The following is a 71,102-nucleotide window of genomic DNA, read 5'->3' as shown; positions in this document are numbered from 1 at the left end:
TCACGGATACTTTATTTATAGCGCTCAATTATATATGATTTTTAACTCAAATAATTGGTGGTATATTAATGTATATACTTTATATATGATTCTAGAGCTAATATTAATGTATGTGCTATTAAATAATTATTTTCATCTTATTATCAGGTATCAAGCATATAAACTATGAGTATAGGAAATGAGAGTCTAGCTTAAGTCTTAGTATAAGGTGAAGTCATGTTAGAATTATCGTTTGGAAAAAAATCTTTCTTTGGATGAAGTTCTTTATGTTCCTAATGTTAAAAAACTTACTTTATACATTTTTTATTGGATCAAAATGGTTTTACTCTTGTTCTAGGGTCTAATAAAATAATTATTAGTATATTTAGATCTTATATTGGAAAAGTTATTTATTGAATGATCTTTATAACTTAAGAATAATATATTGGAAAAAGTTTTTCTCATCTTCATATGTTACAAATGTTGAATGTTGTGATTTATGGCATGATAGGGTTGGTCATGTTAACTTTAACACTATTAAAACAATGATGCATTTAAATTTATTTTCTAAGTCACATATAGTTAAAATCTATTGAGAGATATTCTTTTGTATAATTGTGACGGTTGTCAATAAGGCCAACTATCCCTTTGTATTTATACATTTAGGATTGTATACAATACGAAGGTGGAATTTACTACACATGATAACTATTTCTATATAAGGTATTTATATATATAGGTCTCTTTCCTTAATTGTATGGTATTATATATCAAGGAACACCTCCTTATTCACTATGTTTTAGTGATTTAGCGGAAAGAAAAAAACAGTACTTTAATGGATAATCCAATGTTGATTAGTTTTGGTTTGTCTAATAATAATTTATGGGGTGAAGATTTGTATTTTATTTGTCATTTTCTTAATAGAATTCCACATAAAAATTTAGATAGAATATCATATGAATTTTGAAATAATAAAAAATATTCTTTAAAATATTTCAAAGTATGAGAGTGTCTAGCGAAGATAAATATTCCAATTACTAAGAAAAAAAATAGATCATGAAACTATAAATTATGCATTTGTTAGATATTCTTTTAATAGTACTACTTATGGATTTTTATTTTTTAATTCTGAAATTTTTGAAATTACAAATAATATAATTATTGAGTCGTGTAATTTTCTTTGAAAATATTTTTCTAATAAAAAATAGGTTGTTTAAGCCTATTAATGAAAGTTTTTCTTCTAAAGTAGGAAATTACAAAAAGTAAAATAAATAAAAGAGCAAAATAATTTGGTGCTAATTTTTATATTTTCTTTATTTGGAAATGAACCTAAAACATATATTGAAGCCCCAGTATCTAGTGAAACTCCTTTTTAGAATTAAGCGATCAAAGATTTATTTTCTAACAAGACTCGCTTTTTATTGATTTGCCACACAATAGGCTGTAAATGGTTTTTAGAGATAGATTGAGTGCTGATAGATCTATGCTCTTGTCATTTCCCAACTGTTTGATTTCCAGGCAGAGAAGTCTTCTACCCTTTCCCTCTCTTCTTTCTTGCTGTAGTCAGCTTTGTGCTCCGCCTGAAAGAAGACATTTTTTAAGTTAAATACTTCCATTGACAAAGTGAGAAATGAAGGCAGCTGATGTGGTTATGATATGGCAGTTGCCTTTCCTCAAACGTGAAGGCAATGCATATAAAGGTTAAACTCAAAAGTGTCTCTTGGTGGGTCTTTAATAGCAAGACTTCACAGTCAAAGAAATACATTATCCACTCACGAACACCTCAGCATTCACGAGTAGAGGTAGGTAAGAAGAATGGAGAAAAAAAATCCATTGCCGATAAGAACAAGCTAGAGAGGAGTCTTATTCCATTTGATCAATTCACTTTTCCTTTGCTGGTTTTTTAGGGTTTTTCTTATCCTTGCAAGTCATCAACTTCCACGATCAAAGAAAAAGTGGCAGCCCATCTTGGTCGTCTGATGTTACAATTGACATGCTATCCAACAGCTTTTAAGACTGTAATGACCAACTTACAATTTGGTTGATCCAAGACAAATGACATGTCTTTTTAGTTATAATGAAATAGAGAGGGATGGCATCAGAAAGCTATCATTCCAGCTCAAAAAGCTTTATTGGCATACCCACACACAGTCAGCATATTGAAGGAAAGAAGCCATATGGTGCTTGTCGGGATTTGTGACTAAGAAATGTCCCAACTAATCAGGAGAATTTTCTTTATTTCCTTCGTCCCACTTGAAAAAGATGAAAGATTTTCCAAATATTTCAAAGGAATATATTCTGTGGAAGCAAAGTAAGCAAAACAGGAAGAGACCTTTCACCTCCCTGAAACCAGTTTATTCATGAATTTAATTAACATGTTCTGTGAATAGTTCTGTCATTTTTAATGATACTGTAACAGAATGATCCCATTCCCAGTTTATTGTAGAAGAAAACGCCTTGATCCATGATCAGCTAGCATATTTGAAAAATGGATTTCAGGAAATTTAAAATTTGACAGTCAAAAATATATTGTTATAGTTGCTCAATAGAAAATCAAAATTAGGACCCCACGATATCTTTTCTTAAAGCAATCGAACATGCCATCATTTCTCCATCTTCCCTTAATATATATATATATATATATATATATATATATATATATATATATATATATATATGATCCCATTTGTATGCCATAGTCCTTGTCGATCATGAGCCATAGGTGAGTCATGCAACCAAAAAGTTAAAAGGTTCACCAACTATTGACACCTCTTTATATACACTTGCGGAATGCTAGATTTGATCAATCTAAGCATCCTCTACATATCTCACAGCAAAATACACTAGTCTGCAGAAGTTTGCTGCTGCACCGAAAAGACAGTTCGAGTCATTAAGTCCAGAAGTTATCAAACCTTCCCTGCGCATAAATTATGAAGACTTCACAGAAACAAGTTATTGGAATTCCAATCAGAACAGCATCATATGCAGTTGAGAAGATGCCGAGACTGTTACTTGAAAATGCTGAGCAGCGCTATATTCCAAGTCCTGCAAATAAAGCTCTCGCATGCAAGCAAAGTATATCATTCTTTTCCTCCTTTCCTCTCTTTCTCAACCATAAATGACATAAGGTTGTTTCACTAACCAGCTAATCTAATTTGCAGATAAAATAGATTCGATGCTTAAAAGGATGAACAAGCTAGGGAAAAAAGCTGACAAATTTGCTCATGGAATCCGAGAGCATAGTAAGTTATTCAAATTTTGATTTGTGATTAAGAAACATCAAATTTCTTCTCAATCAACGCTGGAAGGATGCTAAATTCATCTCAATTTTTGTAACTGCAGTGAGGCTGGGGACCAAGATCACTGAAACTCTTGTAGGGAAGCTGAGCTTGGGGGCTAGGATCCTTCAAGTAGGAGGGGTGAAGAAAGTTTTTAGGCAGTTATTTAGTGTTAGTGAAGGAGAAAGATTGTTGAGAGTTTGTCAATGTTATTTGTCAACCACAGCTAGTCCTATTGCAGGCCTCCTCTTTATCTCTACTGAAAAGCTTGCCTTCTGCAGTGAGAGATCAATTAAGTTGTCTTCTCCAGAAGGAAAATTGGTCAGAATTCATTATAAGGTACAAACAAAATAACATGACGTCTCTCTCCCCTTCCCCTCCCTCTCTGGCATCTCTGATCTCTAAATAATATCAATTTATGCAGGTAGTTGTCCCATTAAGAAAGATAAAGACAGCCAACCAGAGTGAGAATGCGAAGAAGCCATCAGAGAAGTACATAGAAATAGTTACTGTAGATGATTTTGATTTCTGGTTTATGGGTTTCTTCAGCTACCAGAAAGCTTTCAAGTCTCTTCAGCAGGCAATAACGCAAACTAAGACGAATACAAGTCATTCAGCTCCTCATTTGTAATCAAAATATAGGTTTTTCTTTGCACTTTCAGAAGTGGCAGCCATGATGGAAGGAATCTCTCAGCTAATAACTGGTATATTGTTCTCCCTCTTAGAGCAAGAGCTTGTTGATTGAAACATCAAAGGTGAAAATCAAGGCTGTAATGGTGTTTTGATTGATTAGGCTTTTAAATTCGTTGACAAAAAAAATGGCCTAACTGCTGAGGCCAACTACCCATACAAGGGAACGGATAGCACTTGCCACGCCATCATGGAAGCTAGCCATGCAGCAAAGATAACCCGGTTTGAAGATGTGACTGCAAACGGTGAAGCTGCATTGTGAAGGCTTTTGCTAAACAACAAGTTTCCGTTTCCATTCATGCTGGGGGATTTTGAGTGCCAATTCTACTTAAGTGGCATCTTTACTGAGAACGTGGCACTCAACTTGACCATGGTGTTACAGTCGTTGGTCATGGAGTTAGCGAGCGAATAAGGTATTTGTTGCTGATGAACTCGTGGGGTGTAAAATAGGCGGATAGGGATACATCCGAATGCAGTGTGATGTATCTGCCAGGGAAGGACTTCGTGGCATGGCCATACAAGCCTCTTACCCTACTTCCTGAAGTTTCCATATCTCAAAACATGCCATCACCTGCTGTTGGTTATTTCTATCACCTATCAAACGTGTATGCTTGTTTTCCACATTTTCTTCTTTTTTTGCACAATATCCCAGGAAGAACTCATAATAGCATCTCAAACGAGTCTGTAATTCTGTAAATGGTGTCTATTTATGTTATAATATAACTTTCTCGTATTGTTCCAGAAACTTGCATAAGCTTATCCTAGCTTCTATCAAGGGATCACCATTATACTATGATGCAATGTCGCTCTAGACTCGAGAGATTTGTATATAATCAGAATCTTAGGAGAGAGATCACATTTTCTTTTGATCCGAATAATAAATGTTGCCAATATTACCTCCATACAATGTAATGCAAGATTTAGGAAGGTCAAGATTCAAGCTGAAGTAGAGTATTAAAAAGACTGCAGCTTTCAATGAACTGTATACTACTTTGAAAGCACAGTATGTTCCAGGAATTCCTAAGGACCGGTACTCGAAGCTGAAGATGGTGATATTAAAGCAGTTGAAGCAGCTATGTTTATTGTTGCAGTTGCAGAAGCAGAACTTTTAGACTTTTAGTTTGTGGCATGAAAATTATACTTCAGCTTACGAAACGAAAGCAAAGAAAGTTCCTGACTGGGAGATATCATTAATTTCATAATTTATGAGCTAGAAAGCAGAAGGAGTAAAAGATGCAGCTACAAGGATTCCTAAATTTTTCAAACTGGGTATTTTTTATTTTATTTTATTTTAATTGCCGAAGAAACACTAATCTGGTTTAACCAAAGATACATTCCCCACTTCCCCACTTCGATTTCATACTTATACGAACTCAAATTTATATACCAATTTATTCTTTAAATAACTCAATTAAAGTTTAACACAACACTAATTAATAACAAAATTAACTTCATAATATAATTTGATTGTCTTGATACAAAAGTTAATATAAACCTCTATTATAAAGCATTAACTAGACATAACAGAATAATGTTAATTAAAACAAAAAATAACATATTAACAAGCTATAAACCTCGGGGAAAAACGAGAGGATAATTTCAACAACTCAATAAGTAGATAACATTCAATATACATATATGAGGTAATACAACAATGAGGAATATATATACAAATATGGCTTTGGGTTCTTATAGAAAAGTTTCTCAAATAGACCCATAACAAGAATATCATAAGATAAAGCTCGTCAAAAAATCAAAATGCAATGAGTATGAGGCTCCGTATTATGGGATGATTAGTCCACGTAGATTGGTGACTCTCCCGACCAATTAGGGTTTCAAATACGATGTCCATAAAAACTAACACTACCCTATTATCATAGGTATTCTGACTAGAATACCATAGGTTCATATCCTAATCAAACAGACAGATTCATATCTCAATAACTCATGACATCAATAAATGAAGAGCTATCTTCTTCAATAAATGAAGAGCTATAACCATCTAGGTGGTGGCCTAGTGGTAAGAGCTTGGGACTAAGGGGTTTGCTCCCTCTTAGGTCTCAGGTTCAAACCCTATGGCTGCTCATATGATGGCCACTGGAGGCTTACATGGTCGTTAACTTCAGGGCCCGTGGGATTAGTCGAGGTGCGCGCAAGCTGGCCCGGACACCCACGATAATCAAAAAAAAAAAAAAAAAAAAAAAAAAAAATAAATGAAGAGCTATCAATTGAAATGTACATAATAGTTCATATCAAATATTTAGTTTCAATAAGTGACCATGTTTAATCATAAATAAGAAATAAATAACAATATAAGAATTACTAAGAATCACAATCAATTCCATATTATAATAATTCAAGTATTTATATTAATCCTCTAGCATATGAAAAATTATCCATTCACCTTACTCAAAAGTGAAAGATCTCGAAAGCATATGTTCAAAGGAATCCTACTAATGTCTTGCGTGTAAAATATCAGGATTATTTCAATACAAAAGATGACATATTCAAAAACGACTCGAAAAGAATGTATAATCTATTTAATATATTTAACTTAAGGTCTAATCCATAACCCTATACATTTAGAAGAAAAAAAACGTAATTGTAAATTGGAATTAGTCTACCCTATTGATCCCAAACATAACCTAAATTGATTCAGCCTAAAAGAATTATCTAACCTCACTGTCAGGTCAACCGATCTATTGGTTCAACCCAACCAATCAACCAAAATCATCCAGGACAAACTAGTCTACCAAAATACAACACACCAACTGGTCTACAGGTTCTATCCAACCGGTGGACCAAAATCAGATAAACCAAATGGTAGACCGATTCATTGGGATTCTAGATACCCGATCACCATCCTCTAAATGACAGATCTCCAAATCAACCCATAATCTTACACTACCAGAAATTTGCTTAACATTAACGGAATTACCGATAGAATAATTTTGTCGGTAACTTGCGGTGATATTATCAATGGACACTATTTCATTCGTAATTCAGTTGTACCGACAGAATACTGTGCTTGGTATATACCGATGGAATTACAGATGGACTATTCAGAATTTAAAAAAAAACTTGGAACTTTTTGCGGGCGATTTTACCGACAGAATCATTGAGGGATTCAAACCCGAATCTCCATACAATGACATGACCAATTCTCCATCAGAATTGCCGATGGAATCACCAACAGAAATAGTCCATCGGTGATTCCATCTACAAAAGTGAATATATCACCACTTAGCTGACTTTCTCCTTCCCTATTTCTCCTTCTTCTTCCCCATCCCAACTCTCCCCTTCCAAACTACAAACAACCACCTCCCCTAAAAAAAAAATCCCCCTCTTCTCAATACAAGGCATATTTCTTTAAGTTTTATGGTCACAGCATCCGTGTTCTGATTTATTATGGATTTTATCATTTTTTGTAAGTAAATCTATTTTTTAAAATTTTAACATTTAAATATTAATTTTAAATGTCAATTTTATTGTTTTTTTTAGTATATGTATTTTGTTAGTGTATGTAAATGTTTATTGTTATTTCTCAAACAAACTTGTAGTATGAATGTATAATTGTGTACTTGTTATGGTTTATTTTAGATTTTGTAAAATTGTGTTTGTTTATAAATTGTTAAAACTTTGTTGAATTACTGAATTACATGTGTTGTGGTGAAATAATTAATAGCTTATTTAACGGATCCGTTTTAATTTTTATCAATGTTATTGCGGAGTTATAATTTCTGTAAATTTATATGTATAAATTTATATGGACATTGATAATGATAATGAATATTTATGAGAAGTTGTAATTAGCTTGTTGGATAATCTCGAGGTAAACCAATATTTTTACAAATTTATTTACCTAACATAGTTAATTAATACATGTTGTCATCATAATTTTATAAAGGTTCGATATAAGTCATGGATGATCGTTCATGGATGTATCAAGATTCACCCTAAGGATTGCGGATGATGGATTATTATATGTAATGGAGTTCAGGGTTTTATTAATTTCGCAATATCTATTCCCAAAAATTTTACTGGAGGCAGTATTAGGTGTCCATGCAGAAAGTGTCAAAATAAAAAGTATTTGCATCCAGATGATGTAATGATGCATCTTCTACACAAAGGGTTTATGGAGAATTACATATGTTGGTATGCACACATAGAATTATTTGTTCGTAATAGGGGTATGGTAGAAAGAGTGGTTGGGTCAACTTCTAGTGCTAGCAACGTGTATGGAGCTACAAATGACAATAGTAATCCTTACATAAATACAGTTATAGATGCAATGAGAATGAATTAAGGTAATGTCAGTCAATGTTCAATCGTAAAAGAAGAACCTAATGCAGATGCAGCTAGGTTTTTTGATCTGTTGAAAGATTCTAATAAGATTATGGGATGATTGCACAAATCATAGTAAATTATCAGTCGTAACACAGGTATTCACCATCAAGTCAAATCACGGGTTGAGTGAGACCAGTTATGACAAAATTATCGAATGGTCGTAACACAGTTGCTCCTTCGATTGACTTGGAAGAAAATTCAAATTTTCATGTTTTCAATTATAGTCTTGTTGATGTTGAACACGGAGGAGTCGAATGTTGTTTTGAGCTCTAGCGGACAAGCAAATATTTTGAAACGATAAAAATCGATTGTACGGGCTCTTCAATACTACAGCTGAGAACTTGCAGGCGGCCTGTAATGTCTCAACCATTGGGAGCTCCCAATCAGTATCGAGTAATCTATCAAAGGAGTTCGTGGCCTTGCAGCAACACACGGCTCATCTCACTGAAAAATACAAGCAAATTATTGGCGAATTATGAACAAAACACGGCTCACATGGCTCATCTCACTGAGAAATACGAGCAACTCTCAGCGAATTATGAACAACTTCGTTAAATGATCATGAACATGACATCACAGAGTGTTGATACATATGTGGTTCCTTTTTGGCCGTATGGTCTCGGGAACAACTAGCCTCCTCCTCCTCCTCCAGCTTCGTCATTGTGCTAATTTAATTTTTTTTTGGAAACACATTCAATTTGTAATGAATATTATTTAACTTTATTTTTTATTTTTGATGTTTAATAAAATTTTATTTGCATAATTGGTGTTTTTTACTATTAATTTATATTATTTATTCTAAATAATTTAAAAAAAATTTAAAAATCCTCACTAATGGTTTTACAGACGGATATAGTTTGTCGGCATTTTATAGAGAGTTAAAAAATATTTACTGGAAATGCCACAATCACCGACGTCTTCACAGACATATGGAGTCCATCGGTATATTTTTGAGAGCTGAAAAATATTTATTGGAATGCCACTATCACCGACGGAATAAATCTGTCGGTATATTTCCAGCGGGATTTTTTTTTGTGCCATTTTCCGTCTTCAAAACCATCGGCAATATATATTTTTTACCGATAGAGTTAGTAATAAAATATGGGATTACCGACGAAAGGCATGTCAACAAACGCTTTCCGTCGGTGATTTAGTCGGTAAAAAATTACCGATGGAATCTGAATCTCACACCTACGGATTCAGTCCGTCAGTAACACTGTGAAATCTTGTAGTGTTAAAAACTCATAATAAATTAAAAAACTTATATCAAATAACCTAGAACACTTCAACCCATCATATCATAATCAATTAATTCATCATGCACATTCAATTCTTCAATTAATCCCTAATAATACAAATTTAAACCCTAAACCTTAACAAAACCAAAAATGAAGGCTAAAACCCATAATTACACTCATTAAAGCATAAATCTTATCTTAAACACATAATCTCTACAGTCCTCTTCTTCTTCTTCTCACTGCCGGCTCTCTCTCTCTCTCTCTCTCTCTCTCTCTCTAATCAGATTTTTTTTTCTTTTTTTTTAACCTCCTATTTATACTTATCTAGCTTTTTTTCAATTAACTAAATACCCTTCATCCATATACACCTAATTCAAAGCCTCCGAAGGACATTGTTGCCTTTTCTTATTTATTCTTTCTCTTTAATTTTCAAAACATCCCAGTTTGCTTGGAACTCAAAGGTGAAGCATGCTCATAAACAGTTTTCTTTAAATTTTGGACAAAATTGTAAGACAACTTCATGTTCTGAAAAAGCCAGTCTCAACTTTAGCTTCTACCTTGCTAGTGTCATGCTCAAGAATCTAGCCACATATCTTAAAGATACAGCCCCCGTTGATCTATCGAAGTAAAAAACCACCTTTCAAGAAGGCAATGCATGGTAGCAACAGATTGATCTTGCCATAATAATCTTGCACGGAATAGTAATGTAATTTCACATTTTCCCATTAAGGTTTCTCTTATTCAATAATTTTGCCAATTGCAGAATTTTTCCTCTCTCAAACTCTTTTTCCTTTCTGCATCAACAAGTAAATTAGTTTGCAAATCGAACTTAACCTGATCATTGACTATGCGGACTCTGTAGATTTTGTTCCTCGTTCAAAAAACACACGTTGGCTTCTTGAATCTAAACTCAAGCACCCATCAAAATCCATGTCCTAAGACAGACCAGCACGTTTACTAATAATGAGAGAGAGACTACCATTTTCTTGGTTTTTTATCCGATGCAGTAACTTAAAGTTAGGCCGACTCTTGTTACAATCTAAAAGGTTATTTAGGCTCCGTTTGTTTACGCGGCTGCGGCTGCGGCTACGGCTGCGGCTGTGTTTTAATTAAAATGCAGTTGGCGGTCATTTAGTTAAAGAAAAGAAGAGGATACTGTTCACTGAATCCCACCTCTTTTATGCATTGAAAACATAGTAATTAAAAAACAAGAATTCATTGCTTTTTTTTACTATTCACGTTAATTGCAGTGTTCAATGAACAGTGCAATAAACATGAATTGTGCATAGTGATGCACTGTTCATGTCAACAGTGCAATTCTCTTGCACTGTTCACTTGCACTACATGAGGTTTTTTTTTTTAGTGTTCTAATTTTTTAATATTTAAAAAAATAGTTTAGAGTGAATTTTATACATGATAATATTTTATCTAATTTTATTACATGCTAAAAAAATTATAGAAACTGTAATTTTTGTCGGATATATTTCATACGTAATGAAATTGTAGATGGTTTCATAGAATAATAAAAAATATTTTATATAAAGCATGTTTTATTCCATGATGTAATTGCAATAGTTAAATCCACAATATTTAAATTTAAAATCATCAATATTAATATATATATATATATATATATATATATATTAATTATTTTATAACCTCAATTTTAAAAGTATTTTTAACCAAACACACTAAATTATTTTTTTTCAACCTCAATTTCAACCATAGTTTTAACCAAACACCCATTTTTTCAAATTAACCTCAATTAAAAATATTTTTTATAAAACAATTTTTTTCAAACCACAACCACAACAGCTACCGCAATATCAAACAGATGCTTAACGTATGCAAATTATTCACTTTGTGAATCTAACGGCACGGCAAGAGTATTTCTGTCTGCTTCTAAAATTATAGGGCATCTGATGCAATAAGATGGGACTAAAATCATTGCACGGAAACCATTTATTAGCTTACTAAATACAATACTCATCAGCCATTAGAAAATATACTCATGAAGGGAAAGTTTGAACTGTCTGAATTCATGCTGGCTAAAAAACACAACACTATGTCAATTACATTAGTTAATCATAGGGGTCAAAATTAGAACACTTTGAAGGGCACGCATAGTTGGAAGGCCTGTCTTGTGGAGCATACGAATTGACAGGAGCAGAGTCCCTATAAAAACCTCAAAGGGTGCGTGACGATAGTATGCCTACCAGCTTACTCATTGCTTCCCTAATATACCAGCTACTAATACCAAAGGCTGCCATGAGATTCACTAAACAATTCCAATTTGTTTGTTTGGCCTTGCTCTTCATTTTGGGAGCTTGGCCTTCTAAGTCCACAGCTCGAACCCTCCTGGATGCACCCATGTATGAGAGGCATGAGCAATGGATGACTCAGTATGGGCGTGTATACAAGGATGACAGCGAGAGGGCGACCCGTTACAGCATATTCAAGGAAAATGTTGCACGCATAGATGCTTTTAACACTCAAACCGGCAAATCTTACAAACTTGGTGTCAATCAATTTGCAGATCTTACAAATGAAGAGTTCAAAGCTTCACGCAATAGGTTCAAGGGCCATATGTGCTCTCCACAAGCAGGTCCTTTCAGATATGAAAACGTTTCTGCAGTGCCTTCTACCATGGACTGGAGAAAGGAAGGAGCTGTAGCCCCTGTCAAGGACCAAGGACAGTGTGGTAAGTGCCTATCCCTGTGTTTATGCGAATGAGATCTTACAGAGGGATACTTTTCTAACCTTTGTTTTGTTTGTGCTGTATCAAAACGTAGGTTGTTGTTGGGCATTTTCGGCAGTGGCGGCCATGGAAGGAATCAATAAGCTTACAACTGGTAAATTGATCTCCCTTTCAGAGCAAGAGGTTGTTGATTGTGACACTAAGGGTGAGGATCAAGGCTGCAACGGTGGTTTGATGGATGATGCCTTCAAATTCATTGAACAAAACAAGGGTCTAACAACTGAAGCTAACTACCCATACAAGGGAACAGATGGCACTTGCAACACTAACAAGGCAGCCATCCACGCAGCAAAGATCACCGGGTTTGAGGATGTGCCAGCAAACAGTGAAGCTGCACTGATGAAGGCTGTTGCCAAGCAACCAGTTTCTGTTGCTATTGACGCTGGTGGATATGATTTCCAATTCTACTCGAGTGGCATCTTTACAGGAAGTTGCGACACTCAACTAGACCATGGTGTCACTGCTGTTGGATATGGAGTCAGCGATGGATCAAAGTATTGGCTAGTGAAGAACTCATGGGGTGCACAATGGGGGGAAGAGGGATACATACGAATGCAGAAAGATATACCTGCGAAGGAAGGACTATGTGGCATAGCTATGCAAGCCTCTTACCCCACTGCCTGATCAGATGTTCCAATATCTAAACACGTGTCATCTACTGCTGTTGATGACTATTTCTACCATGAATTATAACGTGTATGATTGCTCTCTGTAATTTCTCCTTTGTCTTATTTCATATCTCAGAAAGAACTCGTAGAAGCCTCCGATGCTAATAACGAGTCTGTATATGCTATTATTACTGTGTAACATATAAATGAAAACTATCTGATTTTATGTCTTTGCATAATTTCTTCAAGGGAACCATCCTTTACATTCTCTACCTTTTTCACTATGTTCTACAAACTTGCACTTCCATAAATAACAAACAAATAATTGAAAATCCTAAACCATACAGACAAACAAAGACTTGCATTGATATACACCTAAGCAAGCATAATGAAATTCTTAAATTTTGTACATAATTTGCCAGAATGAAATGAAGATGGACTACCTACCAAAACAGCATGTAGAAGACAATTTGATCTCTGTAAAAGTTGTAGCTTAGTGGTGTACTATAACAAGATGTTGAATTGTCGCTTGTAACCAATTCTATATTGTAAGAAAAGAGATCACAGAAAATGTGAAAAGTAAAGGAGCAAACACTTCCATTCAGACCAAAACCAGAAAGCAAACTTGTATTTAGTATTGAATATCCTTTTCTAACAGTTCGTATAACTTCGATTGTATGTAAAGAACAAGTACAAATGAAAAAATGAAAGTAACTATTTTCCGGCTGTATTTGACATCTATTGAATAAAAATGAATTAATTCTATGAGCTGTATAATGTGATTCTTGGAGAAAAATAAGCTGGGCTAAAATAATTGCCTCCATGGTTTCGGTTAAGAATGCTTGCAATGAGCAAGCACATAGTCATCTAAAAACTGGCTGAGCTGAGTAGTATACAGTTTTGGATCATTTCTGAAATGATCAACATGAGGTGTGAACACAAAGTTGCAGGCCCTAACCTCATGCCCAGCTCGTCGCTGCTTCTCTATAAATGATTCCACAGACCCTGCAGGAATGACTCTATCTGCAGAGCTATATATATACAACTGTGGACAGCTTGGTTGTCCTGATGATAATAAGCTTAGCACATCCGAGAGCCTCCTGCAATGTAATAATGAAAAGTTATATAAGCTTCCAGTCATGGAGAATCTATCAATGGTAATAATGATAAGAATTACATTATTAAGCATTTATCAACGTATGGTTTCAGATGTTTCTTTTTTTGGCAAGAGGGTATAACCTGTTCACCATAGGAATGTTCAAAATCACATCAAAGAACATCTCCAGAACAGCTAATAAAGCTGATTCAGCTATGGCAGGCTTGGGTTCCATGATTGTTTTGCTGCCAACTAATACCTCCATATCTGACTCTTTTGAGCTTGCATGCACTTTCGTAGCAACACTATGCTTTTTCAGAAAAGCTGCAGAGAAACCTGATGCCCAAACCTAAACAAAGGGGAAAAAAACCATATGGACTCAGACCCGGAAGACTAAAGAAGGAGAAAGAGAGTATCCCAAATAACGATTTAAACTGAACATGAATAACATTTTCATCATATATTTGAATTTTGATCACCAATAACATGGTCACATGAAGGAAAGCACAGACCCTGCAGATAATATATAATCAGCCAAATGATAGTTCAATAACTATACAAAAAGGCTACTGATAAATTAGTCTGCAAATCAAAACACCATCTCCTACCCACAAAGCAAAGATGGAGGTGGTACAGAGTGTGTGATTATCGGTAGCATGGCTGTAAAGTGTAAAATGACAGTTAATTCATGAACTTAATGAGTAAAAAGAAACGATTCAAGGTTTTCAAAGGTTTGCCAGCTACAACAACCATAATCACAGCCAACAGTTTCATTAAGCACAGCTAAACATGCTTGAAATAATACAAGACATGCAGAGGATAAAAATAAGAATTCCATCCCCTTCCTGATATCAATAATATGTTCTTGTTACTGTCAAAAACAACAAAGGCAACTGCAAGCAGCATTTACCTGAGGGTCAGGGGCAGCGACAGGGGCAGAATCCACGATGCAGCCCCTGATCCTTCCCATTAAAGAAAGATCCTGCTTCTGAAACTTCTCAAGTATAGCTCCATAACTGCAAAAAAGTGCATCACACCAAGCATGTCAAGCCAAATGGTTTCACAAGGAACAAAGAAAACAAAATGGTTAGTGCAGAAGCCTGAGAGAGAGAGCTTTACGTTAACCATCCAGTATTGCTGAAAGTGTGGAAAACTAAGTTCTTTCCATCCTCTTCCAACCAATCAGCCAGGTGGGTCGCAAGCAAGTCAATGTCCTGTTCTGTTTTCCCACCAACTTCGTAACTAAGAATCTCGGCCAGTGGAAAAGTAAAAGTAATGACATGGAATCCCCTCGAAGTATACCACTCAGCATATTTATTTAGATGTTTCTGCTTTGATCCTAACCACCCTAGCAAAACTACCACTGTCCTAGACTTTTCTGATGAACAATCAGATGATCCAGAAACATCAATAGTACTCGGCTCGGGCAAATGCCATCTATATAATATATCAGGAGAGGATGGAGGAATAGTGGTGGTTTTAAATGCACTTGATTTTGGCCCTTTGGCCAACTCCGCAGATCGATACAAATTAACAAGAAAAGGAGAGGAAGCAACAGACGAGCCTAAAGTATTGGGAACAAAATTTTGGCTCACATCCAGAACTGGGAAGCTAACATTAGGAACAGGCACCCGATTCGTAGTTACGAATGACAAATTTGCAAGCTTAGAAACTGAAATGTGAGAAACCCAAGAAAATTTTGAATCCTGAACTGAATTAGACAATAAAGAACTTGACTGTTCGGAGGTAGAATAAGTATCAGATGATCTAAAAGATTGGAGTTCATCGGAAAATTCAACAGAAACAGAAGCTAAAGCTGCCACAGCTGCTGCGATCACTGGTCTTTGAATGATTCCTGACAAGGAGCCCATACTGAATACACAAGAAGAAAATCTCTCGTAAACAAACAATCCTATATCACAACGATCTAAACAAAACAAGGCCAGGAATTCAGTCAAGGAACTGAATTTCAATTTTGGTCACAACCCAGATAACCAAACATAGAATGTTAAACAATCAATCACCTGCACAATACTTAGAACAATTCAATGAAAACCAAAACCAACAATACCAAACACAGATATAAATATCCACATTCAAATTCACGAGAAAAACATGGAAGCAGACAAAGATGGAATATTCTATGTTGTTGTTTACCTTATTCTTTGTAAATGGTCTTTGAATTTTGTTCTCGGGCTGTCAAAAATTGTTCTCTTTTGACAGCCCAATAGATCAAACGTTAGACACCAGCCAAGAAGCTTCCTTTACCAATACAAAACGCGTTCCTGCTAGCACAAAATAGACAATTTCAACATGTTAATTATTACCTTAAACCAATTAGCAAAACACTAATAAGTGACAGCATGACCAGATGGGACTAAACTATGTTTCCAAATTTGGACAGACCAGTGAGAACATGCCACCAGGTACTGCATCGTGGATTTTTTGCAGGGATGGTGATTGATAGATAAGTAGTGATAGATTCCTTCCGGTGGTCTATGAGACCATGGATTTTAAAAAAAATTATAACAGTAAGTTAAAAAATTCAGTAAAATAATTATATTTGAAAAAATTTATTAAAAACCATTATTTTTAAATACAACAAGATAGTTATCATGTTTTAGAATAATAATATTTAAACTTGTAACTTTACTGTCATATCTGACACAACTGATTAGTCATTAATTTAATTGTATAAATCAATAGATTATTTCATATCCAAATATATTTTATGAGTGTCAGTGATGCAGTTAGGCTTGTGATAATGAATAATTTTTAACAATCAAATATAAATTTATCATAACTATATGAAAATCTATCCAAACATATTACATGAATATTTAACAAATGTATTTATGGATTAGGAAACATATTTAAATCCAAGAAAAGGTCTAATTGTGTCATACTAAAATTATAACTCAAAAATACTAAAATTATAACTCAAAAATATCATAATTTTTTATATAACTGTTGAATCGTTCTCAAATTTAAGTTTATGGAGGGCAGACGTTGTTTTAGTTATAATAATTTTACATATAATAACTATGAAATCACTACTTTAACCATCAAATTTTTAAATTTTAAAAATATCATCTTATAAGATTTTAACAATTTTATAATTTTTCTTATTATTTTTAATTAATAAACCGGTTTAACTAACTATTTTAAACCAGTTAATTGAATAGTCCTGAATGTAATTAATATCAAGATTTAGAACTACGAAATCCAGAAATATAATATTTTACCAAAAAAATTTGTTATTATGTTAATTCATTATTATTTTTTATTTTATATGTTAATTATTCAATTTGTGCACCAAAGTGAGAATGATTAAGGCATCATTTAAAATTACATTTCAAATGGTATTTTATTAAAATTTAAAAAAAAATTTAAAATTATTTTTTTAAAATTATTTTAATATACTAATATTAAAAATAATTTTAAAAAAATAAATAAATATATATTATTTTAACATAATTTCAAATATAAAACATTTTTAAAATTAACTGCTCATAAATTTGTAATATATATATATATATATATATATATATAAGAATCGGAGAAAGGGAGGGTGAGAGGTAATAAGGGTGATGCGTCTGGGTAGGATTGGAAAATGAATTAACTACCACCGGTGGATCTAAAAGGCGCTAAGGAAAAAAAAAAAAAAAAGGCGCTAAGGAACACGAGGATGCCATACAAAATGACAGGTCAAGACTCAGAAGACAAAGAGACCAGAACATGAAAACGACTCTTTTGCCCTTAATTAGCTTAATTGAAAGCAAGTCGACTCGGCCTGACTCGAATGAATAACTCAGAATTCTTGTTTAAAACGAACTCAGAATTCTTGTTTAAAACGAAACTTTCTTTCAATTAAAGAAAACAATAAAAACCCAATTGGAAATACAATAAATAAATAAATAAACTTTAGTTCTTTTGCTAAAAACAAAAGCTAATGCAGGGCCATTGAAAGTGATGATTAATTTTAAAAAAAAATACGAAAACAGATTGAAATGTGTAGTTTTCTTCGTTGGATTTGCTAAATTTTGCTCAAATTTTAATAAAGATCCAAACAGTCAAAAAAAAGAAAACCAATCAACACAAACAAGAAAAATAAAAGAAAGAAATAGTATAGAGAGAGAAAACTGACCTGAGAGAGGCAATCCGAACGGCAAATTTAGTTTGCTTCTTGTTTTATTTAAAAGGGAGAGAAGAGAGAAACGAGTGCCCTTCCGTGAGAGATTTCTTGTTTTTATTTTTCCGGAGGTTTTTGATTCATGGGGATGTTGGTGGCTTTGCTTTAAATATGTTTTTCTTGGATGCTTTGAGGTGGGTGGAGGCTTGTAAGATGGGAATGGTTTGTAGAATATCCAAATTGGATATTCCAACAAAAGATTCTGAATGGAAAGAAGAATTGGAATATGAAAGGAGGAGAGAAGGTTATTTTCTCTTTTGCCTTTTTATTAGTCTCTTGGAATCTTTTCCCTACTGTTGGAGGAGTCGGATGACAAGAAATTTTATTACTCTTCTACCTTATTTTAAAAAACAATTAATAAAAAAATTAAATTAATATTTTTTTATATTTTTATATTATTTTAATATATTAATATCAAAAATAATTTAAAAAAATATATAAAAATATTATTTTATTATATTTAAAAATAAATACTTTAAAATACAATATTTACTACATTCTCAATCACCTTTAAAATTGATATAAAATTTAAAATTTCAATGATTCCTTTCTGCATTTTAAAAAAAACACAAATATCTTAAAACATATTTGTTTTTATATTTTAAAAATTATTTTTTTTATTTTAAATTAATATTTTTTAATATTTTCATATCATTATATTATTATATACTGAGATTAAAAATAATTTTTTAAAAAATAAAATTATTTTAATATATTTTAAAATAAAAAATATTTAAAAAAACAATATCTCACTCAAAATCCTCTTAGCCATGTCCTGGAATCAGCAAATAGAATTCCAGTTTTTAGCTAAAGAATGGAATTAACATTATGTATGTATATGTAAATTATTAAGCAGACAAGTGAATGTGAACTAATGAATAGTTACAAAGGGCTCCAACTCGAATGGATGAAACTACTTCAATGAACAAAAACTAATGTGAGGACTGATATGCTTAATCTCTATCAGGTCTGGAATCACCAAATTCAATGCCCAAGAGATGCGGCTCTTGATCGGTCTCGAAATCAAAAGGATCTGCCTCGTCCGTTTCTAAATGGATATGCGTTGTATCCATGAATACTCTACATGTTACTGGATTCTTATTACCGAATAGGAGAGAACAGTTCTCGTAGAAACCATCCTTTGGGGGTAGATTCAATAGATAAGACTTTGGAGCTGAGACCCTCCATCCACTGCTAGTTTTAGCACGTTCTTCCTGGTCTTTCAACATCAATATGAGACGATGATGACGACCTAGAAGTTCTGACACATATTTCATATCCCCTACAGCTAAAGCTTGACGAACACGGGTAGATGAGACTTGTCCTCTATCTTTTAGATCATTTGAGTTCATGCTTCTGTAATCTTGATTGTTGTCCATCACAGAACTTATAATGTAAGCCCCCATACCATGCTCCTTGCACAGTCTCACCAGCTCGGAGGCATCACCAGCAGCTTTATATCCAAATCTGTAGTTTTCCCCTGACGTAGTCAGCCATTAAGATTTGAGACTTCAATTCCATAAAAATCAAATGCAGGAATTTACATCGGTGCCAGGAAAAAAGAGAAAGATGGGCAGCAAAGTGATTTTAGTTTACCTGCCACAACCCCAATTACTCCAAGCTCCTTAGATAACTTCTCAACAAATTGTCGTGGGGTGAGATGTCGAACGCATGAAAATTCAATTTGGACCTCTTCTGGGACCAGATTGCCACAGTATGGGGCCCAAGAAGAAAGAACTCTACTTCGGTCACATTTGGCAACTATGGGAGCCCTGTCCAGGAAAGTGAAAATTGTCACTTATATCAGAATAAACAATGTGTCTTCAACTGATCGAACACCATTGAAAATTTCTTCTGCAACAGAAGTGGTGAAGTTTATTCTCAAAAAGTTGAGACATCTGAGAAAGAAGAATTGTAATATGTATATAGTTGGCAGACTTGTAAAAATATGTCAATTTCACACGTAAGTAACTGATCTTCATTCTGCAAGAGAATAATTCTCTTGACCACAATAAGACAAGTCAATAACACCACTGCACAATGAGTTACCAACCATCATTTTTCATAAAAATCCTCCAGCTTATGCATGTTTCAGCAAAGTTTACCAATACTCTCCCCTTCACTAGTACATTGATTCCAAGCAACATGTGGCAAAAAATTCACCCCAGAACACCATGGTACATCATGTGCATATTGGACACTAATTCATAAACTATTTATGAGCTTCACTTTAGACTTAGTTTTAACTAAAACTTGCTTTGCTTCAAATTATCCTAGACTTCTTTAAAGATGGAGAAATTTAAGACACCAAGCATATCCTAACAAGATTAAAAAAGTACCGAGTATAGGAAGGAGACATGTTGTTGGCTCCCTAAGATTCATTCTACAGTACAAAGAAGACAGCCATGATGAAGATTGCAACCTTCAAACTGTCAAAGAACTGTAATGCTTTGGAAAAAGCAAATAGAATTCCTAGTAAAAAAGTAACCAACTTAATTCACAAGGCACAAAAATAAAGAGCAAGCATCTCAAACTCAACAGGTAGATGGATGCAAATTGAAAGGATTGGAAAAGTTTCCATATATACAAACACACAAGTAAATGTGCACTCAAACAAAAGAATAAACTGTTACCTAGGCTCCCAACCAAGTATTTCTGCCATTCCCACAAATGATAGAAGACTTGGGGCTCCAACCTTGGATGCTTGAATTGCAAGTTCTCGATGGCCAATGTGAAGGGCGTCAAACTTTCCTAGAGCTACTATTCCTCCTGCAAAAATCATGAAAAAGCAATCAATAATCAACAAGCACGTAAGGCAGTCTAAACATAAATTTTTAGATGTATTCAGCATCAAATCTAATAAAGGACAGGCAAAGAAACCTGCTACTGAGGCCAATCCTTCAGAGGGAAGCTCACAATCGTTATCTCGCTGGCTTTTGCACAAAGAAAAACTCATCAGCTAATTGAACAAAAATGAGATGTATTAGACACACATATTGAATGACAAACAAATATTAGTTCATCTGAATTTTTAACATTATAAAAAAAGTGTTGATATGTACATTACATCAATCAAACATCTGTTCCAATAAGAGAGTAAATAACTGAAGCCGATTAAATTAAGCGTTCCAGTCATAAGAATTCACAAGAATTTTGATCTTTTTCGTGTAATCTCTGAAATTTTCACCTAAACCAATCACTTAGCAAGTAATTAACCAGCAAACATTAAACTCTTAACAATCATAAGGATTGAAATTGCACGAATTGAATAATTAAGCTTCCGCTGAACTTTCATTCATGCATGATCCTAAAACACAAACAAAACCCATATAAACAAAAAGCACAAAACTTTACAGTATTTTCACTTTCTTTCCTAGAAACCAATGAGAACCCGGAAAATGAGAACTTTAAAGAACAGAATTACAAACCTTACACAATCAGAAAGAATGGGAGTTTCTCCTGAGGATGATTTTGATTGAAGACTTGATAAAGAAACAAACCCATGCTTACAATGATTATAATTATTATGCCTATAATTATCACCACCAAATATCGTTACAAAAGAGGGAGGTTTCAACATGAAAAGAGAGAAAGAAAGGTAGGAAATTTTGTGAATTTTTGTGTTGCAAAACCCTAACCCTAAATGGGTTTTCTGATTGTAGTGACAATTTGTCAAGTGCTGTGAAATACGAGAGCCACTACTAGCTAACATTATCAAGGTTTTAAGTGAAGAAAAGGAAATAACTTCGGCTTGGTGCTTTCTTTTTATCTTCTTAACAATACAAATTACAATATGATGAAGTGTGTTTGGTACTTCTTGAATAATACATGTATTTTAAAATGTTTTTTATTTAAAAATATATTCAAATAATATTTTTTTTTATTTTAAAAAATTATTTTTTATATTAATCCATCAAAATAATTTAAAAATATTAAAATAAAATTAAAATAAAAAATTTCAATTTTTAACAAAAATTCAATTCAACCTCAATGTCAAATTACCCTTAAAATAACTTGTTTTAAAGGTCACCAGCCCATGCTTCCCTTACCATAAGGTATTCTTGGATGTTTTTCTTTTTATTTTCTTCACTAAATTCTTCTGAGTAGGATGTCAGATGGCATCTACAGCTAGATTGTTGCAAAGTTTTTTGTTTTTTTAATTCTCTCGTAACCTCTACTTAAAACGTCAAATTAAATTTGTCATCTAATTTTGAAAAAATTACTCTAACCTCCTAAGCAGAAAAAAAAATTAACAGAATAATTTGAAAAAAATTATAATTGCCATTAAAATTGAATTAATAACTAAAAAAACTCTTATATATTATAATTTTTCCAATGAATTAAAAAAATAAAAAAACATTGTCATCACCGTGATCATTTTTTCCTTGTTGAAATTCAGTCATCCAAACCTAACAAATTACACCGAAAACTAAAAGGGTCTCGTGTTACATAATAGACACATTATGTTTTATGAACGAGAACACAATGAAATCACACAGTGTTCTCTCTCTTCTTCTTTTTTTAATTTGGTTATCAAAAAAACTTCCTTCAATTTCATCATTTAATGTTGTGTTGATTGGTATTTAGGGTTAATTATTTTTTTATTAACATTTTCTATTGTTGGGGCAAACTTGGAAAAAAAATATATATTAATATTGGGTTGGTGCTCGATTTCTCAAAAAAGAGCTCAATTTTGTTTTTATTTTAGGAGTTAAAAATGAGATGACCATAATGAAACAAAGAAATGATGGCATGCCTTTTAAAAAATAGGGTGTCAATTTCAGTCCTCTTTCTTTTTCTTTTTCTTTTTCTTTAGCCATTAATTAACTTACAAGTAGTTGCGGCCATAGATCGATAATCCGCTTCTGCGGATGAACGAGCTACTATAACTTGCTTCTTGCTTTTCCAGGACACCAAAGAGTTTCCAAGGAAGATATAATAATCAGTCACTGATCGATGTGTGATAGAGCAATGAGCCCAATTTGTGTCACAGTAACCAATTAAATGTAATTCACTTTAGGAAGTAAACATCAAACCTTGCCCAGGAGCTCCTTTGAGGTATCGAAGAAGCCGATACGCTGCGTCAAGATGATGTCGTTATGAATCTTGCATGAACTGACTCAATGTGTTGACAATATATGTTATTTATGGTCTTATGATGGTCAAATAGATCAATTTTCCAACTAAACGTCTATACCTCACAAGTTCGTGAAGTGAACTGTTACCTGCAAGTGTTGGTACCAAATCTGCCTCAATTGGAACCTTTGTGGGTTTAGCACCAAGTAGTCCAGTCTCCTCCAATATGTCTAGTGTATATTTTTATTGGCAAATTATGATTCCAACTTTTAAAAGTGTGACCTCGACTCTAAGAAAATACTTCAGAGGTCCAAGATCATTAATTTGAAATTGACTGCTAAAGAAAGCCTTTAGATTCTTAATTTCTACCTCATTATTATCTATAATCACCATGCCATCAACATATAACAATACTTATAAGTGAAGTGCCTTAGACTTGAGTGAACAAAGAGTAATCTGCCTTAGATTGGCAGAAACTAATGGTATGTATTGCTGAAGAGAACTCTCAAAATTAACTTTTGGACATCTATTTAAGACATATTAAGATTTATGGAGTCGACACACGATATTCTCCCCCTGTCGATGACAACCCAAGGGAGGCAACATATAAACTTCCTCTTGAAGTTTGCCATAAAGAAAAACATTTTGGACGTCCATTTGATGTAAGGGTCAATTGCGGATAGCAACCACAGTCAATAGGCAATGCATAGTAATGAGTTTAGCCACCAGTTTGAAGATCTCCTTGTAGTCGATACCTTCATGTTAGGGTGAAACCTTTGGTAATGATACATGTTTTGTAGCATTCAAGAATGCCATCAAATCTGTACTTAAGTTTGAAAACCCAGGTGTAGCCGATAAGTCATTATCTAGGCGAAAGAGGAACAAAACTCCAAGTTTTATTTTCTGCTAGGACCGTGATTTTGGCCTACATCGCGGCAATCTAGTATGAATTTTGATAGGCCTACTCATAGGTAGTAGGCTCCACAAAAAAAAAGATATGAGAAATAAAATGTTGATATCCAAAAGATAAGCATGAATAAAAAACATACTAATATAGTGGATGGCATGTGCTAAACATGGCCCGCGAGAGGGCCTTCATAGGCATGAGTAAGGTGGAGTGATAAGCCACATAATCTTTAAAGTGAGAAGGTGGTTTGGTGTAACGAGTAGAGTGGCGGAGTAGGGATTGATGAGAAATGGGTGGTGCAGATGGTTGAGGAATAGAGGTGTTAGAAATGACAGGTTTAGGCGGTGTGTTGGTGATGACAGGTGCGATGGCAAGGCTGGAGGTGTGTAAGGAAGGCTCGAAAATAGGAGAAATGGGGACCGTTATGTGTGGTGAATCAAGCACTGTTTGATGTGGACTAAGATTGGAGTTGATGTGGTCATGAAAGTTGGAGTCGCGTGTTGGATAAATAATATGCATGTCAGTTTGGTCTATAGTTGGTGAGGAAGTGTAAGGAAAGATATACTCATGAAAGATGACATCCCATAAGGTAAAACATTTATGTGTGACTAGATCATATACCTTACAACCTTTCTGGCCAAAAGGATAACCAAAGAAAACACAATGACGAGCATGAACATCAAACTTATTGTTGAGCATGAACATCATGTGTGAAGATTTATGAGAGAGCAAGGGTGTAGGTAGACGATTGATGAGATAACATGCAGTTTGGATACTTTCCCCTTAAAATTTTAAAGGTAAGTTAGCCTGAAACCTGAGAGCACAACCAATATTTAAAAGGTGCCTATGTTTACGTTCAACCACCCCATTTTGTTGTGGTGTGTAAGGACAAGAATGTAGGAAGGAGGTTCCATATTAGTCTAAGTAAGGACGCATGAAAAGAAATTCACTACCATTATCCGCACGAAGAGTTTTAATATCACATTGAAATTGTTTTTCGACCTAAGAGAAAAAGGATTTCAAAATTATTTGTGTGTCGGATTTGAAATTCATAAAATGCACCCAAGTAAAATGAGTGAAATCATCCATAATAGTAAGAAAATATTATGCCCCATAATGTATTTGGTTCATATGAGGTCCCCAAATATCACAATGGATTAAGTCAAATGGTGTGGAAATTTTAATTTCACTATGATGAAAAGGTAAACGAGTTTGTTTTGCTAAAGAGCAAATGTCACAAATGTGTTTAGAATCAAACATTATTTCAACATTATTCTTGGCTAATGAAAGTAAAAAATATAGATGATGGGTGCCTAAGGTGCCGATGTCATAAGCTAGTGGTATGATGGATGTGGTTGGTGAGGTGAGGGTTTTGTCTTAGTGTAAGATAGTAGAGCCCATCAAAATGCTTTCTTAGGCTAATCACCCTCCTTGTATCCATGAAAATCCGGATAAAATGTCAACATACAACGCAAAGCTCTTGTCAATTTACTAACATACAACAAATTAACACGAAACTTTGGTACATAAAAAACGTTATCAAGAGATAGATCATGTGACAATTTTATAGAGCTAATATTTTTTATTTCTATTTGCCCCCATTTGGTAAACCAACGGAGTTATACTAAGCATCAATGATATTGTGTGTTGGTGGTTAATGCGATATATGGTTAGTTGCTTTGCTTTCAATAATTCAATATAGAGTCAAGTGTGGATTTGTTTATGCTATATTGTATTTAGGCAAGAAGATACATATTGCATTTGTAAGCAGTTATATATTACCATTGCAGAGCATGACAATGATATGATTATACTTTTTGGTAGTGAACATAGAATAGTTAGAAGCATGAGGCTTGGTGGTTGTAGCAAAGTTGATAGCCTCAGCATTGTTGACTACCGATCTCTTATTCTTGGGCTTCATGTTCTTGCCATGTCATTTGTGTGCTTCTGGAAACCCAATAATGTAGTAGCAATGGTCCACTAAGTGTCCATCTCCATCGCAGTAGGTACATTTAAGTAATTTACATGAAGATATGTTGGAGGGTTGCTTGTTGAATGACAGCAGCATAGGGGTTTGCTGCACCTGTATTGTGTGAGAGTTTGTCCACATATATCAGTGACTAGCCACATCCATCTACCTTTTATGTTGGAGAATATGAACTCATTATGTATCAAGGAACAGACTCATCATCAGAATCAAGCTTCGTATAGTCGGGTATGAGTTGTTCAATCCCATCAAAAATTGCATAATTCTTTCCTTTTCTTCCTATTTAGCTAGTCCTCTCAAGCCTGCATAAGTGCAAGTAAGTGGGTTATGGAAAAATGCTAACTTGACCCATAGGGCTTTCATTTTGGTGTAATGGGAAGAAACGGAGAGCTACCTTTGATGAATTTCAATGATTTCTTATCAAATCTGGTAGATCTTTGAATCACTACTCTGTGAAAATATGTTCTTGATATCATTCCAAATTGTAGCAGCAAATTCAGTGTACATGATGTTGCTAGCAATGTTTAAGTGGAATGAGTTCACAATCCACAATGTTACCATATTGTTGCATCTTTTCCAAGCTGTATATTTTACGTCCAAGAGTGATGAAGTTGTAATGGTTCCATCAATGAACCCAATCTTGTTCTTTGCATCGAGACCCATGCACATGGCATAACTCCATTACCCATAATTGTTCCCATCAAGTGATTTAGAAGCTATGATAAGTCTAGTATGATCCGAGTGGTGTATGGCATATGGATATGAGAATTCCATGGAATTCTTATTTGGTTTCATGTTTTTGGTTGGTTCTATCATGGTGTTTGTGAGAGATTTGTGGTGGTTATGGGAGGACTACAATGGTTATGGTGGTGGAAGTGTGATAAAGTCACCAAGATCGGTTTTTTGATACCAACTTGAATTGAAAATTTGGATATTGTATTATATTGAATATTGGTACATAAATAAGAATTTATACAGAACCTATGTGCTATTCTAAGTAAACAAATTTTAAAAGAAAACTAATTACATTTACATCCCATAATCACTATATTCCAAGAGTTGGCAATTTTAGAAGCTATAATCACTCTTAATCAAATTGTGTAATTACTTTTCCTTTAACAGAAAACACTTTAGTAATTGAATCTCCTACCTGAGTTCCATATCACTTGAGCTTTATAGATTTCATCATAAGATTGGGTCTTATCTAGATCTACAAATGACAATGTTTATCTAAAAAGATGAACCAGTGATCGTTTTAGTCATCCTACTTCTTGATGGTTTCAGTTTTGATTTTGCTTTTATTTGTGTTTGATTTTTGTTAGTAGAGAGGTAAAGAAGAAAATTGAAATTTGTGAAAAGATAGATTGATTTGTTGTTTGGGTAATTGTGTGATATTATTTTAAAAAATATTTTGTGATTTTATTTGATTTTAAATTTTAGATTAATCAGGTATGTGAAATTATGGAGTAAAAGTGTTTATAATGCGAATATTGAAACGCTCAAAATAATTTTCTTTTTATTTTAATACCTTCAAGATTTTATATAAAATCTATGAAATGATATATTAATTTGTTGTTTAGGGTGATATTATATAACAGAGTATTTTTTTCATCCTTATTTGATATTAAATTTAAAGTTAACTAGATATGCAAGTTGTAATTTATGAAACAACACAAAGAAAGTATTATAGAGTACAAAGCTACTCTCTAGAATAATTTTATTTTCAATTTAATATCTTATAGCAATTTTATATATGAGTGGAGGAGAAGGGCAATTAGTAAAAATTAGATGCCTTGAATTAAAGAAGTAAGGTGTCGAATATCTACCTAGTACTCCGATTACGTGAGCTCCTTGTACGAAAGTTCTAGCTACAAATGCATCTTCTCATTAACGATAGGTATCCTTTCATTATACTAGCAAACTCATTCTATGAATTTATAACCATGCAAACAATATCATCCATATTCAACATTTTATAATTCCTTACACTCCAATTTCTAACTTTAACACAATCAATCAACTTGACATGTAATTTCTTTAACTTGTATGCTTAATTTAATTGAATCACATTCGTAATTACCATCATACATCAAACATTTAAGACAATGCCATTTTAATCAATTAACCATGGTTATCTTTTTAAATCTTTCTAAATTCCCTAAAATTTGACTAATTTTAGCTAAACTCATAATTTGTCATTTCTACCCCTAATTTATTACTTGAACATATTAATTATGGAAAAAAAATATAATACACAAACCATATCAACAATTGATTACCAAAATGGAAAAAAATCCCTAATTTTCATAAATGACCGAGCACTTATAAATCATGAAACCTATGTCCTTCTTCCGATTTTTGCTTCATTTCATCAATTTCCTTTATTGTTAACACAATTTAACCCTTATCTCTATCTTGTTAAATTCATATTTTCACATTAATGTCCTAAAGTTCATTTCTTATACTTTCCATAATGTAAACCTAACATGAAAATCACACATCATACTAAAAATCCCATTCAATCCCTATCCATACATAAATTATTGAAACAATACAATTTAACCAATTTATCAAGGTTATCTTTTTGATTTTCTTCCAAAATTCTTTAACTAACCATCTGACCACTTTTGCTGACACCCTTAAATTTGTCATACCTTTCTTACTTTTTTTTTTCAAGTGCATTTATTCAATATCCTATCTTACTGAAACACAACATACACAATCAAATCTTAACCATCATTTATACCTTTTAAACAACAAAAATCTTAACTTTCATACATGTCACTCATTTCTTCAACCACAATTCTATTGGCATTTAGGTAGTAGGAGTAATCATTTTCGATTCGGTTCAGTTTTCAACCACAATTTCATCCCACAATATTTAATTTTCATAAACATCAACAAACCCTAAGAATCTAAAAATTGGGGTTTTCTTTACCTTTTCAATAAAACTCAATTAAATGAAGTAAAATAATTTATTTTATCAACAATCAAACTCACTTAATAAGTTAGACAGCAAATTCTCTGACAAATCTACCTTTTCCTTCAAATCTCTAATAATAAAATTTTCATCTTAATTTATTATTTTTCAACTCGAGATTTCCCTATTTAACGCTATTTGTAATTTTAAGCTGGAAGTTTACACTTTTCATCAAAAGGAGCACATTTACATCAAATTTAGCTTTTTTTTATTAACAAAATTTGGGCAACTAACCTCTTTCTCTCTCCTCCATAATTTTTTAGTGACTCTCTCTCCTATCTCAAACTTAGGGAATAAGAGGTGAACTAAATGAAGTTTTGAACTAAAATGTAAAAATTGAAACTAAAAAGACCGGAAAGAAAATTTTTTGGCCAAATATTTTATAATGGCACCCCAAGAACATTGTTTGAAAAAAAAGCCTTTATTAACTAAATGAAGTTTTGAACTAAAATGTAAAAATTGAAACTAAAAAGACCAGAAAGAAAATTTTTTGGCCAAATATTTTATAATGGCACCCCAAGAACATTGTTTGAAAAAAAAGCCTTTATTTTTTCCTAACTCTCAATTTTGGTCCCTGTATTTTTATTTTTTCACAAGCAATAAAATTGTTTTTTGTTTTTGCAAAATCAAGAATCAACCCCATATTAAAAAAGTTTTTTGACACCACAATCAATTTTATATAAAGAGAATTGAAACAAATTATTAAATTAAAATCTCAGTTGATATAATATTAAAAGATAAAATTTAATAATAGAAAGCTCAATGACTAAAGTAAAAAAATATAAAGGACAAAAAAAAATAAAAAAATAAACATATTATTGAAATTCATAATATTACCTTTCACATTGAATAGTGCACAATATAAAAAAAATTAACCCATCTATTAGTTTTTTATTTTAATTTAATACGAGGATATTAAGTGAAGCATGAATGCCAAATAATTTATAAAATAATGTGTGATTGTAACAAATAAATTTTAATAACTTATAATTATTCAAATCTTTGAATATCTAAAATGTTTATAAGCTCCGTCCATAAGTTAATATTATATTGACAAAACCTACAAGTAATTAATTTTCTAATATATATTAAGATATAATTATTATAAATTGAAATAATAAAATGATTTTAAAAAAAAAAAATATCATTAAACTTGTTCTAGAGGATAATATAGTTTTTTGTTTACATGACTATTTATTATATTAATTTTCTAATATATATTAAGATACAATTATTATAAATTGAAATAATAAAATGATTTTTTTAAAAAAAATATCATTAAACTTGTTCTAGAGGATAATATAGTTTTTTGTTTACATGACTATTTATTATTTTCAAGTTAAACATATTAACTAGGTACTTTATTATTTTAAAATGTATTAAAATAATTAAATTATTTTTAAAAATAAAATCTTTTTAACAAGTATAAATTAATTTTTTTATTTTATCTTTTCAGGATAATTTTTTTTTTGTTATAATTACATTGAATAAGAAAATTGTTATGCCATTAGAATGACCCTTGAGCATAGTTTTAAGATCTGATTTGGTCAAAGGTCTGAGTTTCGGGTTTTAATCGGGTTATCGGATCGGTCAGGTCGGTTTTTTTAAAAACAAAACGACGTCGTTTTAATAAAAAAAAAATCAATAGGTTTGCAACTAGATCTTAACAGATCAACCGAGTCGTCTGATCAATCCACCGGGTCAATCAAGTTTTTTTTTCTTTTGTTGTTTTTTCAACCCGATCTGATTTCAAGTATAAATCAACCGGTTCCAGGTCAATCACAGAGCAGACCAGTTTCCAAAACTATGCTCGTTTAGGGAAGATGCGGCCGCCAAACGGTGGCTTCCAAGGAGGTGTTCGAATTGTCACTACGGTACCTCCATCCCTGGGCGAGCTGAGACCAATATTATCAAAGCTAGAGAATGATATGGACAAGGAGATATTTGGGTTGGTTTCCAAGAGATGGCTAAGGTTGCAGAGTACAGAAAGGAAGAAACTTGCTGCTAGAGCTGGACCTCACATGCTTCAAAAGATGGCTGCTAGGTTTTCTAGATTGATCGAATTGGACTTTGTCTCATTCTATTTCAAGGTCTTTTTAACCTGGTGTTACTGATTCTGATTGCTGTTATTGCTGGTTTTAGATGCTTAAAAGTCCTTAATTTGCAGCATTGTAAAGGTAAAAGCAATTTTTTTTGTTTTTTACAATTGGATATAAAAAGGGTTCGTTTATTTCGATGCCATGGAGTCGTGGAGAAACTATGGTGCTTTTGTGGGTTTTTATGTATGAAAATTTGGTTATGATGAAAAGAGGGTTTTGTGTTACTGAATTGAACTGCAGAACTGTGAGGGTAAAGTCAATTGTTTGGGTAATTTTTGAGATATAATTAGAGGGTTTAGGTGGTTATATATTATTATGTTTGATGGAAAATATCATATTGTGAGAAACTTTGAAGTTATTCTTTTGGTATATCTTTTAACATGGTGATCTGATTGAAAATTCTTTAGTTTGTTTGAAGATGCTTAATATGCACATTGCAATGATGATTTAGATTCCCATGATGGGTTTACTGCCCAAATTGTGAGATAAAGACTAAATTTTGCCAAATCTGGAGCACTGTTGACTTTGCCTTTTCTCTTGATAGCCTGCATTGTTTTGGCTTTCATGTAATGGGTGTAACAGTTAGAGATTCAATATGGAAAGCTGAAAAATCAGTTAATCTTATGTTTGCTGAGTTTTTGTAATGTTTTGTTTGTGAAATCTTGCAAGGCAGTGACTAGTACTGGGAATATAAAAGTTCCCATTTGGTGGCAGTCTCACTCATATGGTGTTATTCTGCCCTTTGCTGCATCTTCAGTATGCTGTAATACTAATTGCAGTGTTAAGCGTACCATTTAGCCTTGGATTATCTTTCCAATAAGTATCTCACAATAGCTTCTTTCTAGCCATGCATGCTCATTCTGCATACTGGCTAAGCTGTTTAATCATTGTGATACAGGTATTTCAGATAAGGGGATGATGTCAATTGGAGGTGGTCTTTCATCTCTGCAGTCCTTGAATGCATCTTATTGCAAAAAGCTAACAGACAAGGGATTGTCAGCTGTTGCTGAGGGCTGTCAAGATCTGCAAATAGTTATTGATCCTGCATCTTGATGGATGCAAATTTGTTACCGATAAAGTACTAAAAGCTCTTTCTAAGAACTGTCCAAATCTACAAGAGTTGGGCCTGCAAGGTTGCACCAGTGTGACTGACTGTGGACTTGCAGTTCTTGTGAGTGGATGTCGGTGGATCCACTTCTTAGATATCAATAAATGCAGTGATGTGGGGGACAGTGGGATTTCCAATGTTTCAGAGGCATGTTCATCTTCCCTGAAGACACTAAAGTTGTTGGATTGCTTTAGAGTTGGGGATTAGTCTATTTTATCTTTGGCCAAGTTTTGCAAAATCTGGAAACCTTTATCATTGGTGGTTGCCGAGACATCTCTGAAGAGTTTATAAATCCTTGGCCACTTTGGAAGCCGTTTGAAGAACTTGCAAATGGACTGGTGTTGAAATGTCTCGAACTCTTCATTAAGCTGTGTCCTTGCTGAGTGCAGAAACCTGGAGGCTCCTGATATTGGGTGCTGTGAGGAGGTTACAGATGCTGCCTTTCATGGGCTAGGGACTATGGGAACAAAAGTGAGGCTGAAGGTTTTGAAGATCAGTAACTGTCCAAAGATCATGGTGACTGGGATAGGCATGGTTTTGGATAAATGAAACTCTTCGGAATACCTTGATGTAAGGGCCTGTCCATACATTACCAAGTCAGGTTGTGATGAAGCTGGATTGCAGTTCCCTGATTGCTGTAAAGTGAATTACACAGGAAGTCTAAATGAGCCAGATGTTCTACTATGGGATCCTCGATTTCAACAGTTTGGAATTCTGTGGATATTCATTCCGCGATAACTCCTATATAATGAATGCTCTCCTACACAGTTTAGTTAGGATACAAGAATGAAGACCCTCATTAGATCTTCGCCAGAATGATTGTGTATATCATGCAGGCACACTGTTTCTTCTATTGTTAGTGTGTCCATATCCTCTTGTTTTCTCTTTCCCTTCTTCTGGCTGTTTAAGATGGCTGTTGTATGATGTTTCCTACTCTCCAGAATTATGGATTCTGATATGATTATAAGATTCTGTATTTGTCGATCCCACAATCCTCTCTATCCTGATGCTAAATATTGGAGATCTCTTTGCTTTTGAAATGACTGCAACTATGAAGTTCAGCGTGTGTTGTGTGGGAATTTCCACGGAATCTTTTTTCGTTTTTCATTTGTTTTTCCTTTGCTTTTAAGATGAACTGAACTGAAGGTTGAGGGTTTGGAAGTTTAAATAAGTTTGTCATGATATAAAACTCAAGCTTGGGTGGACTCGGTGGAAGTTACTGAATGTAGGACATGAATCAGTTGGTTTGTTTAGTTTAAATTAATAGTTGATAACAGTCATGGTCATACCTTAAATTATCTCTTGTGTTGGGAAAATCACATAATGTTTGTCAACAAAATGATTTTTGAGGCAATGCCGTGTATCATGGGCGTTGCCTAGCTGCTTAAGCAAGATCCAATCTGATTTATTTCCTGGAATGTCCGCTTCCACTTTCTTGGATCTTCTTTTAGTAGCTTCCGTAGTTTGCAGATTTATAGTGATTTGCAGCCATGATGGAATGTGTGGGTCCTAATGTTGGAGTTTGTAAGAGATTACAATGCCCGTAGTGTTTATGCCTGCCATGTGAAAAAAATTAAAAGATGTCATGGTCTACTCTTGATCGTGGAAACGACCATAAAAGAAATCGGAACCATTTTGTCCTTTGGCTCACGTGGTAGTACCAACTTAACCTCAAGATTAAGGGTTCATTCAGGACTACAGTGTACTCATCCTGCTTTTGCATGCCCCCGAAGGTGGGTTTAGGTGGTTAAGGTGCTCGTTCATCCTCGACGAGGTCTTGGGTTCGAGTCATTTTCACCGGCCTTTGATGAGGTGGTATATCTACGTCCCACAGCCTTGCTCGGGGAGGTACCCTTAGCTTCGGCCCGACATGGGTGCGGTGAGATCTCTCCAGATGTGTGTGGAGTTCTGTGCGCAATGTTCCCTGCCGGGTATAGGGTCAACCCATCTTCATACCCATTTTTATTACCACAAAAAAAAAAAAAAACCCTGCTTTTTCATTGCCTTGCATACTTTACCAGACAGGTACTTTGTGGATCTAGGACTAATTAATGGCTTGAGAAACCACTTCCAGCAAAGTTGCTTAATCCTGCTGGAATGTCATCTTAGGACTAGGAGGACTTGTCCAATGATCCACAGTTAAGGCCTAAGGGCATTATAGCCCTTCAAATATATTTCTTATGAAGTCAATAGCCATAAATATTGCAACTTGAGGATCCAATGGACCACTTAGTTAGGTCTTCGATGAGGTGACACACACACTCTTAACCAGTTCTTCTGAACTTGTCAAACAGCTTAGGAGTAGATGCAATCTTAACTCTTGCTCTGGTCCAAAACAGTTTTGTTTCCACATCAAGCTGCGTCACCTAAGTAACCCAGCTGCCAAAAGTTGTTACTGGAATTTAATTTCAACCTCAGATAACAGGATAAGTTCACTGAAGATGTCACTAAACTTGATTGTTTGGTAAAGGATCTTCCTTCCATGTAATGCTCTACCAGTGAATCCACCAAAAGGAAAAAAGAAGAAGCTTGCACCAGTCAAGTATCAACTGATGTACAGAGTTGCAGGGCTAAGCTGATGGTGCTTATTACACATCAGAGAGCATTAAGTGTGACTAATCACCATAATTGTGACTAATCACCATATGAGGACTAGCTTGGTAGACGTGTTGTCATTTGGCCAATGACCATGTGTAATGTTTAAAGCCCAGAAAGTTGAAAAATCAATAACCATTAATTCTCATATTTATAGGATCTTTCTAGCTACAGGTACTTTGATCAACTGATGATGTTGACCCCTCTTCATGTCATTAATTTACATTTGATGAAAGAAAAGAGGGAAAAACTTATGTTTACATCAGAGTTGAATGACTTGTATTCATCTGAGCTTGAGTGACTGCCTGCTGAAGAGACTTGAAAGCTTTCTGGTAGCTGAAGAAACCCATAAACCAGAAATCAAAATCATCTTCAGTAACTATTTCTATGTACTTCTCTGATGGCTTCTTCGCATTCTCACTCTGGTTGGCTGTCTTTATCTTTCTTAATGGGACAACTACCTGCATAAATTGATATTATTTAGAGATCAGAGATGCCAGAGAGGGAGGGGAAGGAGAGAGAGACGTCATGTTATTTTGTTTGTTACCTTATAATGAATTCTGACCAATTTTCCTTCTGGAGAAGACAACTTAATTGATCTCTCACTGCAGAAGGCAAGCTTTTCAGTAGAGATAAAGAGGAGGCCTGCAATAGGACCAGCTGTGGTTGACAAATAACATTGACAAACTCTCAACAATCTTTCTCCTTCACTAACACTAAATAACTGCCTAAAAACTTTCTTCACCCCTCCTACTTGAAGGATCCTAGCCCCCAAGCTCAGCTTCCCTACAAGAGTTTCAGTGATCTTGGTCCCCAGCCTCACTGCAGTTACAAAAATTGAGATGAATTTAGCATCCTTCCAGCGTTGATTGAGAAGAAATTTGATGTTTCTTAATCACAAATCAAAATTTGAATAACTTACTATGCTCTCGGATTCCATGAGCAAATTTGTCAGCTTTTTTCCCTAGCTTGTTCATCCTTTTAAGCATCGAATCTATTTTATCTGCAAATTAGACTAGCTGGTTAGTAAAACAACCTTATGTCATTTATGGTTGAGAAAGAGAGGAAAGGAGGAAAAGAATGATATACTTTGCTTGCATGCGAGAGCTTTATTTGCAGGACTTGGAATATAGCGCTGCTCAGCATTTTCAAGTAACAGTCTCGGCATCTTCTCAACTGCATATGATGCTGTTCTGATTGGAATTCCAATAACTTGTTTCTGTGAAGTCTTCATAATTTATGCGCAGGGAAGATTTGATAACTTCTGGACTTAATGACTCGAACTGTCTTTTCGGTGCAGCTGCAAACTTCTGCAGACTAGTGTGTTTTGCTGTGAGATATGTAGAGGATGCTTAGATTGATCAAATCTAGCATTCCGCAAGTGTATATAAAGAGGTGTCAATAGTTGGTGAACCTTTTAACTTTTGGTTGCGTGACTCACCTATGGCTCATGATCGACAAGGACTATGGCATACAAATGGGCTCATAAAAATATATATATATTAAGGGAAGATGGAGAAATGATGGCATGTTCGATTGCTTTAAGAAAAGATATCGTGGGGTCCTAATTTTGATTTTCTATTGAGTAACTATAACAATATATTTTTGACTGTCAAATTTTAAATTTCCTGAAATCCATTTTTCAAATATGCTAGCTGATCATGGATCAAGGCGTTTTCTTCTAAAATAAACTGGGAATGGGATCATTCTGTTACAGTATCATTAAAAATGACAGAACTATTCACAGAACATGTTAATTAAATTCATGAATAAACTGGTTTCAGGGAGGTGAAAGGTCTCTTCCCGTTTTGCTTAGTTTGCTTCCACAGAATATATTCCTTTGAAATATTTGGAAAATCTTTCATCTTTTTCAAGTGGGACGAAGGAAATAAAGAAAATTCTCCTGATTAGTTGGGACATTTCTTAGTCACAAATCCCGACAAGCACCATATGGCTTCTTTCCTTCAATATGCTGACTGTGTGTGGGTATGCCAATAAAGCTTTTTGAGCTGGAATGATAGCTTTCTGATGCCATCCCTCTCTTTTTTATTATAACTAAAAAGACATGTCATTTGTCTTGGATCAACCAAATTGTAAGTTGGTCATTACAGTCTTAAAAGCTGTTGGATAGCATGTCAATTGTAACATCAGACGACCAAGATGGGCTGCCACTTTTTCTTTAATCGTGGAAGTTGATGACTTGCAAGGATAAGAAAAACCCTAAAAAACCAGCAAAGGAAAAGTGAATTGATCAAATGGAATAGGGCTCCTCTCTAGCTTGTTCTTATCGGCAATGGATTCTTTTTCTCCATTCTTCTTACCTACCTCTACTCGTGAATGCTGAGGTGTTAGTGAGTGGATAATGTATTTCTTTGACTGTGAAGTCTTGCTATTAAAGACCCACCAAGGGGCAAATACAAGCGACACTTTTGAGTTTAACCTTTATATGTATTGCCTTCACGTTTGAGGAAAGGCAACTGCCATATCATAACCACATCAGCTGCCTTCATTTCTCACTTTGTCAATGGAAGTATTTAACTTAAAAAATGTCTTCTTTCAGGCGGAGCACAAAGCTGACTACAGCAAGAAAGAAGAGAGGGAAAGGGTAGAAGACTTCTCTGCCTGGAAATCAAACAGTTGGGAAATGACAAGAGCATAGATCTATCAGCACTCAATTTATCTCTAAAAACCATTTACAGCCTATTGTGTGGCAAATCAATAAAAAGCAAGTCTTGTTAGAAATTAAGTCTTTGATCGCTTAATTCTAAAAAGGAGTTTCACTAGATACCGGGGCTTCAATATATGTTTTAGGTTGATTTCCAAATAAAGAAAATATAAAAGCATGATTATCAATAATATCTACTTTCTTATAAAACTTTTAGACAACTTATTTTTTATTGGAAAAATATTTTCAAAAAATATTTCAATTCAATAATTATATTATTTGTAATTTCAAAAATTTCAAAATTAAAAAAAATCTATAAGTAGTACTATTAAAAGAATATCCAACAAATGCATAATTTATAATTTTAGGATCTATTTTTTTTTTAGTAATTAAAATATTTACCTTCGTTGGACTATCTCATATTTTAAAGAATATTTTTTATTATTTCAAAATTTATATTGCATTCTATACAATTTTTTTTTTATTAGGAAATCTATTAAGAGTATTTTTAATATGACAAGTAGAACATAAATCTTCACTATCACGCCCGATTTCTGGATTTATAATCAGCACATAAACAAGGCCTCCCTCTAAAATTTCATACCTATACGAATTTCAAACTCACAAATAAACTTCACATCTAAATAATTTAATCAAAGTTCAACGCAACAGTAATAACAAAACTAACTTTATAATTATCTTAATATTTAATATAAGACTTAATACAAATTCCTAAATGTGGAACAGTAACTAGGTATTAAAAAAAAATACAGATTATTTTTGCTGTTAGATTTGTGGTTGGTGTTGCTCTCTATTTCTGTAGGAGGTCCTTGTGAATTTGTCTTGATGTGTTACTGTTGGTTGCTAGCTTTTGGTCGTTTGCTTTGCTGTTCCTGCGTTTGGATTTGAAGTTGGTGGTGTAGTCCTCCCTTGATGCAGAGCTTGGGCAGGTTGTGTTTTGGGTTTTGCTGTTGGTTCTTTCTGCTGTGATGCACGTTTCGTCTTCAGTTTTGGTTGCTTGGTTGTTTGGCTATGCTGTAGCCTGGTGAGCCCTGCTGTGGTCTGGTGGAGGTGGTTGTGGTTGGGGCAGCCCGCCTATTGGCTGAAGCAATTTACGTTGCTCTCCAGTTCCTGTGCTGGATGCCTCTGGTGTTCCTGGTTTGCTTTGTGCTGTTTGGTTGTGCTCTGCTGGTTGCTGTTTTTGAGAGTCCTTTTCTGGGGTCAAGGTGTTGTTCTAGTTGTGGATGGTCAGCGAGATTTGGGGTTGGGCTGGTATGCTGGTAGTCAGCTTGCTGGTTTGTTGGCAAATCTGGCTGCCTCCCTTGGTTGGTTAGCTGCTGTATGTTCCTCTCTGTGGATCGAGAGGGTTGCCGATGCTGTTTATTTCTTTCAGGCTTTTCATTTGTTCAAGCTCCCGTTGGGTTTCTTTGTTCACGTGCTTTGCCTGCTTGTTCTCTTGGGTGTTGCTGGCCGGGGGCTTCTTGCTGCTGCCTGGGTGCTTTTGGCTGATTATGCTGCTTCCTCTGTCTTTGTTGATGAGTTAGCTTGTGTCGCTGGCTCGTCCACTGCAGACAAGCTGGGCTCCTGTTTCTAGATTAGTTTCTAGTTCTTTTGGCTTCGGTTATTTGTAGTCATTGGAGGGTTTTTTTTTCCCATGTACAAGTGTTTCCTTTCTCTAATTGTATTTGTATATATTTTTGACTTGCTAATTTTCAACTCTGTTTTTTTTTTTATCTATATAATTTTTTTATGTTTGATTAAAAAAAAAGAGTACAAGTTACAACAACAAAAAATAGGTTCTCAAGATCCAATAACAGTGACCTGTTAACAACTTGTAAGCCTTAAAAAAAAAATGAGAGGCTGAGTTCAACAACTCAGTGAGTAGTTAACGTTCAATATACATACACGAGGTAATATAACAATGAAGAATATATATACAATTATGGCTCCAGGTTCTTATAGGAAGATTTCTCAAATAGGTCAAAACAAAAATATCATAAGGTAAAGCTCGTCAGGAAATCAAAATACAATGAGAATGAGGCTCCATACTGTAGGAAGATCGGTCCACATAGATTGGTGACTCTCTCGACCAACTAGAGTTTAGATACCATGTGCAATATCTCAAGGCTTAACTCATGACATCAATCAAATAGTTCTTAATTCAGAAGTCAATTCAAAAGTATATATTGGCTCAAATCAAGAATTCAAATTCAACAATGGATCATGCTTTATCATAACAAAAACAATAATCAATATATATATTATCAAGAAGCACGATCCAATTCGTATTAACAATTCAAATATTTATACTATTTCTCATGCATATGAAAAATTATACATTCATTTGACTCAAAAGCGAACAGAATTCGAAAGCAGATACCAAAAGAAATCCTACTAATATCTCACAAGTAGATATATCAGGATTATTTGAATACAAAGAAGACATAAATTTATGACTATACTGGAATTTTGGCCATAATTCATCCTCAGTTCTGTCCAGAATCTCAAATTATGTTCTAGGGACCATTCTGGAATTTTATCAAATTTTTAGGGTCAAATTGAAAGACCAAACTGAAAATGTCATAAATTCATAACTATACTGGAATTTTGATCATAATTCCCCTTAATTCTCTCTAGAATCTCGAATTATGCTCCAGAGACCAATCTGTATTTTTTTCAAAGTTCGAGGACCAAACTGAAATTTTCACAAATTGAGAGACCAAATTGAAATTTCATCATCTTCAACCTCAAACTTAGATTTTTCCACATATCACCTACTGATTTCCCAAAACATCTAACTCAAATTCATCATTCAAACCAACCATAACTCAAAATCATCATCCTTACCTACAATCTTTCAAAATCAACTAAATAACTCATTACCCATAACAATTAACTCATAATATTCAAATTAATTCATCAATCAAACCAAAAAAAAAAAATTCTTCAAAACCATAATCTTCAACAAACTATAAAATCAAAGTTAAATAAAACATTTATACACACCAAATCATAAATCTTACCTTTTAAACTTATTTTATCTAACTCCTTCTCCTTCCTTTGTCTTTCCCTCTTTTCTATTCTTTTTTTTTCCTTTTCTTCTCTCTTGTCGATTCTCACTCTCAAATTTCAGATCCCTCTATCTTTTTTTTATGTTTATACTTATTATGTTTTATTCAATTACCACAATACATCTTATTCATTTACACCTACTTTTAAATCTTCAAGGGCTTTACTGTCTTTTCTTATTCTCTTTTATTTTAAAAACATCACATTCACCCCATAAGTTATTATTAGACAAACCAAAACTATTTAACATTGGATTAACCATATCCATTAAAGTTCAATTTTTTCTTTCCGTTAACTAATTAAAATATGATGAATAAAGAGGTATTACTTGGTATATAATACCATGTAATTAAAAAAAATTATTCAGTTAATTGAAAATATACTCACCACATATTCAGATCATGAGACTTTTATCCTTCTTTCTAATTGATTTTGTACATCTGCTTTAAAAATTTTACAAACAATTAACTTTTAGAGTTAGTCAAATAAAATATATCTTGAAAAGATAAAAGTTGTAAAGTATCTTTTACCACCATGAATCAAGACATTATTAGTATCACAAATATCACTATATGTATTAACTCCAATATATTTATTTTATTTTCTATTATATTAAAAGCATTTCTAGGTTCTTTAATTAGCCTGTATACACACATTTTTCTTCTTTATTAATATGTGACTTAGGAACCAAATTTAAATGCATCATTATTAACTTCAATTAATTCAAATGAATTTAATATTTTTTCTCTTTTATATTTATAGCAAATCTTAAAAAACATGAGGAGATGAACAATGTGGTTGTACAGTGTTTACCTTATATATTTTCCTCTTAAGTTTACAGTAAAACCTAAGAAAAAAAAAACAGTATTGTCCATATTAAAATATAAAAAGGTAAACAATACATCTATAAAGTATTCAGCCCATATATTTTAGTTTATCTAGGATGAACCCGGATCATAAATTCACTGGATTTAATATTTTCCCGCGACTTATTTCTGGCACCTCAATATTTTATTAAAACTAGTAATGTATGAAGGCACCGATACTTTTTAGTCCTTTTCCTCACGATGTAGTAACTTTGTAATAGCAATAACAGATATAATGTACAGAATTACAGACTCGTTCTTTCTGAGATAGTACATAGCCAAAGGAGAAAATCCAGAGAGCAAGCATACACGTTATAATTCATGGTGGAAATAGCCATCAACAGCAGTAGACGACACATGTGTTTGGATATTGGAACATCTGATCAGGCAGTGGGGTAAGAGGCTTGCATTGCTATGCCACATAGTCCTTCCTTTGCAGTTATATCTTTCTGCATTCGTATGTATCCCTCTTCCCCCCATTGTGCACCCCATGAGTTCTTCACTAGCCAATACTTTGATCCATCGCTGACTCCATATCCAACAGCAGTGACACCATGGTCTAGTTGAGTGTCGCAACCTCCTGTAAAGATGCCACTCGAGTAGAATTGGAAATCATATCCACCTGCGTCAATAGCAACAGAAACTGGTTGCTTGGCAACAGCCTTCATCAGTGCAGCTTCACTGTTTGCTGGCACATCCTCAAACCCGGTGATCTTTGCTGCGTGGATGGCTGCCTTGTTAGTGTTGCAAGTGCCATCTGTTCCCTTGTATGGGTAGTTAGCTTCAGTTGTTAGACCCTTGTTTTGTTCAATGAATTTGAAGGCATCATCCATCAAACCACCGTTGCAGCCTTGATCCTCACCCTTAGTGTCACAATCAACAACCTCTTGCTCTGAAAGGGAGATCAATTTACCAGTTGTAAGCTTATTGATTCCTTCCATGGCCGCCACTGCCGAAAATGCCCAACAACAACCTACGTTTTGATTCAGCACAAACAAAACAAAGGTTAGAAAAGTATCCCTCTGTAAGATCTCATTCGCATAAACACAGGGATAGGCACTTACCACACTGTCCTTGGTCCTTGACAGGGGTTACAGCTCCTTCCTTTCTCCAGTCCATGGTAGAAGGCACTGCAGAAACGTTTTCATATCTGAAAGGACCTGCTTGTGGAGAGCACATATGGCCCTTGAACCTATTGCGTGAAGCTTTGAACTCTTCATTTGTAAGATCTGCAAATTGATTGACACCAAGTTTGTAAGATTTGCCGGTTTGAGTGTTAAAAGCATCTATGCGTGCAACATTTTCCTTGAATATGCTGTAACGGGTCGCCCTCTCGCTGTCATCCTTGTATACACGCCCATACTGAGTCATCCATTGCTCATGCCTCTCATACATGGGTGCATCCAGGAGGGTTCGAGCTGTGGATTTAGAAGGCCAAGCTCCCGAAATGAAGAGCAAGGCCAAACAAACAAATTGGAATTGTTTAGTGAATCTCATGGCAGCCTTTGGTATTGGTAGCTGGTGTATTAGGGAAGCAATGAGTAAGCTGGTAGGCATACTATCCTCAGGCACCCTTTGAGGTTTTTATAGGGACTCTGCACCTGTCAATCTGTACGCTCCAAAAGACAGGCCTTCCAACTATGCGTGCCCTTACAAATGTTCTAATTTTGACACCTTATATTAGCTAGGCTTATGAGTATTGTATTTAGTCCCATCTATAATTTTAGAAGAAAACAAAAACACTCTTACCGTGCCGTTTGATTCACAGAGTGAATAGTTTTAAACAAACTTTCAGATTGTAACAAGAGTCGGCGCCCTACCTTTAAGTTACTGCATCGGAGAAAAAACTAGGAAAATGGTAGCCTCTCTGTAACTATTATAGTAAACGTACGTGCTGGTCTGTATTAGGACATTGATTTTGATACGTTCTTGAGTTTAGTGATTCAAGAAGCCAACAATTTGTTTTCGAACAAGGAATAAAATCTACAGAGTCCGCATAGTCAATGATCAGGTTATATTTGCAAAAGAAAAGGAGTTTGAGAGAGGAAAAGTTCTGCAATCGGCAAAATTATTGAATAAGAGAAACCTTAATGGGAAAATGTGAAATTAACATTACAATTCCGTGCAAGATTATTCTGTCAAGATCAATCTGAAGCTACCATGCATTGCCTTCTAGAAAGATATATGGCTAGACTCTATAGCATGACACTAGCTAGGTAGAAACTAAAGTTGAGACTGGCTTTTTCATAGCATGAATTTGTCTTTACAATTCTGTCCAAAACTTAAAGAAAACTGTTTATGAGCATGCTTCACCTTTGAGTTCCAAGCAAACTGTGATTAAATCTCAAACTTGTAACTAAATTAATTCAATTTACTAGCATGCACATCAACACATACAATAATAAAGTAGTAAACTTGATGGTCTAAAGTATTAAACTAAATTGCCGTTTTCTTGATGCAATTACAAAGTAAATATGATTTATTTATTTATTGAATAAATTTAGACGAAGCAATATAAACATTATTGTCAAAGATTCAAGCATTTGTTCTTGAAACTAAATTGCATGTCACACTTGATGCTTAAAACTTTTTGACAAATAGTTTCCCTTGTGGATTCTAACAACGTTGTTAGAATTCAAGCATTCTAACAACGTCACATTAAAAGAGGTTGTATTACCTTTCAAAGTTTAAGAACCAATAAAGTCAACTTAATTTTTTCTCTACAACTGAAGATCCTATGGCTATATATATATATATATATATATCGAAGAAGCAACAAGAATAAAAAAGACACTTTCAATAAATTTATATAAAATTCAAGTATGTAAAAATAAATTATCCAAACATTTATTACTAAATTATTTGTTCAAATATAATGAAACTTGAACAAAGACGACACTGGAGGAAGAAGGAGGTTGGTCATCCCCGGGACTATAGGGTCAATAAGGGGGTGCACGTATATCACGCATCTATGATACAATATCCATGACTATTCGGCAAAGTTCTTTATAATCCGCAGAGAGTTGTTCATATTTTTTATTGAGATGGGTTGTACATTCTTGCACTCATTGATCTAACAAGACTGCGAACTCTGGAGACTGGGTGCTTAATAGCGATTGCAAGCTCCCAACGGTTGAAACAATATGGGTCATGTGCAAGTTCTCGACCGTAGTGTTGGAAAGTCCATATACCCAATTTCTATCGGGTCCACCAAACGATCATACCTCCAACTACAAATCCAAATCAAAATCCAGGTGGATATCGTCCTTATATCTCTCCTTCAACTGGCTATTACATGTCTCCTAGAAATAAAAAATGAAATCATAAAATTCAAGAAAATAATAACTTGAGAAATAAAATGGTTGAAAACCAATGTACCACAAAGTGTTGAGTTCGGTTGTCAACGAACTACTACATCCCTTTTTAGCGATCTTCACTCCGCACGTGCGTCTCTACAAAAAACTCTATTGGGCTTAGCTCACTTCTAAGTTACCTAGCTTGTAAGAAAAAAAAAATGTTTTCAATTAAATATGTTTATAAATAACAACAAATTAATTAAAAATAGATGTGATTAAAATAAATCTTATCATCTGCTTTGCATGTGAAATGAATGAAACGAGGCCGCCAGTGTGCGTGGTAACCGAACCGTGAATTTACTGGCTCCGGTTCCCCGCACCGAACTGCGAGTATAATGTGAAACACTTAGACATCATGTGCTGAATATATTCCGCCCATATATTCTCCATAATGTATGGCGGCTTGAAACCCTTCCAAATCATCACGTCATTCCAGTCTGCTAAAGCATTTTCTCTAGCATATTTTTTAAATTTATTTTGCGCCTCATACCAAAAATCACACAACCTATATGGTACAAATGTATTATATATGAGTAACTGACAAATGAAATTTTAATATTTGAAATTAAAAAAAAAATATCATACTATTTTTTATGTTACCTAGTTGCAGCATAATTATCTCAAACCCTCCTCGTTACATTATTATTTGCTCTATCCCACTCAAATTTAGCCTTGTAGTAAAAATTTATTAAAAAAAAATCAATAATTTCAATAAAGTAAATGAATTAACATAATAAATAGTAAAAATTTTAAGTTAAAACTAATCTTAAATCTTGTAAACTATGCATCGACCTGCGGTTTTCATTCAGGATGTTTGAAAACCTGGCTTCATTAAAACAATAAAATTTTCATCGACGATTGTTAAATGTAAACCAACTCAAAGCTAAACAAACTTACATTGAACGGTCATATTTTTATTGTGCCTCGTACTTGCGAGTGAATGGATCCCGCTGTGAAAGGACACCACCTCTACGTTGCGGAACCACACACGAAGAGGCACTGCCATAAGTCAACGCATGTGCTTCATATGCCTCTTCTTGGTCAGCACCTAAGGACGCATTGCTATCATCATCGCTGCTAGAAGAACTAGCTGTGATCTTGTGCTCATGATGTGCAACTAATTTTTCCCTATGCATCTACATAAATTTAAAGAAAAAATAAACTTTTTGATTTAAAAAAATTCAGCAACACCTCCCTTGTATAGGAAACTACCTAACATTTTTAATCACAAACTAGTTGATTTTATTTTATCTCTACCAACAATTTTGAATAATTCAATTTCGTCAAAATTTCACATTTTTTACGTGATAATATTTTTAATCCTAAATTGAGAAGAATTTTTTGTAATTAAATTTAATCCTATAAATTCAATTGACATTGAACAACAAATTTGATGATAACAAATAAAATTCAATAAAACATTGTTGCAATATAGACAAAAACATGGACAAAAAAGAAAAAATAATATAAAAACAAATATAGGCTTAAAGAATGAAAAATTCTTACCTTAATAGCATGCTTAATTTTGGAGTTGAACTACGTGTGATACAAAAAAACAAAAAAAATGAAAATATATTGTTAATAAACCGGAAAAAAAAGGAAAAATAAGAAGAAAATACTTCAAAATATTCACCACATATACCTGTTGATTGTGTTGAGAGAAAGAAAGCTTGATTTCTAGCCTTGATGCTTGAAATATATAATGTAATAGTAGAGAATGAAGGAGAGAATTTGAGAAAAAAATAAGATTTAGTTGAGAGAAAAAAAAAAGTTCTGATGCACTCGATGGGTTTTTATACGATGTTTTACGTACTGGATTACTGATGGACTACTAAATATTATTATTTTAAATTAATCCATCGGTGATTCTGTCTGCAATGTCCCTTTGAAATTTTTGTTTTGCACAAAAAATGTTAAAAACTCCACTAGATTTTTTCATTTCGCCCATGATTTTGTCGATAAAATAGTAAATAGTCAACAGTCAAAAATGCATTAAATACCAGCATGTTGGAATTCATAATCTATCGGTAATTCCATTGAGAAACTTGCAACTCAATCAGTAAACTTTAATTATCATCAACGACATGTGAAGGCAATAGTTCCCTTCGCCTCTGGAATATACCGACAGAAACAGACCATCAATGCCAAAGAGAAGAGGAACAGTTCCCTTCGTCTCTAAAATACACCGACGGACACAAACCATCGATATTGTCATTGACGTGATGCTCCATGAACAGTTTCAGGAAGAAGGGAAACAGTTCTCTTCACCTCTGGAATACACCGACAAACACAAACCATCGGTATTACCATCGATGTGATGTTCCATGAACAGTGCCAGGAGGGAAGAAGAATGATTCCCTTCACCTTTGGAATACACCAACGGACACAAATCATCGATATTTCCATCGGTGTGAAACAGTGTCTGACACCATATTATATTTGTATTTTCTATCTATCTATCCTGCAAATACTTAAATTGAAAGCTGCATGCACAACACAATAACACAAGTTCACATAACAATAATAGAATAAATACATCTTTGTAGAGAATTTTGTCAATAAATATTATATTATAATTTATTGCATTACACTTTCGTGTTTATCTTGTAATCAAAAAATTTAAGATTCGGTCAGCTATGAATTTTTAGACATTAAATATTGATGATGTTACCTATGAGGTATTCAACAATGTATGAGTTTATGATATTACAAGAGAAAAAAAGTTCATTGATAACAAATTTTAAGTAGTATACTTACTAAATAAAAGGTCTCAGTTCATTGCAGTTAAATAGCATATAATTATGTGCTTGTTTGAATTCTATTTCAGATAAATATCTTTCCCTAGCAGCATTTTTTGGTACGAATCATTCATGATTGGAGAATATTGACAAGCTCTCATTCGAAGGCACTTCACCACCATCGTCATGCCTTGGAACGTGATTGATTCTTGTTCTCAATTGAGGTTTAAAATAGTACGAGATAAATTTTAAGATATCTTCAACACTATAGGTCTCACATATCGAAGCCTCAACATGCGCCTTGTTTTTAATTTTTTCCTCAAGGTTGAACAAGTACCTGAATGGAATTAAATGAATGTTTTCAATTATTGAAAACTATGAAAATACATTTTTAATTACATTGTATGTGTAATCATAATCTCTTGAATGGATACATTTATCTATACTGGACTAGACCTCCAACTTTTGTCTCATACGATAAATGTATGGGTAGATGCTCTATCGAGTCAAAAAATGATGGAGGGAATATCATCTCAAGTTTACATATTGTCTAAATAATATTTATTTCAAGCCTTTCAATGTGTTGTGTCTATAACTTATAAGAGCATATATCTCTAAAGAAATTATTGATCTCCATGAGTGTATCATATATTTCCTTTGGCAATAAATCCTGATAAGCTGATGGAATGAGTATTTGCATAAATACGTGGGAGTCATGGCTTTTCATTCCATATAATTTGGAATCCTCCAAATTAATTAACCTTGATATGTTCGAGGCATGTCAATCAGAAAAACTCGAACTCTTAGGTCATTGGTAGACAAGTAGTTGTGCATTTTTGTCTAAGGCGAAGCTTGCTTTGGGCTTTACAACCCATAACCCAGCATAAACCAACTTTATATTTTTATGGTGACAAAACAAAGCTATATTCATTCTAGTCTTGATGTTATCCTTTTTCTTTCCATTCACGTCCATGACCGTGTTAAAAATGTTCTCAAACATGTTCTTTTCTATGTGCATGATATCAAGATTATAACAGAGAAGATTGGTCTTCCAATAAGAAAGCTCTTGGAAAAACTAAAACTAGGAAACATGTACTTACCGGATTGGAAACCAAACACAATGTCACCGTACTCTAACACCTTGTCATACAATTCTTCACCTGAAAGATACGGCGGTGCAACATCCTTTTCAACCCTCCCAACAAAAAAGTCATTTATATTCTTTCTATACTGGTGATCTATTAGTAAGAATCATTGGTGGCAGTCAAAAATAGACATTTTACGATCGTTTGTTAACGTGAATGTCTTGTTATTTTCCATGCAGTATAAACATGCTAGTTTTCCATGCATGCTCCAACCAGAAACCATTCTATAAGCTGAAAAACCATTGATAGTCCACATCAAAGCTGCCTTCAAATGAGAATTTTGTTTTGTCGATACATCATAAGTCAAAATCCCGGATGACTATAACTGCGTCAACTCATCAATCAACAGTCGAAGAACATAAATAACAAGTGTGTGTGTGTGTGTGTGAAAATAAAGGTTTATGAATACTTGTTAAATGAGTATATGAGCATAATCAAGTGATAACAAAGTGAGAGTTTGTAAACCTGAATATTTGAAGAAGTGCGTGATAGACCTTGTTATGAATGTTTACTAAGATGCGTCTCAAGAGTCAATACTCCTTACTCTGCCATCCTAATAATAACAACTCTGTCAAATGGTTTCAATAACAAAAAAAACAAATTAGTTTTTTTTTGTATCAACTACTACCCTCTCCCTCCAACCAAAATGAAACATTGTCCTCAATGTTCTAAGGTAGAAAGATAAAGTCATTACAAACTTAAACAAATATAAGAAATAACAAAACAAAACAAAATAACATACTACGTAATAAAACCAAAAGACACAAGTCATTATAAACTAAGGCTCAAATCTAATTTAAGCTTTTACAGCTTTTCCTTTTTTACCAATCTATTCGAATCATGGAGGAATCAATTACAGAGATGAAAGATTGTAGTTGATCAATCAGTTGTTTAGTAGTAGCAGCAGAGATTATGATTTGGTTTAAGCTTTTTTTTTAGAATATGTGTATGTACAAGTAGTTGTGATTGTAGCTCATATCTTCCCTTGGTTTTACATTCAAGAATGGTTTAAACGCCCTTTAAGGGTCGGGGATAAGCTTCCCATCCAGTTTTCTTAGAAACTGACAGACAGAGTCTTTTTTAGTTAGATTCCTAAGACTATGTCGAGCATGTTCTTTATGAAATTGGAGTCATAAATCATGAATTGCACGATGCATATTTTCACTAGGATACGTCTCAAGAGTCAATAGAAGATTATCTAAAGACTATTTATGTTTTGAAATAAATCCTAACTTTTGAAATTTTTCACAAGTTTTGCAAAATGCATGTGTGTCCTTGAACATATTGGGCAAATAAAATCCATATTGTAAGATTTTTTTCGGTCGTCTTTTTTAATTAGAAATGACCCCCACATGCCTCAGAATGACAAAAGTTAATGACACTACTTACCTCATTATCAAAAATGTATTTTTGAAATATTTGATCAGGACAATATTTGAATAAGTAAGGGTCATCCCAATAAAATTTCTTCATGTCGCTTAAATACTTTCTTTTGTCTTGGGTATCCAAATGAGCTGGCAAAAATCCTAAAGCAAGAAAATTGATATGATTAGCAAACCAAGGTATTGAACTAAGATAAAGTAAGGATTCATCAGGAAAATAATCATTGATTGGTGTGATGTCAAATTTCAAATCTATTGTCAATCTTGACAAATGATCAGTGATAACATTTTCGGTGCTTTCTTGTCCTTGATTTCTTCCTTAGAATAAATCATTTGCAAATATTCATATTCATTGAACTTAGTTTTACTCAAAGTAGATTCATATTGATCAAAAACTAATTCTTCAATAACATCTACTTTCTATAAATCATTATCATCTCCAGATTGCTTGCAAATATTAAAAATATTCATCTCTATTATCATATTTTCAAAGGATAACTTCATCAGTCCATTCCTACAATTAATCAATGTGTTAGAAGTTGCAAGAAATGAACGTTCTAAAATAATTGGAATTGAATTACATGCTTCAATAGGTTGTGTATCCAAGACAAAAAAATCCATAGGATAAATGAATTTGTCAACTTGTACTAACACATCTTCAACTATTCCTCTAGGCACCTTTACAGAAGTTGGTTTTAACTCACCTAGATTGAGACTTTAAAAAACTGAATATGGAAGTAAATTCACACTAGCTCTAAAATCAAGTAAAGCTCTTTCAATTTTATGTTCTCCAAAAAAGCAAGAAATTACAAGACAACTAGGGTCTTTTTATTTCAAAGCATTATTATTTTGAAGAATGGCACGTACTTGTTCGACTAAAAAGGCTTTCTTTTTCACATTCAGTTTTCTCTTCATGGTGCACAAGTCTTTCAAAAATTTAGCATAAGAAGGTGCATTTTTAATGGCATCCAACAAAGGTATATTGATCCTTACCTGTTTGAAAGTTTCAAAGATTTCAGAATTGTGATTAACTTTCCTTTGTTTGGTTATGGCATGAGAAAATGGAAGTGCTGGTAGGGAATCAGTCTTTTCTTTGCAATGTTCGAGTTTAACCCATTCATTACCCCTAGAGACTAACTCATCTTCTTTCTTACAAGGTTCAAGAATGAGTTTTTCAATAACCTTACCACTGTAGAGAGTAGTGATTGATTTAACTTGATCCATGTGTTGGCTTCTACAGCTACTTGCACTTAGATTGTATTGCCCTTTAGGATTTTACTATAGTTGATATGGAAACTTACCTTTCTCCTGAAAACTGAGAGTAGATGTGAATTTTGCAAGAGTATCTTTTAAATCTATCATAGTTTGAGCATTTTGAGTGTTGGTTATCTCTTGCTTTTCAATGAATGCATGCAATATTTCCTCAAGATTTTTTAGAGAAGGGGGGCCATAAGGAGGTGTATATCCTTAAGAATTTTGAAAATTATGGTGTGCTTGAAATGGTGGTTGTGAAGTTTGTGCATTATTTTTACCACTCTTCCAACTGAAATTTGGATGATTTCTCCAACCAGGATTGTACATTTACAAGTATGGGTTATGATTTGGCCTTTAGAAACTGTTTAAAGCATTGACTTGTTCATGAAGACATTCCTTAAAAGCAGGCAAAGTTGGACAATCATTGGTTGAATGTTCGTTCGTTTCACAGATTTGACACACAATGTCTTGAACAGATTTTAATTGATCACTCTTTTTAAATTCAAGTGCCTCGACTTTTCTAGCTAAAGATGCAAATTTAACTTGGAGGTCATGATCTTCCCTAAGGTTGTACATTCCTCCACTAGATGTATGAGGTTGGGTTTTACCTGGTTTCTCGCAAGTGCCTGTAGTGTCCTAATTTTGAGCATTTTCAGCTGACAAGTCTAGGTACTCCATTGCTTCATCAGGGTTTTTATTTTCAAAAGTTCAATTGCACATTAATTCCACCATTTGCCTATCTTTAGGTGTTAACCTTTCATAAAAATGTGAAATCAATCTCCATGTTTCAAAACTATGATGAGGATATGTATTAAGCAAATCTCTATACCTATCCCAACACTGGTAAAATGTTTCTCCTGGCTTCTGAGTAAAAGTGATGATTTGTCTTTTGAAAGAGTTTGTTCTATGAGAAGGAAAAAACTTCTTCAAAAATTGTTGTTGTATTTCATCTCAAGCACGAATGGATCCTGGCCTAAGATTTTGTAGCCATGTTTTAGCTTTATATTTTAATGAAAAAGAAAAAAGTTTCAATCTGATGGTGTTCATGCTACAATTTAAGTCATTATAAGTGTTACAAACTTCTTCAAATTCTCTCAAATACAAGTATGGATTTTCTAGATCTAAGCCATGAAAAATAGGTAAAAATTGAATAATGTCTGGCTTAAAATTAAAGTGAAATGCATTAGGAGGGAAAACTATGCATAATGGTGCACTTGTTCTTGTTGGATTCATGTGATCTCTTAGTGTTCTAACATGATTATTCTCATTATTCTCATTATGAAGTGACTGGTTATCCTCTTCGGCCATGTTTTTTGAAAAAGATGAGGATTTTCTAGAAAGTGTACCACTTAATGTGCATGTCCAAACTCTCATGCAAGTGCAGGAAAAAAAAAAATGAAGAAACAAAAATTAGAAAAACAATAAAAGTGAAAAGAAAAATAAAATAAAATATATAATTTAAACAGTAACTTACCTCCCAGGCAACGGCGCCAAAAACTTGACACGATCAAAAAGTTGATGTCTTATCCTAAGTGCAGAGTGTCAAAGTATTAAATAACCCGGCAAGACCGAGGTCGATCCACAGGAAGGTCAACTATATAAATTGCAAATAATATATATATATATATATATATATATAACAAAGAATTAAATGGATCTTTGAGATGTGAGATTAATGTGAGGATTAAACAATGATAAAAACAATTGTTAAGGTTAGAGGATCCCCTAATGGTGTTAGAAATAAGTATAGTATAAATTATTTTTATTACTCAACTGGAAACCACACACAAATGAGGTTTCAATAGGATGATTTATTCTTAATAGTTCATTATAAATTTTTAACATGATCATATTAATTATCTTATTTTAGTAACACTATACTTTTAAATATTGTCAAGAATTCATGATGCTAACTTATGTTAACAACAAATCAAATTCATCTCATAACAACGATGTCGGCCAAAGACTATAAAGGATCAAGCATTTATTATACCAAGTGTTATACAACACAAATCTAGATTAATCATTTAACAAGCAAGGTATTAAAAATTAGTAAGATAAAAAGATAAGACATATTAATAACAAACTTTCTTGGATATAAACATTGAAGTCCATGTTGAGTTTATATTATACATAATTAACTTAGCTAGACATAATGAAGAAAACGAACATAAATAAACAAGATAAGAACATAATTATGATATAAGTTAATTAAGAGTAGTAAAGGAAATGAAAAGCATAAACAAAAGATTAATGAAAATAAAACATGAAATTAAACTTGAACATTACAAAGAGAGAAAGTAAGAAAATGATCTTGATCTGAAAACCAAGATACCTAAATGTATGGCAAATGCCTCTTTTTATAGGCTAAAAAGAACTATTCATTTTGTATTAATTATTGAATTAGTGGTCAACTATTGGCTTAGTGGACTTGGTGGTTTAGGTATGGATTTGTTTTCTGGACAAAATGGTGTTGTTACAATCAGAATTTGGCAAAGTGGTCTTCATGCAAGTTGTAGGAATTTGTCTCGGCTTTCCACTAAAAGATTAATGAGCTCATTTGGACTTCTAGAACCTGAGATATGGACTAAACACTGAACAGTGTCTGGGCTGCAGGACAGATTCGGACTTCTCTTTTGATGCTAAGATTTGGACTCCAAAAAGAAAGAATTGAGTCTTGGACTCTTCATGAATGTTTTAAACATATGTATTAGCTTCTATTCATATAAACCAGACTAAAATCCAAGATCTACAACTTCAGATATGACCCAATGACTGAATGGTGTTCCATTTTAAATTGAACCAGCATCTTTTATCTAAGCTTAACCCTTTCTTTGTCCTTTCACTTTCAATAGTTAATCACATCAATCAATCATTTGAATTGTGAGATATGTCTGCATTTAAAATGAGCATTTACTATAAATTAAAGTTATCTTATATTATCAGACTTGTTATTATAAAACATGCTTAAGTTAGGGAATTTAATGATATTTTAAGTGCAATATGATGATATAAAGTCTTAATGAGAATGCACTTTTAAGCACTAATCACTAGCATAGTCTCGTGGGGAATAAATAGTTCTTCATATGCATACCAACACAGGTATTCCTCCATAAACCTTTTTTTTGTAAAAGATGTATCGTTACAACATCTGGATCGAGAAACTTTTTATTTTTACACCTCTTGCATAGACACCTAATACCACCTCCACTAATATTTCTCAGATTAGATATTGCATAATTTATAAAACTCTGAATTCCATTACAATAATCCATCATTTGCAATCTTTAGGATGAATCTCAATACATTCATAAACGATCATTCATCGCTTCTATCGAACCTATATCAAATAATGATGACAATATGTATTAATTAACTACATTAACTAAATAAATATGCAAAAAAAAATAGTTTAGCTCAAGATTATTCAACCTACTTTAATACTTTTCTTAATTTTTTATCAATTATCTATGTAGATACAAACTTGTATACATTTACGGAAATTACAACTTGGTAATGAAATTGATAAAATATAAAATGGACCCATTAAACAAACCATTATTTATTTCATCACAACACACCCAAGTGGATAACTCGACATAAGTTTCAACAATTTACAAACAAATATAATTTTACAAAATCTAAAACAAACCATAAATCATAAATCCATACAACAAGTTTGTTTGAGAAAAAATAATAAAACAAGTAAACACACAAACAAAGTACATATACTACAAAAATATGCAATAAAGAAAACTAACATTTTAAAATTATGTTCAAATTAAAAAAAAAAAAAGATAGATTTGCTTACTTAAGATGGAAAATCCTCAATAAAATTTCAATCAAAACATGAATGTTGTCAAACAGAGTGTTGTTATGAGTGGAAAAGTTGCGAGATGATGAGTTGTGTTGAGATGAGAGGGGATGAGGGGTTGTTTTGTTACAGAGAAATAAAGGAAGGGGGAGAGGGGTTGAATGTCAGGTCATATATTAAATATTACCAATGAATTTACCGACGAAATTATTCCGATGGTAACTGCATCGGCAATTCTGTCTGTATCAATGTCACATCACTGTAATTTTGTCAGTAACGATTTCTATAAAAACTTACGCGTCATCATACTGTTTGGTTTTTTTTATTCCTTTTATTCCACTGGAATTCCCTTGGTATATATTGACGATATATTTCTATCGGTGTTTACCAATAGAGTTAGCGATGGACAAATTCAGTCGGTAAAAATCATCACAAAATACTGATGAAAAAAATCTGTCGGTGTTTCTATTTGTATTCGTCAATTTTCTGATAGTGATTCACAATCAACACAATATTGAATGATGAAATTGAAAAAAATCAATTAAAAAATAGCATAAGTCAACCAAAGTTAACATGTCAAATTCACACTAGATAGCCCTATAAAAAGTATATCAAAATAAATTATGAACTCAATTCTTAATTAACTCAATGTTGAAGGATAAAAAAGAAAAAAAATCAATTAAAAAAGGACATAAAAAAACAATCCGAGCTAACTCGTCAAACTCATGATCTAGGTCATGGGACCGGGACACCCTCATAGAAAGCGAACCAGAAAAAAACATAGGTCAAACCAGGTTACCCTGTTAAACCTGCGAAATAGGTCATAGGACTGGGATAACCCCATATAAAACAAATTGAAATAAATTATGAAGCACAATTCTCAATCAACTCATTGTTAAATAATGAAATTGAAAAAAGAAATCAATCTAAAAAAGGGACATGGTAAAATGACCCAATTCAATCCAAGTTAACTTACAAAACTCGTATCTGGATCAACCTAATGTTGAAGGATGAAGTTGAAAAAAAAATCTTGAGTTAACCAGGTTAACCTGCTAAACCCATAACACAAGTCATGAGACTTAAATAACCATATAGAAAGCAAACCGCAATAAATCATAAAGCTCAACCTCTAATAAATCAAATATTGAAGGATAATAAATATATATAAAAGATTTAAAATAAAAATACTATTGCAATAAATGCTATTTTGTTAGGTAGTTCACAGTAAAAGCATCACCTCTTTTAGTTTTTGTTAACTAGTTTTGTTGTTCACGCTTCGCTAAGGGTATGGATTTGAGGTGTTAGTAACTTCCTTGCAAGCACTTTTTTTAAACAACAAGTATAAACTCATAACATACAAAGTTGACTCAATCAAAACCTGATATGACTCAAAAAATCCATAAGATGTTTTCCAAACTTTTTAAAAACCTTTTTAGCGATGTTTTCTATATATATATAGGCAGGTTAGATGGAAATTATCCTAAAAGATCAACCTTGAAATCTATTGACTTAATTGTTTGTCTTGTCCAAGCTTCAAATTAAAGCATGTGGGAGTTGACACAATATGACCTAGTCAATTGGTAGGGCTAAAGGCAATTCGAATGACTGAAAAAAACATGGGTTGATTTTAAAAAAATTCAAGATGACATCTTCTTTTTTAATATTAAGAAGACAACATGTTGAATCACTCCCGGTCAACCGAGGTTAACCACCAAATTCACAACCAGATTCATGGACATTACCACAATGTACTAACCTAATTGGGTAGTTAATAAGGATCAGTCCAACACCAAGCTTAATCATATCAAAAACTCATTGGAGGTGCCAAGTGGGCCAATTATAAGAGTTAGGGTAAATAAGCTTAAAAAGAAATTGAATGGACTTGTTCGTAACATATGGAGCAAGATGGACTTAGAGGAGCTTGGGACACCTAGGAAGCATGAAGGAAAGCCTCTAATTCATCTAATCCAAGTTCAAGAAGAGCCTAATTCATGTGGATCAAAGAGTTGATGTGTCCGACCCCATAACAGCCTTATTAGGCTTGTTTCTCCTAATGTTACAATGATAGAAAGTCAGCAATTTATTCTTCTAAACAAGCATGGAAAGTAATTAAATTAGCAACAAATAAGAAAATTAGCTTTATTATTTGTCCAAGTTATACAAGAAAATCCAAGCTAAACAAGGAACTAAAACAGCGGCAAATCAGGTCAAAATTTTCCTATTCCACAAAGGACTTATAGAGCGACAACTACTCCTATGAATGCAAGGAAGGGCTATTCAACTATAACAACTTATAAACTAGGGAAATCAGATTATTTAGCTTTTATTTTCTTTGCTACATACAGCAACAATACCAGACGTTGTGTTATTTTTATTTCTTTATGTTTTGGCTTATATTTGGGTTTAATTGTAAGTGGACTTCATATAAGTCCACATAAGGGGCCTATTAGGGTTTATTTCAGTCTAGAATCAGTATAAATAAAGCTATAAGTAGACAGGTAGGGTTACGCAATTTAGATTAACATTCTTTGTCGCACTTTGTTGTGTGAGTTGATGAGATATTCTCCCTTCCTTGGTTCTCTAAAAAACTGAAAACGACTTATCGAAGAACAACTAATTTCGTGGCGTCATCCTTATACTTCTCATTCACAAATCAATATTTGTTGAGTTGGGGTTTCCGTTTCTAATAGTGTTGGTGACTAGGAACAAGTTATCTTTTTATCACACTCCTATCAAATCTGATTTATGTGGCTTTCCGGAAATTAGTGTCTTTGCATGTGGGTTACTTGACCGCATGTTTAAAAGATTCGCATCATTTAAGAAGGTAACATGTTGAATCACCCTTGGCTAACCAAGGTTAACCACTATATTCACAATCTGATTCATGGATATGACCTCATTATGCTAACCTGATTGGCCAACTATTCTTTCTTTCCCCATCCCTTATTCCCTCCTATCAAATTATTCTTTCCCTGATGGCCAACTATTCTTTCCCCATCTTTTTATCACACTCCTATCAAATTACAGTCTCGATTGAAGAGTTATTAGATAATTATGGACTAAATTAAAAGAAGAGGTCTTAGGCTAGAGTGGGATGAAATTCAGGACTCCATTAAAGAGTTATTATAGAATCAGAGACTAAATTAAATATAAAAAGTAAAAAACAAAAACATGACATATTAAACATGCACCAGCATGTAGCGTGTGGCAGGAGCCACTAAATTGGGTTGGCTAATATCGCTTTCTCTGTCCTCCAGAAGCAGTCTTCCTTGGTGTCTATAGAAGTGTCTCGGCAAAGGCTTCCATTCAGGGCAGCGCAAGCCTTTTGCGATCATTTTTTTTTCTTTATCTCTACTTCTCTTGGATGTTGTAGCTGGATTTCTTTTCTTCCCTTAAGGCTGCATTTTTTTTTAATTGTTAATTTCATTCCCTCTAGTTTTAACCTCTCAAAAATGAAAAATCCAAACAAGCTTTCGCAAAATCGAAGATAAATGTGGAATGATTAAATAAATAAAAAAGAGTGGCATGGCCTTTTTTTAATTTTTTTGTTGCATGTGATATATTTTTTATTATTGAAGAGCCTATTAGGAAAACATAAATTGTTCTATAGTTTATAAGTGGAAAATCGTTGATTTTTTTTCTATATTGAATCTAAAATATTTGCTGGTCCATTTATGACTTGGCTACCAGATGGGGTTTTTTTTTTAATTAAAGAAAATGATAAAGAGTACAAAAAAAAAATATCTAAAAGGTACGAGAAACGGAACCGTTCTGGCTTTAGATCATTTGTGTTTGCCTGGGTATGCATGCATTAGTGGGCCTCGGACAAAAAACATGGCTATGCCCATGTTTCATATTAACTTCGGCCACTGAAGCAAAGATTTGATTACACTGATCCAGAGAAGCAATTAAACTCAAAAAGAAATTAATTGCAAGGTGTAGCAAAATATGTGCCTCATATGCTACTGAGAAGAGTTGAGATATAAATGGATTCTTTACAACTTTGGCCATAAAAGAAAAGGGGAAAAAAAATACATCAACTGACTACTTCTACAAGTCTAGGTTTGTAATGTAACTACAAAAGATAAATAAAATGTTGTCCTATCCCAGAAATGCTGCCATATTTTCCACAGCTGCTGCCTATACAGATGTCTATAGTTTTCTCTCCCTATGGCTTATTTGAGAGGGGCACCAGAATAAACAAAATGACATTAGACAACTTTCGCTTGCGAATAAGCAGATGCGCAGAACCTTATTCAGGCTAAAATGGAGAACTCAGTAACCCAACATGAACACATGCGAAAATTCTTCTGTCTTTTGTACATTTGAAGCCGACCACATTTGTTTACCTATGAGTGGTTGTAGGCGGCATCGGATATGTCATAGGACCCATGTTCATCGGTGCACCAGGAACCATTGCTCCTGGTACTGGGGCTCTAACACCATAAGCCATGTGTGCTGGTGCTGAAAGATTCACTGGGGTGCCAACTGCTGAAACAAGGGGACCTCCTATAGGCTGGCCTATAGTTGGTGGACCATATATACCAACTCCTGGGGGACCAGCTGGGTGTGGAGGTGGTTGTTTAGCTGCTTTGCCCGAGGAACCTGCCACCGCAGAACCATTTGTTTGACCAGTTATCGGTCCTTGAGGTGTTGCAATGTCTCCATTGCCAACACTGGTGATATCGTGAATGCTGGAGCGCCTCCTATCTTTGTTCATTGAGTTCAGACGAATAAAATACTTTTGAGCATGGCTGGCTACTTGGGTAGGTGTTCTTGTCACCACAAAGTTTCTTGATATACTTCGCCAGTCACCCTTCCCATATTTGTCCAAACCAAGGAGAAATAACCTGTTCATCAGAAGGTTACAGAAGTCAATACCACCAGAAAAATTCTAATATGCCATACTCATAGGTTCTTACTAAGTGTGTTAATTGAAAGAGAACATGCACATTGCCACAGAAGAGAACTGAGGAAAACACAGCACATGTCCTTCAAGTTTTACAATTCCAAAAACCATACAATCATAGCTCCTCAACAAAAACACATAATACAAACTCACATCTTCCGCTAATTATTTGTGTAGCATCGAGCAGGAAAATCCCACTGCAAACATACTGGGTGAGAGAGTATGCCTTTTGTTGTGTTTGTCTGTGTTGGGGGAGGGGGGGTTGAATCACGTTGTTAGAATTATTTTTTTCCAAACCTCTGATAGCAGTCACAAAGAGGCCATAATCACAATGAAAATGAACAACTGAAATTAGCTTCGCTTCAAAGGCTTGAATGAGAGAGGTGGTGGAAAAAAGAAAGTGATTCCACTAAAACCCTCTAGGAATCATCTTAGTGGACTTCGACTGCTAAATGTGTGCAAATTTATGCAACGGTATTCTTCAATCAATCTCTCCAATTGCTGTTACAAGACTCCCTTATTCTGTAACATAAAGCCAACATAATCTACGCTCTACTAGTCTCATTATTCAAAGAGGAAAGACTGTCAACAAGGAACTGTTGCAATAATCCATAGATCTAGGCTTTTGATTGGCAATTTGAAGGAAACTGGCAAGACAATGGATGCAGAAACCAGAAAATCCAGTAATAGAAGCTAGAGCTTAACAACAGCTTCCAAACACCACAGAACCAGCAATGGATACATTTTGACCTAATACAGGAAAATCCCTGTAACCTATCCACCAACTGAACAAATCAAATGAAGCCAAAAACACGTACAAGTAGCTCCACTACTAGCCACAAGACCATGGCTTTATCCATCCCCTGTCATCTTGGTAACAGGCTTCGTTACTTGATCAAAGATTTCTCAGTTGTGATCTTTCCGAGAGATAGAAGAAACGAAGTGAAATGACTTTGACAACCAAGCTCAATTAATTTGCAACAAGACCTCCCTGATCCCATGTACAGAATTTTTTTATGATTTCCTCCATGGAAGAATAAGACAAATTTACCCAAATGCATCTAGTGCCATCTGGAAGCAATGGCAGAAACCACACTATTGTTTATGAATCTTTAGAATTTTCAACCTCATCGCTAAAGCCTAAAGGTCATAGGGTTCGAACAAATAAAACATCCAAAATGCATAAAGGAATATAAAAGATGTTAAGGACGCAATCTGGGATGTAATTTAGTGCTTAAAAACAAGTTTACATGTATTAAATCTTCTTGAAATATTGAACGTTTTCATATCTCATTTGAATAGTCTCCCCCTGATCAATGGTATGAGAATTTATCCAACTCTAAGGTGGAGCCAAATCAGATGGTTGCCTAAGCAAATGAGATACAAGTTTAATGTTTATCCAACTCTTAGGCCTTGAACTGTAAGCAAAGAAGAAACTTGAGACATGAATATTGTGCTTTTCTGTTTTAGATAGACAAACATCTTGTTTGAAGAGAAATAGTTGTATTAAGGCTAGGGTATGTAAGAGAGATAGCATTCTAAATCCCCAAATTTAAAGTGAAATTCTTTCATCATCTCTGTTAATGGAGTAGTTCAATCAACCAAAGAACAAAAATCTTTTTTCTCACTCTTCTTTAAAATTACTATTATTGCAATGGAAGAGAATACAGAGAAGTAAACCAGATCCCTATTCCAAGCAATGATGCACCAAGGAAAGATTCTACTTTATTTATCAGTTTCAAGCTTCCATTCACATGCTTGAAACATTAAAGTGCTCGTCTACTGGAACAACTTTCTAGACAATCAGCCCTGTCATCTTAGCTATTCTCTGACAACTGAATCTACATAACAAGTTTTCTAGCAATGCAATTCAATTAGTTTTATCGAATCTTTAGCTTTAGAATAAGAATCACCAGTCATTTCATCCTCCCACAAAACTGAGGACATTTTCCCAATTCCTAGACCAGCATCTACAATTGTTATAGGTAAAACTATGTACTAGCTGTTTTGAAACAAATAATCCAAAGCAAAATACGAGGCTGAACACAATTTTATCAGGAATACACTAGCGTAAAAGAGAATGAAAGGGATAGTACACCCTAAAAGTCTTGGAAATCCAGTTCAGATCCCAAACAAGCACAATGGTGAAAGATTCTGGTAGCAAGTGTAACAAATACTTCTCTCAAGGTTTTGAAATCACCTCTTATTCACCCACTTTCTATCCTCTCAAGATTTCCAAAACCTACAGATTTGATCAGTGATTAGCTAGCCCTAGGGTACATTCAGCAGAAAATGCATAGTGAAATAATTTGAGCAAAGTCAAAGGAAAATCAAAGCTTGCAACAACTCTATCAACAATAACCACCAGGACACCTTGATTTGAAGATAAATAAAATGATAATTTACCTGTGCTCATCCTCAGTCCAAGCAATCCCCTTACGGCGCTCCTGATCTGACCTTGAAGCTTTATTACCATGATTGGACTCGCTATTATGATGTCCTAAGTGACCACCCTTCTTTCCAGTTCCTTCATCACCAGCATGGCTCGTTGAACCTTCTGGAGAAGAACTATAACAAGGTAAAGGCACACAGCCAGCTTCAATCTGGTTAATATCCTCAACCAGAAGCTCGTAGTGATGTTTAATCTCTTCTAGAGTTTTACCAGGTACATCCTCTGCAATTTTCTCCCACCGATCTGAAGCATCTTCAGGATAAGTAGCAAGGGCATTCTCGAATGCCTTGTCATGTTCTCTAGTCCACAGAGAACCACTGCCTCCTTCATCTACAGACATCTAGCCTTCTCTGAATTATCAACAGCCAAATCACTCACGAGATGAGGAAAAGATATATACCAAATTGCTCCAGAATCGAGGCCAGACTATAAACCAGTCGCCAAAACCATGGATTTTTCTTGAAGGTTGGATCTAAATTATTTCTATATTTGGTATCACTAACAACCGGATTGACAGTAGACTATAATTATGGAAAGCAGGATATGTAAAGCTATAGAGGTAAGCAAGAAGAGGAAAGAAGATAGACACCAGAAAAGACCAAGAAAGATGAACCAGAGTTCACCTCCAATAAAAACCACACAGCCCCAGTGGAGTATGTGAAGAGTTCAATGGTGATTTGCTCCTCAATTCAAAAACTTGGACTCTTGTGAATTACTGACCTGCTGATAAATGAAAAGGCATCGAAGTATGGTTAGACCATGAGAAATATCTGAAAAATTACTAATTAAAAGATGCAATAAATAGCAGCAAACAAAAATATACAGAAATTATGCCACGGTGAATTTAAGGGTAAATGGTAATTAGGGTACTGGACAGTGAGATATGAAAGAGACAATGGAGAAACCAAACAAAGAAGAATAATAACTCAGAAGCCTACAGTGAATAATAAGAGTATTCACAAGGCCATTTCTAATTCCAACAAAAACAAGTTAACTGTGTGCCCTACTTGACAACAACAGTTTTAACAGCACAGGCCCACAAATAATTTATCACTCCACAAGACTGCTATTTTTATCCTCAAATTTTACAGTATATATAGGCTCCAACCTCCTAACTCTCTGTTTTTTTTCCAATGAAACTAAACAGTTGAATTACTCACATATAAACTGCAAGATTGCGATCCAAAATAGAAACTTTCAAACAAAGGAGGAAGGGCAAACGAATACAGCAGAAGTTTTGAAGTAGGAAATAAGCCATTGCATCCATCTGGGTCTCGATAGTGAGGAGAAACTCAAATCAAACTATAAAAAAAAAAAAAAAAAAAAAAAAAAAGTCTTAATTTGTCCTAAATTCAGAACCCTCAGCATAATCACTCCTCTTGGGCTTTCTAGGCTAATCATGTTTGCTTGCATCAATGAAGCACCAACAACAGTAAAACTTTTAAGTGATGCCCCAGGAATCAACTACAGAATTAAATACCCACCTGGGGAAAGACAAACTTTCATTAAAGTGAAACAACTAGTAATCAAGGATTTCTGTTTTCCAACTCTTGGTTTCATGGCTTAAAGGAAAAACCTAACTCCAGATTCCTTCTTTTTTCACAGTCCAACCTCAGTAACCGTACAAAACACCATAAAATGAAAGACTACCTACAACTCAGTTTCATAAGATTTTGACATTGCAACTAACACACAAGACTTTACTTTCAAAACTGGTACTAATCAAGTATGAGAAACAATAAACTATGGGGGGGAATTAAAGGGGTAAAAAAAACTAACCTTTACAGTGCAAAACCTCCCTTCCCCCCCAACTCCTTCTCCATATCACTGTGAGTTTTTGAACTTCCCTTTGAAACTAACAAAAGCTGATAACTTGGCAACTTCTACAATGCTTTATTGACAGAACCCACATGTTCAATAAAACAGAATTAAGAGCTAATAAGCACAAATATTGGGAGTGTCCAGAAATCGGATAAAGCAAAAGAAAAAACCAATGAAAGCAAACAAAAAATGAACCAAGAAAATAGCCTGTAAAGGAAAGAAATTTACAAAGGGCAACCATAGAAATTATGAATGATGTTGATGGGTTCTCCTGAGAGAAAAAATCAAGTAAGGAAGGGTCCATCCATGAACAGGACTGGTCATTTGGTCCCATCTTCAATAACAACAACTTGCTTACACATATAAAAAGACAGCTTGGATTGAAAAAGGCTCCCCCAAGTTGACACACACTGGAGACCTCTATACCCCATTAATATCTGACAAAAGATAGCAAAAAAATAAACACCCTTGTGAGTGAAAAGTGAAAGGAAAAAAAAATTGTTTTCATCTTCTTCACTTTTTTTTTCTCCCTCTTCTTCTTTTCTTTTTATCCAAAATGGACCAAACCGAAGATTAATTGTGTCAGTATATGAAGATAACCATGCAGAGGGAAAAAAAACAGATATTATATTTAAATTTAAATAATTATAAGACATGTGAATGATCACCTTTGTGTTTTCTTCTACACAGATATGAGTGAAAAAATCTAGTAAAGGTTCAATCTTTTTTTTTTTATTTATTTACGTGGGGTGTCCGGGTCAGCTTGCGCGCACCACGACTATTCCCCACGGCCCACTAGACATCCTGCAAGTCCAGGGGCAGGTTAGGCACTGCGGGGGTGATAGACGTGCACATAAAAGGTCGAACCCGGAACGAGAACGAAACAAGTCACACGATTCACCACAGCAGCTAGACCCTCAAATGCAGTAAAGGTTCAATCTTGAAACTGGTTGGTGCTGCCTTTCTTTTCAGTTTCTGATGAGCGATGACGATGCTGCCGCTGTTAAACACCAAAACAGTACAGGGAGACAAGATTGTCAATGATTTTTTAGGATAATTTTGTTAATGAATATATTAAAATTCCTATTTTGTTTTTTCGGATAAGTGAATTTCCTATTTTATATGTCTATGAATTAGGTATATTATTTTTATTTTTGTAAAGACTCTTCCCCAATCATTAATCATTTGATGACAAGATAATAGATTTTTTTTAATTTTTTTAATATATAATATATATATATATATATATTAAAATAATATTTTAAAAAAAATTATTTTTAATACTATCACATCAAAACAATACAAAAATACTTAAAAATAATTTAAAAATAAAAAATAAAATATTTTCCTAAAATATTTTTAAAATATAAAATAAAGAAATTCTTCGTTAACAAACTTTACAAATTCAATTATTGAAATTTCATTATTTTTTTACAAATATGGATACAATGATATAATTATATAAATCATTGTATGATATAATTTTTGTAAATTAATTGTTGAGTTATCTTCTATAGTAAGATAATGCCACTTCTGAGATAGGGTTATAAGATATGCAAAGATTGCAAAATATGTATGCTACAATAAAATTTGTCGCATGATATGTCAAAAATAGAAACTATAGGGTAAAAAAAATGGCATCATCCTTAACAATTTTTAACAAATTCAGATGCCAAATGTTATTATTTCGAATCAATTGTAAAACTTCAATCTTTCCCATCTTTTCAATCCAGATACGTTATCTTATTGTATAAAATTATCTTCATGTTAGCTATTTGCCTTTCTTTTTTTTTTAATTCAACATTTCCATTGATAACATCATTGACTTGGTTGATTTTTCTATTATTATTAATATGGGTATTCAGACTAGTTTGCGTGTACCTCGATTAATCCTACGCGCTCTGAAGTTAACGACCATGCAAGTCTCCATTGACAAATTTCTTGACCATCATATTAACAACCACATCGTCCGAACCTAAGACTACAGGAAAAGCAAATTTCTTAATCTCAAACTCTTACCACTAGACCACTTACTAAATGGTTGACTTGGTTGATTTTATTTGATATTACGATAATGTTGTTTTTTAAAGTATTTTTTATTTAAAAATAAATTAAAATAATATTTTTAAAAATTTTAATTCTTTTAACTGTTCTGAAAATACCAAAAATATTAATTTAAAATAAATAAATAAATTTTTTAAAAAATACTTTTGAAATATAAAATCAAACACTCTAGATTTTATTCGAAATTAACTTTTTCAAAACACAAAATATAAACACTTTGAGTGAATTGCATAAAAATATTTGGTAATTTACAAATATAAATAACTTCATTTGGTATGTAAAGATTTGTTACTAATATTATTGAAAAAAACGATGATGAAAATTAACCCCCCAGTGAACCCACAGTGATTTTTTTATTATTATTATTTGTTTTTTTTTACTCCTCTTCACAGTTTTCTGAGCTCAGCAACCAACAGTTTCCCATTATAGCCCCACTAATAAATTGATGCGTTGCAAGTTGTCGTGTCTTTATGTGCGCCAATAATTATCTGCCACATATAAAAAAAGGTCAAACAACTCAAGCTCATCAAAGCACATGTTCAGTCGGTTGTCGCCGCAAGTGGATTTTGTCTTGCCTGAAATTGATTTCTTTTTCCCAGTTGAAGATATCGCTCTGCTTATTTCCTTTTGCCATGAATTAATCTTTTTGTTTATATTATCCATCAAATAATTCTCAATGGATAACCTTAGCCTCTGTTTAAAATATAAAAAAAAAATCAGCACAGCAACTGGACTGAATTGAATAGAAAAGTTCAATTGATATGATTGAGGATGGTGGGATTTAGATTCATAATCTTATTCCATGTAACATGCCTTGAAGATCATTTAATAGATGGTTTAATGGTAAAAATTTAAAATTAATAGGTTTGTTTTTTCTGTGATTTCAAGTTCGAATCATGTGATTGCTAATATGATGGCTACTGGAGACTTACGTAATCGTTAACTTCAATGTTCATGGGATTAGTCGAGGTATACGCAAGCTAACTTGGATATCCACATTAATAAATAAAAATACCATGAGCTCAAGAATAAAATATTTTAATATATTTTTAAATAAAAAATCACTATAAAATATGAAAGCTATTATAAAATAGTTGCATCTTATCTTACGTGGACAGAGCATAAACCGAACCGCTACAAGTTACAAGCTTTTTCATGAAAAAAATAAATAAAGTTGCAATTTGGGAAATAAAGTAAGAGACCGTTTCCTTGAAATCATAAGAGATTTGTGATTAAAATTGGCTAGGCTCAAAAAGTGGGAAAATGTCAAACTACAGGGGCTATCAAAAAGGGCGGTCCATGGTTTTGGATAATTTCTAATCCTTTTTCTGTCCCCATGAATTATATTCTACTTTCTTCAATCTTTTATGGACTTAATTTAATTCTAATTAACCGAAACTCGTGATTTTCTAACTATAGCAACACGCATATTACATAGTTTTATATGTTGTAAACGATATTATTCCTTGAGCAATGTTATTTTCTTCATCATCAAATTTTATTCTTTTTTAATTTTATCATCTCAAGTGTTGAGAGAAAAAAAAAATTCTTAAAAAATAAAAGTAGAGGGAATATGGTCAGTTAATCATATTTTAGCCACGAAAAAAGCTAATTTTTAGTGTCAATGGATCTTTGCATAGTAGATTTCTATGAAGATGGTTTGAAACTTTCAATCTTGCCGAAAAAAACATGGATTGAAGCTTGAAAAAGGTTTTTTTATTTGATTTAATTTTGATTTTTTGGGGGGATAGATGGTGTTTTAGAATTAAAAATGATTTTAGTTAGGTTACAATGATATATATTCTGATGAAAATAAATTGAAAATGAATTTTTATGTTTAAAAACTCAAAACCTGACTTTTTTATTTAAAAATGAATTTTTATATTTAAAAACTCAAAACCCAACTTCTTAATAGCCTAAAGTGGTCAAGATTCAAAGCAAAGGACAACACATTGTTTATCCAAGTGAATAGAATTTCTTTATTCCATAAGCAATTTGTGCAACCACCGAGAGCAAAGATGTTCTTTGGTGTGAATTGTGCATGCACATGTTTTTTTTTTTGCCTTTTTTTTAATTTATGTTTTTTCTCTTATAAAATCCTCCAACACTGATTTATTGGATATTGTAATTTATAATTTATTATGGTTTGTTTTTTTATGTGTGGTTATTTTAGTCTCATGATTTAAGTCATGGGCTTGGTGAGTTAACTAGTTGACTTAATTTTTTTTTTGTCTATTCTTTTAATTGATTTTTTTTCAGTTTCATCGTTCAACATCTTCAACATTTGATTAATTATGAATTAAGTTTTGTTATTTGTTTTGGTTTGTTTTATATGAAATTATTCTAATCTCATGACCTAAGTCTCGGATTTTAAGAGTTAACCCGAGTATATTTGTGTCATTTTATTGTGTCATTTTTTAGATTGATTTTTTTCAATTTTATCATTCAACAATGGTTTTATTGGGAATTAAGTTTCATAATTTATTTTAATTTGTTTAATTTGGGGTTATCATGGTCTCATGACCTGAGTCAATATTTTAAAAAAAATATATCGTCTTGAATTTTTTTGAGTCAAACTATATTTTTATCAATTGTCCAGGTTACATTTAGACTTATCAAGTCAATCAAGTCATATCGGTTTAACTCTTATTTTTTTACTTGTATTTGAAATTTTAATTCTGTAATTTCAAGTTAATTTATCTTTGCATTTGAATTGAAATTATAATTCAAGTCTACCGGCCTATGGTTAGGCCTAACCATGCACGCCTAATCTTTTTAGTCCACGCCTAATCTTTTTAGTCCAAGCATCTAGTCTCTTTCTTTAGGTTTTTTTTCATGATGATATTATTGATTGATTTATGTTATTTTTGCTCCGAAGATTAAAGATTTTTTCATGATAATATTATTGATTGCTTTATACATAATTGTATGTTAACATAATATGCATAATTTTTTAAATAATTCGTTCACTAGTGTTGAATGAGAATAGAGATTATTTTTTATTAAAATTATATGCCTTTTCCTTTTTAGTTCAAATTTTTATATTTTTCTTAGTTTTTTTTATTGTTGTTATTTTTTATTTTTGCCGATAAAAAACTGTTTTGTTGTCAAAACAAGAATAACACATGAATTCGAAAAGATAATTTGGATGAGAAAAATACATTTCTCCTCCACAATTTTATTTATTATTTTTTTATAAATATTTATTTTATTATCATATAATTAAACAAAAATAAATTTCAAAAAGTAAAGTTTTTAAACTTGCCCAAGTACATCACCTAGATCATGGGTTGAGCGAATTAATCTTGTTTAAATTGGGTTCAATCCAAAACATCCTTATTCCTCTCTTTTTTTGGTTAAAACAATGTTAAATCAACATGGTTTTTGAATTTTTAAAACAAAAAAAAGTACGAGTGTATTTGGTATTGTGGTAACTTTTGTAGTTGTGATTGAAAAAAATTGTTTTATAAAAAGTACTTCTAGTTGAGGTTGATTTGGAAAAATATATGTTTGGTTAAAACTATGGTTGAAATTGAGGTCGAACAAAAAGTAGTTTAATGTGTTTGGTTAAGAATGTTTTCTATGGCTTCCTTAGCGTGCAATAGTATCAGGTAAAATATCATCAGGAATAAAATTAGGATTGTGATCAAATTCTGCAAATGTTATGTCATCATGGAATCTTCTTCTAATATAATTATATAGTGTCATTGAATAACATAATGCCTGAGAAAATTTGTTGGATTTTTTTATTTTACTGGGTCACTCAGTTCAATGCATTTAGATTGGGGCCGAAACTTGTTCAGGTCATGAACAGTGGAGAGTAATTCACTCTCCACCTTTCTGCTATTTAAATGAACAATGAAGTAGCTGAATTAATAATTTTACTTTTGTTAAATTGCGATCACAGCTGTAATTTAAATGACTCCTGTTAAAAATTAATTTTTAACTTAATTAATTATTAATATTTATAGCTGACTGTGAACTTCAGTCACAATCTCAATACCAAACTGACTTGTCATCCATCTTATTAAAAAAATTTAAAATTGATGATGTGTTATCTTTTTTTTTTTTGAAAAAAAAAAACTCAAACATGCATAGGCTTCTTTTTTAAAAACCGAATGCACAGAAATATCCTCACAAATCCAAGCACCTGGCGGCCTCATTTTATATTGCTTTTTTTTTATTATTTTTTAATAAGATTCACTATAAATAAAACAATTAAAATATTATTCAATCTTACCATAGTTTTCAAATACGATTATGACTTTTATGGCAATGTTAACAATTATTTTATGAATTATTATATATAAATCAAAAATTCAAAATTTTGAAAGACAAAAAATATGCTTATGAATATTGAATGAGAATAAAATTTTTATTTATTTTATATTTTATTTTATATATTTTATATTAATTATTTTTTTCTATTATAAATTATCAAGTTATGATTTTTTATGTTTGTTATTAAAATTAATTTTTCAAATCATGAAATTTTTTAATTTAAATAACAATGTTCTTATAAAACAACATGTTTTTATCAAAAAAGAAAAGAAAAGAAATGCATGAATCAAGGAAGGGAGTTTTGATTGAAGATGTATATTTTCTCTCCTTAAATTAAAATATCAAAAT

The 71,102-nt window shown here is 33.3% G+C and overlaps 7 protein-coding genes and 2 pseudogenes across 15 annotated transcripts; 4 read left to right on the top strand and 5 right to left on the bottom strand.

Annotated features, from left to right (window-relative positions):
- Positions 1–4,692, top strand: part of LOC133673325 (senescence-specific cysteine protease SAG39-like) — a 7,506-nt pseudogene extending 2,814 nt beyond the window's left edge.
- On the top strand, positions 2,801–4,692 carry LOC133672943 (GEM-like protein 4). Its single transcript, XM_062093516.1, has 4 exons — positions 2,801–3,054; positions 3,141–3,221; positions 3,322–3,596; positions 3,682–4,692. The coding sequence occupies exons 1-4, from the start codon at positions 2,910–2,912 to the stop codon at positions 3,886–3,888; spliced, it is 708 nt and encodes a 235-aa protein (XP_061949500.1). The 5' UTR covers positions 2,801–2,909; the 3' UTR covers positions 3,889–4,692.
- A 6,917-nt stretch (positions 4,693–11,609) lies between these two features.
- On the top strand, positions 11,610–13,130 carry LOC133672525 (senescence-specific cysteine protease SAG39-like). Its single transcript, XM_062092958.1, has 2 exons — positions 11,610–12,233; positions 12,325–13,130. Exons 1-2 carry the CDS (start codon positions 11,741–11,743, stop codon positions 12,912–12,914), a joined length of 1,083 nt encoding a protein of 360 aa, XP_061948942.1. The 5' UTR covers positions 11,610–11,740; the 3' UTR covers positions 12,915–13,130.
- Positions 13,131–13,498: 368 nt separating this feature from the next.
- LOC133672524 (uncharacterized) lies at positions 13,499–18,442 on the bottom strand. Its single transcript, XM_062092957.1, has 6 exons — positions 18,142–18,442; positions 16,152–16,279; positions 15,114–15,866; positions 14,905–15,010; positions 14,138–14,343; positions 13,499–13,998 (listed from the first exon to the last, which is right to left on the bottom strand). Exons 3-6 carry the CDS (start codon positions 15,863–15,865, stop codon positions 13,731–13,733), a joined length of 1,332 nt encoding a protein of 443 aa, XP_061948941.1. The 5' UTR covers position 15,866; positions 16,152–16,279; positions 18,142–18,442; the 3' UTR covers positions 13,499–13,730.
- A 476-nt stretch (positions 18,443–18,918) lies between these two features.
- LOC133672708 (FAD synthetase 2, chloroplastic-like) lies at positions 18,919–21,960 on the bottom strand. Of its 5 annotated transcripts, none has more exons than XM_062093203.1 (5): positions 21,620–21,960; positions 21,067–21,145; positions 20,820–20,955; positions 19,783–19,958; positions 18,919–19,666 (listed from the first exon to the last, which is right to left on the bottom strand). In XM_062093203.1, exons 1-5 carry the CDS (start codon positions 21,896–21,898, stop codon positions 19,140–19,142), a joined length of 1,197 nt encoding a protein of 398 aa, XP_061949187.1. In that variant the 5' UTR covers positions 21,899–21,960; the 3' UTR covers positions 18,919–19,139. The 5 variants fall into 5 exon arrangements, with proteins under 5 accessions (XP_061949187.1, XP_061949189.1, XP_061949188.1 ...); XM_062093205.1 differs by having other exon boundaries at positions 21,067–21,115; XM_062093204.1 differs by having other exon boundaries at positions 21,067–21,119; positions 21,615–21,958.
- An 8,948-nt stretch (positions 21,961–30,908) lies between these two features.
- On the top strand, positions 30,909–33,335 carry LOC133672680 (uncharacterized; annotated as a pseudogene).
- A 1,723-nt stretch (positions 33,336–35,058) lies between these two features.
- On the bottom strand, positions 35,059–36,394 carry LOC133672881 (GEM-like protein 4). The gene is made up of 4 exons (XM_062093437.1): positions 36,028–36,394; positions 35,861–35,941; positions 35,486–35,760; positions 35,059–35,399 (listed from the first exon to the last, which is right to left on the bottom strand). Exons 1-4 carry the CDS (start codon positions 36,170–36,172, stop codon positions 35,196–35,198), a joined length of 705 nt encoding a protein of 234 aa, XP_061949421.1. The 5' UTR covers positions 36,173–36,394; the 3' UTR covers positions 35,059–35,195.
- A 5,527-nt stretch (positions 36,395–41,921) lies between these two features.
- On the bottom strand, positions 41,922–43,064 carry LOC133672444 (senescence-specific cysteine protease SAG39-like). Its single transcript, XM_062092868.1, has 2 exons — positions 42,603–43,064; positions 41,922–42,511 (listed from the first exon to the last, which is right to left on the bottom strand). The coding sequence occupies exons 1-2, from the start codon at positions 43,033–43,035 to the stop codon at positions 41,922–41,924; spliced, it is 1,023 nt and encodes a 340-aa protein (XP_061948852.1). The 5' UTR covers positions 43,036–43,064.
- Positions 43,065–59,166: 16,102 nt separating this feature from the next.
- Positions 59,167–64,727, bottom strand: LOC133673056 (transcription factor SRM1-like). 5 transcript variants are annotated; one of them, XM_062093674.1, is made up of 4 exons: positions 64,638–64,727; positions 64,368–64,479; positions 62,543–63,311; positions 59,167–60,077 (listed from the first exon to the last, which is right to left on the bottom strand). In XM_062093674.1, the coding sequence occupies exons 3-4, from the start codon at positions 62,926–62,928 to the stop codon at positions 59,573–59,575; spliced, it is 891 nt and encodes a 296-aa protein (XP_061949658.1). In that variant the 5' UTR covers positions 62,929–63,311; positions 64,368–64,479; positions 64,638–64,727; the 3' UTR covers positions 59,167–59,572. The 5 variants fall into 5 exon arrangements, with proteins under 5 accessions (XP_061949658.1, XP_061949659.1, XP_061949660.1 ...); XM_062093675.1 differs by lacking the exon at positions 64,638–64,727 and having other exon boundaries at positions 62,543–62,938; positions 63,212–63,311; positions 64,368–64,589; XM_062093676.1 differs by lacking the exon at positions 64,638–64,727 and having other exon boundaries at positions 62,543–62,938; positions 63,212–63,308; positions 64,368–64,589.
- Positions 64,728–71,102: the final 6,375 nt, after the last annotated feature.

This window comes from Populus nigra, chromosome 14 (genome assembly GCF_951802175.1).
Source record: "Populus nigra chromosome 14, ddPopNigr1.1, whole genome shotgun sequence".
In the NCBI taxonomy this organism is placed as follows: Eukaryota; Viridiplantae; Streptophyta; class Magnoliopsida; order Malpighiales; family Salicaceae; genus Populus; species Populus nigra.
Note: the sequence above shows the minus strand (reverse complement) of the source record. Positions and strands in the feature narration are given on the sequence as shown.

What these genes read in the sequence shown, in the direction of transcription:
- LOC133672943 (XM_062093516.1), top strand. Translation starts at nt 2,910, where the DNA reads ATGAAGACTTCACAGAAACAAGTTATTGGAATTCCAATCAGAACAGCA. An exon ending in TCATGGAATCCGAGAGCATA is followed by an intron (nt 3,222 to 3,321) that starts GTAAGTTATTCA and finishes TTGTAACTGCAG; the next exon opens with TGAGGCTGGGGACCAAGATC. An exon ending in TGGTCAGAATTCATTATAAG is followed by an intron (nt 3,597 to 3,681) that starts GTACAAACAAAA and finishes CAATTTATGCAG; the next exon opens with GTAGTTGTCCCATTAAGAAA.
- LOC133672525 (XM_062092958.1), top strand. Translation starts at nt 11,741, where the DNA reads ATGCCTACCAGCTTACTCATTGCTTCCCTAATATACCAGCTACTAATA. An exon ending in CAAGGACCAAGGACAGTGTG is followed by an intron (nt 12,234 to 12,324) that starts GTAAGTGCCTAT and finishes ATCAAAACGTAG; the next exon opens with GTTGTTGTTGGGCATTTTCG.
- LOC133672524 (XM_062092957.1), bottom strand. Translation starts at nt 15,865, where the DNA reads ATGGGCTCCTTGTCAGGAATCATTCAAAGACCAGTGATCGCAGCAGCT. An exon ending in AGCAATACTGGATGGTTAAC is followed by an intron (nt 15,011 to 15,113) that starts GTAAAGCTCTCT and finishes ACTTTTTTGCAG; the next exon opens with TTATGGAGCTATACTTGAGA. An exon ending in AACATTCCTATGGTGAACAG is followed by an intron (nt 13,999 to 14,137) that starts GTTATACCCTCT and finishes ATTACATTGCAG; the next exon opens with GAGGCTCTCGGATGTGCTAA.
- LOC133672708 (XM_062093203.1), bottom strand. Translation starts at nt 21,898, where the DNA reads ATGTTAGCTAGTAGTGGCTCTCGTATTTCACAGCACTTGACAAATTGT. An exon ending in CTCCCATTCTTTCTGATTGT is followed by an intron (nt 21,146 to 21,619) that starts GTAAGGTTTGTA and finishes TTGTTCAATTAG; the next exon opens with CTGATGAGTTTTTCTTTGTG. An exon ending in AGTAATTGGGGTTGTGGCAG is followed by an intron (nt 19,667 to 19,782) that starts GTAAACTAAAAT and finishes TGACTACGTCAG; the next exon opens with GGGAAAACTACAGATTTGGA.
- LOC133672881 (XM_062093437.1), bottom strand. Translation starts at nt 36,172, where the DNA reads ATGAAGACTTCACAGAAACAAGTTATTGGAATTCCAATCAGAACAGCA. An exon ending in TCATGGAATCCGAGAGCATA is followed by an intron (nt 35,761 to 35,860) that starts GTAAGTTATTCA and finishes TTGTAACTGCAG; the next exon opens with TGAGGCTGGGGACCAAGATC. An exon ending in TGGTCAGAATTCATTATAAG is followed by an intron (nt 35,400 to 35,485) that starts GTAACAAACAAA and finishes CAATTTATGCAG; the next exon opens with GTAGTTGTCCCATTAAGAAA.
- LOC133672444 (XM_062092868.1), bottom strand. Translation starts at nt 43,035, where the DNA reads ATGAGATTCACTAAACAATTCCAATTTGTTTGTTTGGCCTTGCTCTTC. An exon ending in CAAGGACCAAGGACAGTGTG is followed by an intron (nt 42,512 to 42,602) that starts GTAAGTGCCTAT and finishes ATCAAAACGTAG; the next exon opens with GTTGTTGTTGGGCATTTTCG.
- LOC133673056 (XM_062093674.1), bottom strand. Translation starts at nt 62,928, where the DNA reads ATGTCTGTAGATGAAGGAGGCAGTGGTTCTCTGTGGACTAGAGAACAT. An exon ending in TGGACTGAGGATGAGCACAG is followed by an intron (nt 60,078 to 62,542) that starts GTAAATTATCAT and finishes TCTGATGAACAG; the next exon opens with GTTATTTCTCCTTGGTTTGG.